General features: G+C 33.2%; 6 protein-coding genes and 1 non-coding gene across 11 annotated transcripts; 2 read left to right on the top strand and 5 right to left on the bottom strand.

The window, feature by feature from the left end:
- Positions 1-15,735: 15,735 nt before the first annotated feature.
- Positions 15,736-18,358, top strand: LOC144560013 (uncharacterized). Its single transcript, XM_078309172.1, has 3 exons — positions 15,736-15,758; positions 15,850-16,184; positions 16,988-18,358. Exons 2-3 carry the CDS (start codon positions 15,852-15,854, stop codon positions 17,948-17,950), a joined length of 1,296 nt encoding a protein of 431 aa, XP_078165298.1. The 5' UTR covers positions 15,736-15,758; positions 15,850-15,851; the 3' UTR covers positions 17,951-18,358.
- Positions 18,359-19,845: 1,487 nt separating this feature from the next.
- On the bottom strand, positions 19,846-24,005 carry LOC144559763 (transcriptional repressor ILP1-like). 3 transcript variants are annotated; one of them, XM_078308879.1, is made up of 4 exons: positions 23,827-24,005; positions 20,843-23,336; positions 20,707-20,794; positions 19,846-20,283 (listed from the first exon to the last, which is right to left on the bottom strand). In XM_078308879.1, the coding sequence occupies exon 2, from the start codon at positions 22,853-22,855 to the stop codon at positions 22,160-22,162; it is 696 nt and encodes a 231-aa protein (XP_078165005.1). In that variant the 5' UTR covers positions 22,856-23,336; positions 23,827-24,005; the 3' UTR covers positions 19,846-20,283; positions 20,707-20,794; positions 20,843-22,159. The 3 variants fall into 3 exon arrangements, with proteins under 3 accessions (XP_078165005.1, XP_078165006.1, XP_078165004.1); XM_078308880.1 differs by lacking the exon at positions 20,707-20,794; XM_078308878.1 differs by having other exon boundaries at positions 19,846-20,794.
- A 4,117-nt stretch (positions 24,006-28,122) lies between these two features.
- Positions 28,123-34,504, bottom strand: LOC144560019 (ABC transporter G family member 22-like). The gene is made up of 11 exons (XM_078309181.1): positions 34,278-34,504; positions 31,759-32,126; positions 31,602-31,672; positions 30,932-31,167; positions 30,474-30,629; positions 30,198-30,381; positions 29,784-30,092; positions 29,327-29,614; positions 28,932-29,216; positions 28,701-28,808; positions 28,123-28,575 (listed from the first exon to the last, which is right to left on the bottom strand). The coding sequence occupies exons 2-11, from the start codon at positions 32,120-32,122 to the stop codon at positions 28,354-28,356; spliced, it is 2,223 nt and encodes a 740-aa protein (XP_078165307.1). The 5' UTR covers positions 32,123-32,126; positions 34,278-34,504; the 3' UTR covers positions 28,123-28,353.
- Positions 34,505-34,812: 308 nt separating this feature from the next.
- Positions 34,813-37,312, bottom strand: LOC144560022 (myosin-binding protein 7-like). Its single transcript, XM_078309182.1, has 3 exons — positions 35,891-37,312; positions 35,144-35,190; positions 34,813-35,010 (listed from the first exon to the last, which is right to left on the bottom strand). Exons 1-3 carry the CDS (start codon positions 37,226-37,228, stop codon positions 34,902-34,904), a joined length of 1,494 nt encoding a protein of 497 aa, XP_078165308.1. The 5' UTR covers positions 37,229-37,312; the 3' UTR covers positions 34,813-34,901.
- Positions 37,313-38,493: 1,181 nt separating this feature from the next.
- Positions 38,494-38,566, bottom strand: TRNAR-CCU (transfer RNA arginine (anticodon CCU)). The gene has a single exon. It is a non-coding gene; the product is annotated as a tRNA-Arg (tRNA).
- A 7,910-nt stretch (positions 38,567-46,476) lies between these two features.
- On the top strand, positions 46,477-48,116 carry LOC144560026 (uncharacterized). The gene is made up of 4 exons (XM_078309190.1): positions 46,477-46,758; positions 46,879-46,982; positions 47,536-47,654; positions 47,811-48,116. Exons 1-4 carry the CDS (start codon positions 46,563-46,565, stop codon positions 47,899-47,901), a joined length of 510 nt encoding a protein of 169 aa, XP_078165316.1. The 5' UTR covers positions 46,477-46,562; the 3' UTR covers positions 47,902-48,116.
- A 3,493-nt stretch (positions 48,117-51,609) lies between these two features.
- LOC144560023 (uncharacterized) lies at positions 51,610-57,685 on the bottom strand. Of its 3 annotated transcripts, none has more exons than XM_078309183.1 (10): positions 57,523-57,685; positions 55,036-55,345; positions 54,747-54,951; positions 54,006-54,096; positions 53,785-53,927; positions 53,340-53,583; positions 53,103-53,207; positions 52,625-52,807; positions 52,309-52,516; positions 51,610-52,227 (listed from the first exon to the last, which is right to left on the bottom strand). In XM_078309183.1, the coding sequence occupies exons 2-10, from the start codon at positions 55,262-55,264 to the stop codon at positions 51,746-51,748; spliced, it is 1,890 nt and encodes a 629-aa protein (XP_078165309.1). In that variant the 5' UTR covers positions 55,265-55,345; positions 57,523-57,685; the 3' UTR covers positions 51,610-51,745. The 3 variants fall into 3 exon arrangements, with proteins under 3 accessions (XP_078165309.1, XP_078165310.1, XP_078165312.1); XM_078309184.1 differs by lacking the exon at positions 57,523-57,685 and adding an exon at positions 55,544-55,651; XM_078309186.1 differs by lacking the exon at positions 57,523-57,685 and adding an exon at positions 55,422-55,510.
- Positions 57,686-71,895: the final 14,210 nt, after the last annotated feature.

A 71,895-nucleotide genomic window follows, 5' to 3' on the forward strand; every position in this document is an offset into this window, starting at 1 on the left:
TTAGGGGTGTCAACCGATAAGGGTCTGATGGATGCATTTTATATCCATATCTATTATGATAATGAAGAAAAATCTTTATTTTTAACTGTTTTTTTCGAATACGGTACGGATTGAGTAAACGGATTAAAAAGTGTTATTGATATTTTAATTTGTACTTTCGATGAAATATTTTTCAAAACAAAAAAAAAGATAACAATAAATACAACTAATTTGTATTATGAAAATTTAATAAAATACAAAACTATATTGTATCATATATCATCTTCATACTAATATATATATCTATATATGTAATTTTGTTTTTAAAAATCATCTTATAAGAAAACGGGTAAGATAATGAAAAAAAAATCACTATCCTTATCCGTACCTGATAAGCTAACAAAAAAAATATTATCCTTATCCATGTTTTCGGATACTATACGAGTCGGATAAACGGATAAAAAAATGTCATTGACACCCCTAACTTTAATGGCTTTCAATTGGGTATTAAACTTTTAATTAGCTTTGCCAGGCTAGGAAATCCTATTACAATGCCAAAACACAAACAATAATCATCAATATTTACATTTATTCTAATCTAATTTTGGATTTGAATACCAATTTTAAACTTCGCATATGTGAAATTTGATGTTTTGATGGGACTGGCATAGAAGTGCAATTTCGGTCCAATGTCATCGAAAGTAAATTTAAATTCAATGAGCATCAGAACTGTCCGATGCACTTTATAATTTGTGTCCGAATCTTAAAGCGCATCGGAAGACTCCAATATTCGTCGAATACAAATTTACTTCACAACCGGTTATATATTTGATAGGGTTTATTTTAGTGGATAGAAATTTAAGGGCAGCATTAGCCTAGGACATCAGGAATTTTATTAAAATTTGAGATATTGTAAAAAAATTCCTGTCTTGGTGATGGATCTGATAAATCACACCGCAATAGAGTTCTCCAATTGGCGTAGAGAACTTTAGATGATTTAGATCTCTATCAGAGATATTTGTACATATTTACTTTTCAATAATGTGTGTAAATAACTTTTTTCTATTAATCAATGAAATGTTAGTTCTACTGACCTTCAAAAAAAAAAATTCCTGTCTTGCACTTTGTAAACATTTTGTTAAATTACATGTCTAATAAGTATTTTCCATACACATCCTCAAAAACATTGTCCGTGAACATCCAAATATTTTGAAATACATACTTGATTATTTTGCTGATACATATATAATTATCTATTTCAATTAAGACATAATTGTTGACTAAGTTTTAACCAGATAAAAATGCATTTTAACAGCTATTAATGTTTTTTTTTTTTAAAAACAAGGTCCATTTCATTCAACATGAAATTATAACTATATAACCAGCTAGATCAAAGTAGAAACTTTGGTGCTGCACCAAAAAACCATCACATAACTACCAGGAATGAATGGTTCTCTTGACCTTTCATGTTTGTTTGTAATACACACTTGTTATTACTCAATGCACACTTGAATATTGGACCAATTAATTTTTGGCTATTATCTCAATACACTTTTTCTTATTTTAATTTTTTCCAAACTTGACCAAAAATAGTCGTGGATTAATTATTTGGGAGATGATAGGTAAATGTAATATTCTTTTTATTTAATTAAAAATTAAGGTAGGCTGATTCTGTTGAGAAAAATTTACAAAATACATTTTTTTTTTTACAAAAATTGAAATAAATATCCATCTCTCTTTATTTTTCAACAAAATATCCTTATGAATCCCGTTACTTTGATTTTCACCTCCCTCTTTTTTTTCCTTCTCCATAGTTGCATATTTTTTCATATTTTTAAAATTTTGTTATAAATTTTCACAATAATATTTTTATATATTTCATATTTCATATTTAAATAAAATTTAACTTCACATTTTTAAATATTATTTTATGAATTATTATATTTATGAAAATATGTTCGTAGTGAGAGGAAAAGAAATGAAAAGGAGAGGTAAGGATAACTATTATCTTCATTGGATCCAAAAGAGCATTATGTGGATAAATTTAGAAAGAGGAGTATTTTGTAAATATTCCTCATCATTGCTTAATTTTTTTTATTTTTTTTTAAATTGATGTTTTTATACCTGAAAATTAGCTCCTCTAAAGTTTCATTTAGTCTCCATCATTACACGCAAACTCCTATTTCATGAATCTAAATCATCTATTAGAAGTTTAGAACTCTTGTTGCAAGTCATTGTTATCAATCATTGACGTATTATTTACTTTAACACCCGAAAGCATAATATAAGTTCTTTATGACATGCATGTCAATGACCATTTTGTTATTTTTTAGTATAAATTAAGTGAGGAAATGAGAGAAAGATAAGAACAAATATGTTAAATTTTAAAAGAAGAAAGTTTGTATTAATCGTTGGCACTTGGCAGTGCACATTTTTTTTGTTTACAGATGTTGTATCGTATAAATAAATTATCAAACAATAGCTTGAAAAGTTGCTAATTCTAAAATAAATTAGCTTCATGCATAATTTGTTGTTCTTATTTTTAATTTTAAATAATGAGGGCTCAAATTTCCCATTGCTTCATGTTTCAATTGTATTCCAACATCATTATCTTCGATTTTAAAGTTCAAACAAAAAAATCTGAACAGCTGAACATGATATCCACGTTAAAATATATTTAGAGATATTTTTTTGAAATTTTTTTACTATTTTTTAGGACAGGTTCAAAGTCATTGTTTTTCAGAAAATTGTGGACCATCTAAAATCAGTGATTTTGTACATATCTTAAAAAATAGTAAATAAATTGCAAAAAAATATAAAATTTGATATCTAAGTACATTTTAACGTAGATATTATGTTAAGTAATTTAGATCTCTTTTTTTTTTAACTTTGAAATCGAAGATAAATACAAGGGTACAATTAGAGCACGAAGTAATGAGGTATATTTGAGCCCTCCTCTTTTAAATTTAATAAAAATAATTTACCCCTCTTAAGATAACGCCCACTGGATAGTGCTGACTAGACTAGAAATAGAAAAGTGTAGCAAAGATAATCAATCAATAATAAAAACTAAGAAATAAAAGTCTAACAGATTAACATAATTAATTTGTCGGTAATAACCACAAATATTACAATTAATTAAGTCCCAACCACAAAAAATAAATAACCTACCGATCATTTTGAGAAAAAGACAGGTAATAATTAGGTGTGACTTCGCAATATGTGATTAGGTGTCGCTTTGCTCTCTTTAAGTCAGCAGTTAGTTTGATTTTATCATATTAAATAACAGCTTCTAATGTACCCTTGAAAACCCCCAAATATTATTGCTTCCAAGAAACACAAATGCTCCAAACAAGAAATGTATCCGAACATGTTAATTTTGATCGAACATGTTAATTTTGATGGAACATAGATCAGAAGTTTATTATTTAGCAAGAATGTTATATTTTATGTAGACGAGACTATTCATATGAAAATTTATGTTACTCAAATATATCATAAAAAGCTTCATGTACAAAATTTATAGACCAAAACTAATTGTGTAGAAATAAAAATGTATGATACATGTAATTTTTGTGTACTTATGTACACGAGAATTTATTGAGGTTAATTGAAGAAATATAATGGTAAAATATGTATGAATATTAGAGGTGGGACTCAATACTTCGGAAAATAATAAAGTCCTTGTTTTACCTTTTGTTCATATCTTCGTTTTAAAGGTCAAACAATCAATCTAACAATTCAACATGATCTCTATATTAAAATGTATTTAGAGACCAAATTTTATATTTTTTTGGAAATTGTTTAACTATTTTTTTTTTTGAAAATTACTGTTCTTTCAGAAAATTGTGGACTGTAAAAAAATATTTTTAAGAAAATTTACGAAAAGTAGTAAAAAGATTAAAAAAATGTAAAATATGATCTCTAGACGTATTTTAATGTGAGATCATGTTGGATGATTTGAGTTGACTGTTTGAACTTTAAAACTGCAAAATATGAACAAATAAATAAAACATAAGATTTACATCCCAAAAGAGAATGATAGCCCACCTCAGAATATTATGGTGAAAAAATAATGTAATACATGTAAATTATTTATTGGCTTGTGCTGTTATTTTTTAGATACGGACGCATTCATTAAAGTTATTTTTTTAGAAATAGTATCAATATTTGCATGTCATATTTATATATTTTAAGTTGTTTAATTTTATTTTTAAAGATAAAAAATTTAATAGTTAATTAGATAACACTCATAGTCGGATACACAAGAGGAACGACCGACGGAGATGCGTCGGCAATTGTATATGAACACTAGCATGGATGACATCCATAGCACGCGCATCTATTTATTTATTATTTCAAGAAATGATGGATACACTAAATCTTTTTTTACTTACAATATATAAGTTGAATTATTCATGGTATTGGAAAGATATGTTATAGATTTAGCAATTAGCATCCATATATGTTTAGTAGCATATATTATATTTTGAATGTTGAAAAAGCTCACAAAACTCGTTTTAATATATTATCAATGGAGCTGTCCAATTAATTAGTTCTTGTATATGTTTTAAATATGAGGTGATTCTAATGGTTAAAATTTAACTTACTGAGATATAACAAATTTTCACCTTTTTTTTTCCCAATAATTAAAGAGTTTTTTTTTTTATAATATAGTAATCTACTGATTGAGAGATAGGAAACAAACTCATTAAAGGTGTAGATTTGCTACCGAAATTTTTATTAATACCATTTCAAAAAAAAAAAAAAAATCAAAACACTTTTGAAATTGGAGAATTCGGAAAATACCAGGGCTTCCAATTCAATATGTGACCCCTAAAAACCTAAATATCAGTATATTATAACACATTTTTGAATTTTTTGGGGCCTCCAATTCAATTTGAGATCCTCAAGAATGAAGCCGCAGATTGAATTGACAGCCCTAATTTTTTGGAATTCTCCAAAAAAACGTGGGTTTTTTTAAAAATATGGTATAAAAATAAAAATTTCGGGATTTGCTGATACGAAATATTTCCTAGCAAATAACATTTTCTTATATAAAAGATACATGACTTCATGTTTCAGTATTTTAAAATGAATTTCATCCAAACAAAAAAAAGAATAAAACATCTCCAGAATTACAATTACGGTGGAAAATGGAGTAAATTCATTTGGAATTTTAGCGAATGTATGTTCTAAGTACAGAAGGCTAATTGAAATTTCATCATGATCATTTATAATGAATTTGGCTAATATAACATCAGTATCATTTCAGCCTATATAACATCAATGCTAAAACCTATCAAATCGACTTCGAACGACTAATTCAAACCGTTCAAACCGATTTACATTATGAGTGATGCGTTTACATACAATTTTTTTTTATATTTTCTAGTTATTTTAGTACCAAATCAAGCAGTAAAAATATTGAAAAATTAATGTATTAAAATTAACTTAAAAACTTGCACATTTGACCACTTGACTTAATACTAAATAAATTCGAAAAGTTATAAATTTTGCATGTAAACACACAACTAATGAAGTTAATCAGTTTGAACGATTTGGATTCACCGTTTAAAGTCGATTTGATAAATTTCATAGTTGGTATTATATAGATTGAAATGACACTGATGTTATATTAGCCAAACTCATTTATAATATACTTATTCCTTGTTTATGTTTTTGGGGCAACGAAAGGTAGGAAATAGCCGTTAAGAGGTGATAGAGACTTGCTACATTTTCTCATACCCTGTTTTTATTAAACTGACATGCCGCCCGATTGGAATCCGACCCTCGACCTGTCTACCATTTTCCTCTTTTGCAATTTTCTTCCTCAAATTAAACCTTGAAAAAGAAAGGAATTTTTTTTAATACAACAATTTCAAATCCGTAATTTGGAACTGAAATAGAAATCTTCCTGTATAAACCAGAAGACCTTATTATATAGCAAGCTTAAAGTTAAACTGTAACCATCAATCAACAAAACAGAACATTTTGAATGAAGCTATGGTACTAGTACTATGCATAGCGAAGATTGATATGTACTACGGATCAATCTTTTCATTTTTAAGACTCTAACAGTTGATTCAAACCGTTCAACATAATCACCGTATGAATATGTACTTATAGACTAAATTTTATATTTTTTAGAATCTTTTACTATTTCTTAAATAGGTAAAAAAAAATCATTGTTTTTGAACGGTTCAGAATTTTCATATCAAGTAATTTTTCTACCTAACTACAAAATAATAAAAATAATATAAAAATCAGTCTGTTACATATTAATACAGAGATCATGTTGAACAATTTAAATTAACCGTAAAACATTCTAAATAAAAATATGACTCCATAGCGCGAGTCAATGTACACTATACATAATGCCATTGCCTCAGTCATATATAACTTCGAAACAACATGACAAAACGGCTACAAAAATAAAATTCTTTCATTTTTTTTCAGTCACTAGGAAAAATGACATGTTATTGCTCTACACATGCCGTATTATCAGTATCTTTCGCAACATAAGCACTAACATCCTAACAGAAATTAAATGAAATATATATTGTATTGTTGTAGGCATGTCGAAATGGTGTCAAAGACAAGACTTGTGGCCTTGTCGTAATACTAAATTCTAGTGTTTTTATTTTATTTTAATGAAATCAAGTGAAATTCAAAGCTTTCTTACACAGAAATGTAGATATCATAACTAATTCAACCATCCAAATTCGTGATTTAAGATAATTTGTATGACAATTTAGCCTTTTGTACAACTACTTATAATATAAAATAAATACAAATTATACCAATGTTATTAAAAAAATCACTAATGTCATTCACAAATAGATTTTCCAAAACATCAGATATAATCCAACACATTATTTTTATATTAAACGGACCAAACTAAAAAAAATGCAATCAGAATGCAAAATAACAATAGCTATTCGGAACCGGATTACTTGCTCTACTGTGGGCAGAAAATTCTTGTCTCTAAAGTTACCGACACATGGATTCGGAGTGAATTTTGATATTTAAATATTAAATATAATTTTACCTTAAAATTCACCTCAAACCTACATCTCAGTAACTTTAGGGATATGAATTACTTGCTCACATAGGGCAAGAGATGTGATTCCTTTATTTCGCACTTTCCTTCTTGGCTTCAATTATTGCTGAGCATTTGGTGTTAATTTGCCAATGTAATTGAAAGCGATGGAGTTGGAAGTATTGGTCTCTTGGTTTTATTTGCAAATTGAAGATTAATAAATACGGCATTGCTTCATGTATCTAGAATATGTCATAACATACCCTTTTATTGGATTTCCCTCCAATTTGAAATTCGAATATGTCATAACATACCCTTTTATTGGATTTCCCTCCAATTTGAAATTCTTGCTTGTAGCGCATATTCATCCATACTTTGAATTAATATTTATGTTTATGAAATATTGCAATTTAAACAATCAGTATGAACCGTTTAATATGATCTTCATATAAATATGTACTTGCATACTTAATTTTATATTTTTTTGATTTTTTTTAAATAGATAGAAAATCACTTAATCTGAAGGTTTTAGACCATTAAAAAGGTGATTTTTAATCTATTTAAAAAATTAGTAATTAAGAAAAATATAAAATATAGTCTGAAATTACAAATTAATTTTATATAAAAAAATTAATCTACCAAATTGATTTTTTGAATTTATAAACAGAGATACTAATCCAAATTACGGCATAATATATACCATAGCCTCACTCGTTTAATATTATCGTAAATTACTGAATATATTTTCTAGGTAGTTCAGCCATAGTGTGGGGGTGTAAGAAAATTTGTTGAAATTTAATAAGAAAAAATAACAAGGGGCGTTGAAAGTACAAATTAATTAATTATGTGGGTTCCTAATATAACAATTAGAAGGTGACTTGATTAATAGGTAATCCAAAGTTGAAGACAGCTTATGAGAAGTTGTCCAGTCATTTCTTATTGCTTCTACCAACACAGAGAAAAAACATTATGTAATTATTGGTGTATGCTCAATGCACCACAACAGCATGCTTGAACTTCAAGAGGAAAAATATTACATTACAGATAAAAAAGATAAATATACTAAAAATGTAAATATACATAATCAGTGGACAATAATTAAAAAAAAAAACATGATGAAATTATTAACAATCGGATGCCAATTCAGAATAATTTTACATGTGTTAATGAAATCTACATTTATGAGTATTAATTCAGAGTATCGGAAGAAATACATTTATAATAAAAAAATAAAATCATATAAATTAGAAAAAAAAGTAAAAAGTGTTAGAAGATATAAATACCTACTATATATTATATGACCATTTTCAAAATCTTTTGAAATTGATCGTCGACTCCTTTAATTACTCTAATTAATATTCCAAAAAGATAATTGAACTTCTAAGCCAATAAAACAAGTCAAGTCATAAAAAATTTTCAATAATCATATGGCTGAAAATAATTAATTTGTGTATAATAAATATTCATTAATGCTTGTAGTAAAAATACCAATTCAATTTATACAACTAATTATTTTATGGCAAAATGCTAGCATGCTATGTATAACATAGAACCCCTGCATGCAATGGCTCGGATTTCGAGTTTTCAAAATCCTAACGGTCGATCCGAACCGTTCATCTTGTTCTCCATATTAATATGTGTTTGGAGACCAAATTTTACATTTTTTGAAATTTTTTTACTATTTCTTTAGATTTATTGAATATTGCTGTTTTTTATGGTCCAGATTTGCTGAAAACAGCGATTTTCAATAAATCTAAAGAAATAGTAAAAAAATTCCAAAAAATGTAAAATTTGGTCTCCAAACACATATTAATATGGAGAACAAGATGAACGGTTCGGATCGACCGTTAGAATTTTGAAAACTCGAAATCCAAGCTGTTGCATGGAGGGGTTCTATGCTATGCATAGCATGCTAGCATATTCCAATATATATATTTTATGTTGCATTCTACTTGATAGCATTTATTTTATTTTAAGTATTTTTTCAATATTTACAAATAGGTCCTTATGTCCATAGAAGTTGTCAAATTATTATATTAATATCATTATGACATGTTAACACGGACAATCTTTTAATTTTTTGACCTCTAACTGTGACAGGAATAATTAAAATAATTGAAATTTATAATAATCAAAGTGATACATTCGAAATTTATAAATAAAAATAATAAACACTGATACCCAAATAATTTTTTTAGGAGCTACAAATTTTTTGTTTGAGTTGTATCCATTTTAAGTACCTAATTCAGTTAGACAGTATCTAGGTAGTTTGATTGTCAAATTAGAAACCTAATTTGCTTTAAAAATTTGAATCAAAAGATAAAAATAATTATTCAGTTGAGTCTTAAGTATTAGAAATGATGAGAAGTCCTTTTCACTTTGCCAGTTTGCCTCCTTCCCTTTTGTACCTCGCATGTGCAGAGCAGTGCCCCCTTATTTCGCCCAATTCAGGCTTCAGCCCAATTTTTCTTTTCCTTGTCATTTTCTGGATTTGTTCTCACAGTGACGGAAGAGGGGGCTGTCCGATGGCCATCGGACCACTTTTGTGTTCGATGGGTTCTCTCACTGTCAGATTTATTTTAGGATTCGTGTGTACGGATTTTAAAGCAGACGCAAAATGCGGATGCGAATCCTAAAACAGATCTGACGGTGAAGAGAATCCATCAAACACAAAAGTGATCCAATGAGCGTCGGAGGCCCCCTCTCCCCACAGTCACAGGTATCTTCTCTACAGCGGTGCTGAGCACTTTGCGTTTTGGTCCTCTATTTTTTTCCCTTTCTTGCAAGTGCCTTTGTCAAACTCCCTCTACAGTTAAACTTAGAATTATGAACTGGTAAAATAAAAGTTTAATGTCAGAAAAGACAAAAATAGGCTAATCACTGTTTATTGCTGGGGTGGTTGTAATAGCCAAAAGAAAAAAGATAAGAATTTAGAATGCGTAGAACTGTACAAGTTCAAATTTTCAAATATTTTCCTTTGTTGCTCCGGTTTGTGTCAACTTTCTCAGTGTAATGATAGATCGATCGAGTTTAGTGCGTCTTTATTGGCCTTTTCTCTTTTCGGGGCAGAGGATACTGTGCCGTAAAGTTTAATCATCCAATAAAATATTTCATTAGATGATTTCAGCAATTTAGACATATATAACTAATTAAGTCCAATGGAAGACCCATTAATTGTTCTTTGTATAATTAAGCTTGTTGCAATTAATTATCTGTGGTTCTCACACTGACGAGAAGGTTAAGAGGTCAATAAATGTGTTATTGTACAATATTAATATTTAATATAAGAAATTCGATTTGAAAAACATAAGGAAACGAAAACCAATGGGTTGACCTTATAACTGGAGAGGACCAGTGGAAAACTGGTAATCCTACGGAAAAAATGTGCTCGAGAAAAGTTGGATTTCCTGTTGCGAGGATGGACCCTTCGACAATCAACGTCGTGTATATTCGAGCAGAAGCAATCAAGCAAACAGACAAATGGATAAAAATACGATGTGATGTTCCGTTACTGTCACAGCGGATCTGAATGGCATGGCCAGTCTCGCCTGCATTGTTTGCATGCAGCGTCGGTGACCGACAGTCTCATATGCCACCGGACCAACCGGCTTTAGCCGGTTAATGCTCCTTGTCTGGATCGCAGAAAACGGGTAATAAAGTATTTGGTGCGAGTCTAAACTCTAAACTCCGAAGAAAAGCGTCGGTGACTGGTTCCCTTTTCTTTTCTTTTTTCATTTAATATAATTATGTAATTTTCATTAACATTATGCTTAAACAGTTAATGACTGGATTGCTTCACCAAATGGCCAGTAAATTAATAAAAAACACTAGTTACACATGAAAGCGGCTAACCCAAACGCTTCATTTTGTTAATTTTCCTGTAATTTATAAGCTAATAAAGTAATAATCCAGCATAATATATAGTTGGGTGCATAAATTTGTTGAATACATCAAAATTTCCAACAAAATTTTGATTTAGCTAATAATATTTTTTTTAACAATGCCGAGAGCAATGCCTAGAATTAGATCTATCACTAAATTATGATTATTATTGTTATCATGATCAGATCCGCACGTCAAATATATACGTGTGGTAACATGCATGCATTTCCAATTAATAACAAAAAAATGCCCAATGTTTTGTGCATATGTAAACTTCAGCACATCAAGAGAGTTAGTACGTAGTAACGGAACACATGTTTATGTTCTGGATGAAAATAAATAAATAAATAAATAATCATAATTGATTCTAATGAGAGTAAAGATTAGAGTGTATAGATCTATCTTAATGTATAATTTGATGGTGGTTATTATAATTATCAGAGAACAACAAAGGAGGCAAGAATAATGCTCATTGCCATGTGACATGTTCCTAGGGACATTTCCACCATCTAACTCTCTCTCTCTCTCTCTCTAAACAAATCAAATGTGGTAAACGGCCCACCCTGTTACACAATAGTCAAATATAGCTAGGGTGTAAGTGTAGTGGTCACCCAATGCATCTTCACTTGCATCTTTAAAAAAAAGAAAATATCATATTATTTTATGGTAGGCCATGTATATAGGAGTCAAGATTTGTTGTACACCAATTAAAGACTGAAATTCTCGCAATAATAAATTATTTTAAAATTAATATTCTAAATTCAAAGGGAGTAGAATTGGAATTCGTTTCTTCTTCATTTAACTCAAAATAAATCTGTTAATACATAAATGAATTCGGACCGTCCGATTTGTACTGGCATGAATATTAAAAGAGCTTTGTGCATTTCATCTCGGACCGCATCCTGATTAAACACCCGAAATGCATTAACTAGAATTTTGAGTTAATGCAAGGATATAGATTCGTAGAATGTTGCTCATGTTTTTTTCTTGCAAATACAGTGATGCAATGCTGATTTTTTTTTAAAGCACAATATAAATAATATACAAATTACTAATTTAATTTTTGAGGTGCTTAAATAACAACAAAGAGGGCTAAGTTGCATTCTCTTTTTGTTGATAAATTTTAAAATAGACAATTGGCTACTTCCTTCCAAAAAGGAAAAAAAAGAGAGAGAGGATGCTGTAGAAATGACATAAACCATATATAAAGTATGAAAAACCATGCAAATAGAAATTATTAGATATATGACAAAGCATTTAATTTATCAGCAAATAGTGATGTGGGCTCATGATATAAAATTTTATCAGCAATACAAATGGTGAAGTTACTCTATGCTAACTGTTTAGAATTGTTTGCTCGTACATTTATAATTTTTTTTTGTCTCTAATTAATTGTTATAAAATGTTATTGTAGGAAAACTTTAAAATATGTTAAATGTTGAAGTGCCAATCATGTGCATCCTCATGAATAAATTACCTTCTTTTCACTAAGGTTGTCCGGTAGAAAAAAAAATAACATTGTTCGGTAGAAAAATTAGGTAATGCTCAGGGAGTTCTCAATCATTGCGCTTAGTCTTTATTCTTACTCTTCCCCTGGAAAAAGCCCCTCCAAAAATCCACTAGCGGAGCAAGCGAAAAAGTAAAAAATAAACAAAATAAGCAAAAGAACATTGCACCGTTTACCATACAAATAATTAAGCCTCAAAACGGAAGTTTATAAAGGAGCGGTGTGACATTACTGCTATGCATCTGTGGGTCCCATTTTAATTTGATCTAGAGCTAACAAGAGCATGTGAATTCTCTACAATTAACTGAATTGCATAATTTCAAAATGTTGCTTTCACTTGGGAAGTGATTCAATGATTACATTTGAGAGCAAATTATAAGATATAAGTATATAACATGTGTTTGATAAAATATAAAATGATTACATGACCACTCCATATCGAATATATAGTAGATTTTTCATATGTCATAAATGTTGTTGAAATCAAAATATATAAAAGGTTCTCAGCAATGAATTTTGTTGAAATCAATATGTTAAAAATAATATCATTATGAATATCACTATTATAATTTATGGTATGATCAATAGTATTTTTTAGCATAATGGTAATAAAAAAATAAGAATATAACCTTAAAATTAAACAATAAACACCTATGTTGTGATAAAAACAATAAACAACTATTAAGTAACATTTGGAAAAAATATAAGTAGCAAATATCCACTCTAACTTGAGATATAATATAATTACTAATTAGTAACATCAATAAGATTAGTTTCTTATTAAAAAAAAACTAATTTACAAAAATGAATGATATCATTAATGGAATTATGTTTGTGAGCAAAATTTAACCTATTAAAGGAAAAAACGACAACCGCACCTTATTTATAAAGTAAGCAAAAATAACCATCACATGTCTGTACAAGAAAAATATAAAAAGAATTATAATTTTCTAAATAAAAAAGAATTATAATTTCCTATCTCATAATATTATTAATAATATCATATTTAGTCAAATTATCATGTATGTAGCAATTCACTAGATACGTTATCTTAAAGTCGGGTTTAATAAGTGATAAAGGGATCAATTAACTCTCATTTATTTTCAAATTTTTTTTACTTATACATAATTTTCTACATATTTTAGAGTAACTACGAGTATAGTAAAATTGATCTCCATACTGAAGTACAAAATTTTTATATGATTGAAAGTCATAGTTCGAAAGTGTAACTCTTAGCCTCTACATTGTCTATTAATAAAATATCAAATGACGAGAAGATCATTGTAATACGTGATTCAACAATTTTTCATATTCTATAAGCATATCAAAAATCAAAATTTTAATTTCAACTTTTTACAATACCAAATTTACATAATTGAATGACATAATCATAACATGGTGATTTAATCGCATTGATATTTATCAAGTATTTACCCGAAATATTTAGTTTGAAGAATTAAAATCTTTAAGTCTTTTTGACCCACACACTAATGAAATTTGTCTAGATTTGCCAACTTGGCCAATTTAACTTGAATTGGATGTGTAAAAAAATTGTGACAAAATTTGAACAATAGTATTGTAGAGGAGAAATTGAGATGGAAAGGGAGACTTCAGCCTCACGACAGGAGAGAAAAGGGAGGAGGCCAGCTAGCACTGAGAGAAGAAGGTCACCTACCATAAAAACCAGAATTCATATCCTCCGAGTTACCTCAAATTTTGAGTAGATATTTCTACCGTACGATTTACATCCGCACGAATATTAATGGATGAATCCTGCCTAAATTCTGATCGGACGATTTGAAGGTAAACTCAAACCGTGCGTTAATGCAGAGAATCCGGACGTTATTTCCTTTTGCATTGGTTAAAAAGTTTTCCAATTGCTCTTACTCCTAACTCAATCTCTCTTTCTCTCTCCTTAGTGTAAGTTTGTGGCACCTCACTCCTTTCTCACGTTCTCCCCCTTTTTTTTTTCTCCTTCTCTGACACCACGCCATTTTATTTCCCATTTCAACTCTCCTATTTAACCTTCTCCTCCTTTTTATCATTCTCTCTAACGGTTTAAATCTCCTTCCCACATCATATAATAGTAATAGTTAGTGTAGAGAGAGAGAGAGAGAGCAAGAGATAGAGAGAAAGGAGGAATAGTAAAGGCCACACTCAATTGGGAATAGGAGCTTCACTTTGAAGTTTAATTGCACAAATATCACCTCGAATTGAGATTGAATTGCCTCTTTCAGAAGAGATATTTGCAAGAGTGTGTAGGATTCTCTCTAATAATACATTGATTGCAGCGATCAGAAAGGAAGTGAATTCAGAGGTATGCCCTTTTCTGATTCTTCGCCATTTTTGTTATGTTTCCTTTTTTGAGAAGTTGAATTTTGATCTTTAATTGTTTCCTTTTTGAGTCTTGCACATTTCATGTTTGATATTATTTCCCTCAGAAGCTACATGATAATGCGAATTAGCTAGTGAATTTTTTTTGTTTTTTGTTTTATCGAGCTTTGTGTTTAGAAAGTTTGAACCACTTTAAGAAAATTACTATCTGAATCAATTTGGTGCCAATTTCGGTCATAACTCTTCATTTGAATGGAACGAAAATATCTATCTTGAATGAGTGAGTTTGAATTTTACGGATTGGAGAGCGTTACTCATTTTCAAACGTTGAAATGAAATGCGATTCAGGCGGATTATTCCACAATTGAGTTTCGTATTCCCTCCAATTCGTTTCACTGGAAATTTCCATTCCGCAATTACGCCAGGATGTTAACGAATGTGTCTGCCGTTGATTTTAAAACGTAAACTCGATCCATCGGCTATTGGAGATTGGAATTTTGGCGCTCTACTGGTGTGTCGGTTAATATAGAAGAGATGGCGTCTCCAGTTTTATTAAAATGGAGGAGAGCATCAAAGGGATTAAATTTTTCAGTCCGCTCCTTCCTCTATTAAGATTCCCACGAGCACTGCATTAATCAACTCCGAAACTAACGGCGATTCAATGACGTGCACCCACCAATGGGACGGTTCCACGTGGCCAATTTGAGTTATTGACCTTTTCCTGGTAAAAGTAAACCGCGTGTGCTCCTCCCTGTCCTTCGTTTCTTAGCATAGTTATTTTGAACAAACGCCTCTAAGTTTTCATGCAAATCTGAAAAAAGCAAAAGTTATTTCAAACGCTCCTTTAAATTCATCCATCCCCTCCTCCTCTCTCTTTTTTTAACATAATAGTTTCCTACAGTCCGCAAGAGAATCCTTACAATTTCTCCGCCAAAAAGAAAGTTTGAAATATTGAAGGAAAAATTAAGGGTAATTCTCTTATTACTTAGAATTTGGAGATTACACTCATAATAGGTTCATCCAAAATGCATGCTTTGTCATCCGTTTGTTTGTTTATATCCATGGCAACTTTTTTTTTTTTTAATAATTATTTTGTTTGTGACAGGAATGGAAGACTCAGCTGGTGCAAAATGTTATGGAGACGAAATGGGAGTCGATCACTTTTTTGATCAAATTGAAGATTTGTTGGAGTTCCCAAATGATGATGAACTACTTCTCGACATGGACCATATGGTGGGCTCATCAGGCTCGGCCGATGAATGCCTTTTGCCTATTGATGTCACACCAGCGGCTTCACAGGCGGAGGCCAATTTTGAACCAATGCTCCTTTCTTTACCAGAGGATGCATTCCTGTCCGATACACAAGGAGACACATCCAACGGCACTGGTTTAATCAAGGTCGGTGATGCATTGAATGGAGAAGATGAGCATCTTGGCCCCGTAAGCGCTTCTACCATTATTTTAAAATTTTGTTAAATTGTATTTTCATTTCTCATTTAGTCCTTGGTTGTAATGTAACATGCAAATTACATGGGAACAACTTCTTCTCATATCAATTTTTTGGTGCAAAAATATAATGGGTTCCTTCTGTTTTGAATTTTATGATACCAGTGAATTTGAACTTTCCGTAGAGTGCATATGTTTCTAAGTTCTAACCAACTTGGGTCCCAAACATGGGACCTTAAAAAGGTTGGGTTGGGGCCCCACATCACCCACCTGTGAGTAATGTGTCTTTGTACTTGGGTCCCCCTCTTCTTCTTTATTTTATATATTTATTTCCAATCCACCAAGCTTCTGATGTAAGAAAACCACATATAAAAGTATAAGATTATTATGTTTAAAAAAGAAAAAAGTGAGCACCGACAGTCTGGAAGGGCTAAATTCTACGTGAATAGACATTCAATGATATCAATAAATTACTATGTTTAGAGTTCCATTGGTCCAAACTGTTAAAAGACCCAGGTGGACTTTTGAAAACAGCAGCTTTTCTAAGGCAATTGAAGTGGTGCAATTCATGAAGCATTTCACAGCCTGTTATGCATGTGGGAGTCTTAGTACAAAAAAAATCAAAACTATCATGGCAGGTTGCTTTTATAATGATAGATATTTTCCTTAAATGGTCCCATTTCAATTCTGGCAAAACTATTTATGGACCCAAATTTATCTTGGCTATTCCCTGCCAGTACTCCCTTATCAACCGAAAAAGCTTTTACTGATCTGTAATTTTTGACAAATATTGACAGTGTGATGAACTCGACATGACGCAACTAGAGTGGCTATCCAACTTCTTCGACGAGGCCCCTTCTGCCTCCTCCTTCCCAGTCGATAACCCCATATCCACCATCATCACTGCCAAGACTCCCAATACTATTACCCCAGAACCCAAAAAGGTCGAATGCACAATTACTATACCAACCCCGACTTTAGCTTTATCAGCCCCGAATGATATTACAAAGGAGGATCCAAGCCTCTTATTCTGTACATCAAGTCCAGTATCTGTACTTGAGCAGACCAGCTATAGTGGTGGTAGCTCAGCCTCGTCATCAGTTTCATCATCCTCATCTTTTTCATCGAGCAACAGCTTTTCACGGGCATCGTTGTCTCCGCGCTCAGTGACCCCTCCCGAGCCGAATTTTGCGATACCAGCGCGTCCTCGCAGCAAGCGCAGCCGCCCGGCCAATTTCTCTCCACGCAACCATGTGATTGTTCCTTTCCTGCCCCCTTCATCTGAGACCCAATCCATCATCGAGAGCATGTCTGAGTCCGAATCGGTACCTGTTTCAGTTCCAATAAAGGTGTCATTGCCAATGCCAGTGCTCCCACCAGTGCAAGTGCCAGCACTAGTTATGCCTCCGGCAAAGAAGAAAAAGAAGGCTGCTAAGAGGGTGTCTTATGGGGACAATGAGGAGGCAGATTGGGGTGAGTTCCGGCCACAGGCTACAGCTGTCAGGAGATGCATGCATTGCCAGATTGAGAAGACGCCTCAATGGAGAGCAGGACCAATGGGCCCCAAGACGCTTTGCAACGCCTGTGGGGTCCGGTATAAATCAGGCCGGCTGTTTCCCGAGTACCGTCCGGCCGCTAGCCCAACGTTTGTCCCAGCTATTCACTCAAATTCACACAAAAAGGTGGTCGAGATGCGGCTTAAAGCAACCGAGGGTGCTGGTACCGACTTACTTAAATTGATTCGCGTAAAGAAGGAGTGACATAGCTTGTGTTTGTTCGTGATCGGTTGGTCGTCTTTAGTGAGCATGTTAAATTGGTTAGTATATTTAGTTTGGTTGATGTAGTGTGTAGTCCTGTAGTGTTATTTGTTATTATAAGGGTTTTCCATTCATTATTCTTTATTATTTGAACTGTATCCCCCATTTTTTGTGTATAGAAATTGGTGAGGGATGGAGGGTGAAATAGAGAGAAATTGTAGTTGAGAAAGGGAGAAAGAGATAGAGAGAGGTGAACTAAAGGTAGTTAGGGGCAGAATGAGAGGATAATTTTAAGTGATTGTAGAAAAAAAGGGGGTCTTTCATGAAAATGAGGAATTGAAGTAATGTAGGTTTACTATTGAGCTTATTGTACTAGTGTGTTCTTTTTGCAGTTGATTTAATATTAGGAAAGTGTGAACTAGCAGTGTTATGAACATGTTCTTTTCTTGGATTTTTCTGCGTTCTTAAAGAATTTAATTGCTTGTATGTATAGGGTTGTTGAACATAGAATGGTACTGCAGTGGGGCTATAACTGTAGAGCATAATTTCTCGAGTAAAAATGGAGCCCAACTTTACGAGCACCACTTTTCTTCTATAACCTGGAGCTAATTTTATTTGAGTATGATATACAATATTCAATTTTAAGAAATAATGGATTCTAAAAGAAAATATTAAGTGAGATATATAATTTTTGCAAACATCTTTTCTTCAAAAAAATAAATTGTTTTCTTCAAAATTAGTTTTGCAATCTTCTTTGCTCTCATCTTAATGTTTCAAATCACCAAGGCATTGCTGAATTGTTGAAGGGGCTAATTATCAAAATAATTGACCAAATTATTGAAAAAAATGCCTTGTCATATGCATTGGGGATCAACATCTTTAAAATTTCCTGATAATAAGTGAGCTTGTTTGCAAATTTTGCTAAAGCCGGGTCCCCTTAATTAGGTTGGAAGATTTTATCTGCAGCTAAAAGCATGCATCTTGAATAAACTAATGGCAGGGATTTGCATCTGAGGCCAGAGAGACAGATCTGTTTGTTAATTTGGAGCATGTGACTCACTTAAAACTCAACCGTTTTTAAGTTTAAAATATAATAAAGATGTTTGGTAATACTCGTTCTATCACATGGGAGTAGACCCACTCCATGTTGTACAAATTCAACTCTCATGATAGTAATAAATTATTGTAATTTGTAGGGACCTGGGTAGTTAGTTGTCGTTTTAAAGATTTTTGCAATCAGCCCCTACCAAAAGCTCATAAATCATAATATACCATGTACCCCTGAAATGATAATGTCTCATATGCGCTACAAAGCTGGAGATTTATGTGCCTTCTCCTCATCCTTTTTTATTTTGGAAAGTTGAGATTGAATTATTTGTTATATTTTACAAAAGTAAAAAATGCATTGCATTTGAAGTTTTCCAGGTACACTGATGGCCTTTTCTTTGTTTGAAGTTACTGATCTCATACTCCAACAACCATATACTTTACTTTGCCAAATTCACAAGTAAATGACATACAAATGTAAACCAAACATGCTGTGAAAGCGCCAGTAGAAAGGTTGGTTAGCTTACATATAATAATGGAAAGGGTAGTTAACTTTTTTAAGATTAATCAAGTATTTTTTTTTTATTTCTCTTAGAATCCAAATACTACAATACGTTGGAGATAATTTGTACATTTAAAATATCTTCCGATGAACTCTTAAACAGATTTGCAGCATTGATTTTTTTTTTTTAATGGTCATGGTTGGTTGCTGGTTCAACATCCACTTTGGTTCCTTTCATGTTACTCATTTATGCTCACTTCTGTCTCATGATTGAAGGACATGATTAGGGTATACACAAACTTTGACACTGAAAATAAAAACAACCAAAGCTGCAATAAGTAAGCAAAATAAAAATCACCAACCTTTTTGTATCCTTCAATTTGATATAAGCATTCACAAATTGTGCCTAAACAAGTAATATTTTCTGGTATTAATTTTAACTAACACCCAAAGGGTAAAATCCAAGAAAATTTAGAAAAAACTAAACTAAAAATGCAATAGCAGCTAGATCATCTTGAAATTTCTCATATCTCAGGGGCCAGAGAGAAAATCAACCCGTGTAAAATGTGTTGATAAAAAACTTTTGTCCACCTCTACGCATTGGCTTGGTAGGCAATTTGCATATGCAAGCGACTGGAAACCATACACTAACAGCCGAAATTACATTTGCCCAAACTCATCAAGAAATAGTTGGCAGTGGCTTGTCACAAGTGCTGTAAACCAACTATTAGGCACAATTGACTAGAAATTCAAACACCCTTTCATTACTTACAAGGATTGAGAGATACTGCAATGAAAAACATGGCCAAGATAAGATAGCTTAATCACGCAGCAAGTAAAACGGTACCCCAACATTCCACTGATATTCAAATGCCTCCTAGTACACAGAAAAGACCATAGCATGCCACTGTTATTATGCATCATAGAAATCCATGCATCCTCTTAATACTAAAAGTCGTCCTAATATTCGAAGAAGAAACATATATAGCTAGTTGCTAACCAGATAGAATTTCCTCTCAAACTAGAAAAATGTAATAATCAAAAACAAAAACAAAAGCCACAAGTTACTGATGTCATAAAACTGATATTCAACTTTTGGCATCCCTACAGTGGAGCCATCTTCCAGTAAGCACACCTCCTCAAGTACTCTTTTCGGGAGAAAAAAGTTGCAGCAGAGCAACCCCAAATTGTTAATGAAATTCACTTGAACCTCTGTCAGAGAGCATTTGAAGAATTTTATCCTTTAATTCTCCCTGATGCTACTTTCTTCATGGTACTTCCCTTAGATGATGTGATTTCTGTTTCAGCAAGTAATCAGATACTGAAAAGATGACTTAGAGAGAGACCTTTATCTCATGAAGACTTGAAAGACATTCACTCTGTTACTTTTATCCAGTTAAGTTCATTTAATAATGGGTCAGGGCGAGCAGTGAGCTCTTGGATTCGAGTTGAGTTGTTCAGCGTTCAGGCTGTTTTGAGTCATGGGCAGATCAGTTTTGGGTTGTCTCTGGTCTCAGGTCATCCAGGGTGGGTATTTAGGGTTTGGGCTGTCAAATTAGTTTTAGGTCACTTGAGTTTTGTGACATGCAGCTTCCGTACAAGGCTAGTAAATATAAGTGCAAATTATGCAGAGAAGTATGGTACTGCAAATCCACAACTCCATAACAGCACAGGGTTTTGTTTGAACCCATTGATCAAATGCAAGCCAGCATCAAAAGCAGAAGTAAGATAATAACAAATACAAAATCAGTGACCAGAAAATAGCAAGTCGAAATGTCACCAATTTTTTTTAGGTAATAGTAGAAATAATAACAAATAACTGTTACTTTTCAAGTAATCTAACTAACAAAAAACTATCTAGAGTGCCTCTCTGAGTTGAAATATCTTGAGGATAGCCCTAGCCCTGTCATAATCATTTAATGCAAACATCATCTTTTTTTTATCTCCGTGCCAACCCATGTACCTCATTCTCATCCACCCCCGATTTATACCGCTTTTCCAATTTTACCCCCAACTCCCTGACAAGTTCCACTAAAGGTCCAATTTTCTCAGTACAATCTCCTCTTAAACCGGCACCTGATACAAATCCGGATAACGAAGCCATCACCCTCTCTAACCTTAGAACCGCATAATGCACATCCAACTCAGAAGACTTGATTTGGGGCATGACCTTAATAACTCCACAATTGCAAGCTTCTCCAAAGCAGGTCCTGCTAGAATATCTTTCCACAAACAAGTGTTTCTAAGCAAGCGGACAGACATGCCAAAACGGTATGCAGAGAACTCGCCAGCACCTGGTACGGCCTTTATGACATTTGGGCCTCATAGTGGCACATCTAAGGTTTTGACTGCCTCAGTCAAACGGGCATTTACCACTGCAAGCAGCTCATGCAGAGCCTTCGTGGAGGGAGAAAGGTAGCTTATGAGCATCTTTGCTGAGGAAACAGCATTTTGGGTTTGTTTGGTGCTTATAACATCCCAGCAATGGGCAATTTCATGCTGAAATAGAGGAAATGCAACCTTCTCAACCAAGTGCAGTGCCAGATTCATATCCAAATCCTCCTCTGAGCCATCAACTTTTAATTCAAGAAGAACATAGTCAAACAATTCCTTGTGCCACTCCATGCCAACAAAATCAGTGAAATGGTAAAGCGGATCCCACTTCATGAGCTCCGATCTAACAGAAGGTGCAAAGACTGTACACTGTCTGACACATAAGCATTGCGGTATACTGATGGGTATCGCTGTTTCCAACCTTCAAACCTCTCCTTGACATTCTTCAGATTGGCATACTCATTTGACTCATCACTAAATATCTTGTCAGCTGTTTGTTTATGCTCATCACAACTCAACATATAGGCAGCACTCTCACTGTCACTCTCATCTGTGCTCAGCTCTCCTTCTATGATACTATTGTTCCAATTAAATTTCATGTGTTTACATTCTTGCCGAGCCATTCTTCTCTCTCTACTCTCCACTCTCAGCTGCAAAGTCACTCTCTTTTGCTGGTTCACGACTCGTCCAAACTCATTCAACTCCACAGGTAAATTTCTAGAAGCTTCCATAGCTGCGGATGCCGCAGCCTGAGCAGTAGAGATAGCTTCCGCCAACTGACTGGAGCTGCTCGAGCTTCTAGAATCATCTAAATCTCTCATGGCAGCTTTTGTTGCTGGTTCAAGAGCTGATGACCCGCTGGCCATGTCAGCAGCACGCATTTCAGAGATGCTTCGGGCACGGTCTTCGTGCAATTTCTGCATTTCATCCTCTAACACTTCTAGAGAAGTGCTTTCTACCCAAAAAATCAGCCAAGAGAGATATGCAGTCTCGCAGCTGCTGGAAATAGAGGTATTTCTCATCATCTGCTTCTAATGACTTTTCCAAATTGGAGATCTCCATTAGCCTGAGAGATGGACATATCAACCTGAACCAGAGGATCTAGGGTTGATTTGTGTGATTTCTTGAGCTTGTTCATCATGCCATGCAAAGCCTGTACACCTTGGCCGGTTGTGACAATGACATAGCCTCTGCACCTTGACTCACAAAAATTGAGGTTTGTTGAGGCTAAACCTATGATACAAATACACTTGATGGGACACTGTTTGGGGTTAGCCCACCTGCTGCAGGTGCAGCTGAGTCATCTAACCTACGACCCAAACCCTTTCTGAATTGCTCTTCCTCCCACCTTCTGTCCTCTTCATTCAGCTCTAAGTCTTCAAATTTTGCATTATTCATGGACATGGTTTAGGGCTTGGGTTGACAACGTCTGTGTTTGAGTCTGCATCTTCAGATCGGCGCCTAAATTCTTGGATCTTGCACCGCTACTCATCACCAACTTTTATTCTGTGTGAAAGAATAGGTAGAAATGAGAAGAAATTGGGGTAAATTTGTAGAGGGTGATACCACCAAGCAGTAGCAGAACTAACGGTATGAATTGACCTTACTCATGAAAGCGTATAAATTGGTTTGGAACCCAGGTCTAAAAAAAACTAACTCAAATTAATTGATAGCTCCAAATGCTACCACTAATTAACCAAACAAAAATTCTTTTCAAGTCCAAGCAGCATTAACAAACTGATTCCAAACTACAATTACATAGGATAACAGAACTAAATAGTTAAATTTCTAAAGACTAGTAATCATCCTACTCCAAAGCCGGAGAGCAAAACTTCTCCTCAGTTAATCTGACGTTAAAAACTGCAACAATAAAATAGAAGGATGCTCTTTTATACATAATAGCTAGCAAAGTGCCTTAAAAGTTAAAAGTGATAAAACAAAAGAGAAAACTGTAATTAATAGAAGAAATCAGAAGAGAGAAAGAAGAAAGCTTTACTTGACATTGGTACTTGGAAAACATATAACGAATTTGCGCGAGGAAGACGGGAGCACAGAGAGAAGCAATGAGCCACTGGGCCGGGGATCGGAACAGACTGATGTCAGCGATAATCGAGACGAGGAGGACAACAGGAAAGGGTTTGGCTCCTCCCTTTCGGCTTTCGCCCTTCAATTTTTCCTTTCTCCAGATTCCAGAACATACGAAGGATTTATTTTGCAGTGAGTAAAACACCGGTTTCCTCGCGAATTCAAAGTCCCACAATACAACGGAGAAATATTGAGAGCTCTTTAATTGCAGCTGAGAAGAGATTGAGTCACCGAACCCAGAAAGTTGTGAATGGGCTTTAGGGCTCTGGAAAGTCCCCGGGCTTCTTAATCGCAGAGATGCGGCCGCGGGAACGCGGTATCTTCTGACAATTGGCCCGCCTGCTTCGGTGGGGGGGCAGAGACGGTGTTGGAGCCCAATGGGCCAAGTGTCAGAGATTTATAGCCGTTGATTTCACAGTCATTCACTGACCCCCTTATATATATGGGTCCAACAGAACGGGGCTTACTCTTCTGTGTTCATTCATTTTTTTGTGCCATAATTTTAGAGAAACAAAGTTGTGAATGGGCTTTAGGCTCTGGAAAGTCCCTGGGCTTCTTAATCGCAGAGATGCGGCCGCGAAAACGCGGTATCTTCTGACAACTGGCCCGCCTGCTTCAGTGGGGGGCAGAGACAGTGTTGAAGCCCAATAGGCCAAGTGTCAGGATCTATAGCCGTTGATTTCACAGTCATTCACTCGACCCCCTTATATATATGGGTCCAACAGAACGGGGCTTACTCTTCTGTGTTCATTCGTTTTTTTGTGCCATAATTTTAGAGAGACAATGTAAGTCCAATTAGCCAGGGCATGTTATGATGTGGCTGGTGTAAATATTTTTTGGATGTACAAAGTAAAAAAAGATCTACCTTAGGAATGAAAACGGATGGTCCGACTGAATTTTCCCTTCATGCGCATTATTAGAGTATGCTCCAAAAGATGAGAGAAAAGGAGTGATAAAAAGATGAAATTTTATATTGAATATTATTTTTTTAATTAAATAGTTTTTTTTTTATGTTTTTATATGTGTAGAAGTCTAAATTTATTTACACACGTACATATTTGCTACATGCAAATTGTATCGTATTTCTGATTGGTCATCATTTATTTCTATTTCTTAAAAGTTATTTAAAGAATTTTTAGATTGATTGATAATTGATTGGCCATTTCTTTTTTTTTCTTTTTTTAATATCATTTAAAGAATGTAATTTGTAATAAAATATGTCATTTTGTATGAGATTTTTGTATGTCAAAAAGATAAAAAAAATATGTATGTTGTTAATTAATGAAATATGTCATTTAAGAAATGTTATATATGTGTAGATGACATTTAATATGTTATTTATTATTTAGTTAATTTTTTTTTTATGAAAATATGTCATTTTGTATGAGATTTTTTTTTAGTTTTTTAGTTCCCATAGTAATACACTGGCACAATACTAGTTTAAATTTATTTTTCTAATTCTATTAGTAAATAAAATCGGAAAATGAGTTTAGGGAATAACAAAAGGAAAGGTTTATTATAACACTAAATTTGCACCTTAATTTGACTGAAAAATTGAATATTACATGAAATAAAGGAAAATTGAACTCAAGCTGGAAAAATTAAGCATACAAAAAATATATATTAATTTGACTCGTGCTCTATTCTTGGACATATTTCATATTTTTGTAACATTTTTAACTACTTTTAAATATTTAATGAGTATTTAAACAGAAACTTTTTTAAAAAAAAATTAAACATGGCAAACACTATTTTGACACGGCTATACAGGTTTCAGTCCTCAATTTCTTTTTTATCTTTATTTTCACTGAAAATAAACAAAAATACAAAGCATCTTCAAAGACTACTAAACTGTGCTGATTACTGATTTGCCTTGTACAACACAATATTCATTTTGAACTTCTAACTGAGGCAGTCGAAAGGGAATTGCCGGGTTCGGAGGAAAAATCACGCTTGTGAAGTCAGTTCTTAGTACTTTACATTTACATTTACATTTCATGTGAGCTTTTTAAGGAGTTTTCTAAAAGGTGGATAAAGATTGTCACTGGAATCATTTTCTAGTAAACTAGTAAAATATATGCCCTCTTGAGAAAAATGCCGGACTAGGTATACTGTATATAATTGGTGGTACAAAACAATTTTTGTTTCTTAAATGGTTGCAAATTCTACTCATCAAATCGGATTTCATTTGGAAAGTACAATTCAACTTTGTAATGACACATCGGAAGTTCTTCTCCTTGATATTTTGAAGCTCATGATGTTTATAAACATTTTTCTTTCAAATGAATGATATGTTTTTAATAAAAATGGTCGGCATTTTTTTTTTTTTTTTTTTATCATGATGGATATTTTAAAGGTGCTTAGTACATTTGCCAAAATCACTCGGTGGACAATAAAATCTCTTTTGTTAGATTATGTTGTTCAACCGTTTACTCAAAGAGAAAATCTTTTAACAAGAAAATCAATTTCCTTTCAAAATGCACATTGTGTGCTTTGTAAACCTTGCATTTGAAAGCACATACCATTTATTTAGGAGTTCCATATTTACGAACTTCTTGAATTCCTGTTTGGACCGCTGGGTGCTGAGCAATATACAAGGAAAGAAATCCACATTTTTCTTTTTCTTTTTAAATAAGGAGAGCCTTGTCGGGAGCAGCTTGGGTCTGATGGCCATCAGACCAAATTGAGTTTGATGACCCGAATTTTTTATTAATAGAAAATAAATAAATAAAATATCGAAAAAGATGATGGCTTTTGAGTTTTATCGATATATAGGTAGATTGAGATGAATTTTTCCGTCCAACGGACGGGACCAATTATCCCGTCCGGCTTTCTTTAATTTACCCGACCAGATCAGATTAGTTGCTAATTATCCAGTAGTGTAGCATTTAAAAAAAAAAATTCATTATCTAAAATGAAACCAGAAGCAAAAAAAAAAAAAGCTACAGTAACAGACGGGATAATCTATCCCGTTCAAAATTTTTTTATTTTTTTTCTGCTAAGCAAAATTAGTGGAGCACTAATTTAGACGGGATCATTTATTCCGTCCAAAACACTGTAGCTGAACAGAATAAACCATCCCGATCTACTTATATATCGATAACCAAAAGCCATCCCGTTCTTCGATATTTCATTTATTTATTTTTTATTAATAAAAAATTCGGTCCGATGACCAGCACTGTCGTCCGATCTCAATTTTGAGTCTTTTCACTTGATTAACGGATCCTTTCTCATATCCGCTCATAAACCCACAATTATGTCTCTCCGTCTCCTCCGTTTTTTCTTTTCTCCCAGTCCACAGAACTAAAGAAGGTGGAAGCCTCGAAGCCTTGAAGGCATCCATACCACTCCGCCGCCCTCCTTGAACCCACCGGCCACGCTCTCTGATTGAAGCCTCCGATTACATTGCATCGTGGCTCTGTTGGTTTTCTTAAAGCCAGTAACAAACTTGAAACGTGAAGCTCCTCATCGATCGTGGCTACATCGTGCGCGCCTCCGTTCGCGACCCTGTGAGTAACCCCAATTCCGTCTCCCTCTCTCAGTTGACAGTTCAGTTTCAGTCCAAGAAAAATGTTTTGTCTTTTACCATTGTCAATTTATAAAATTTCCTAATTTGTTGCTATCTAGTGCTATTGAATATTTTCTGGTTTAAATTGCAACTTCTTTGATTTACTGGCATACATGAAAAGTCTTAACCTTGACGAGGAGTGCAAAATTGATTGCTCTCTTTATGATAGATCTATTTATAAAGTCGTTAAATAGAAGTTCTATATAAATTCTACTACTACATCATCAAATTAGAAATTGGAAGTGTGGTTATGAATTTGAGCTTAATTGAAGACCGTCAGAATTTGAGAAAAATTCAAGCTTAGTTTGAGAAAAATACAAGTGTGCTAATGAATGAGTAAGCCGTTAGAATTTGACTGATGTTGATTCATCTAATTTTACTGATGTAGATGATAGAGAGATGAGATGGTGAATTTGGAAGATAGTGATAAAGAAGAATTATAAGAAGAATTATAAGAAGATTTGGCACTAGAAGAACTCATAGGCTAACAAAGGGACAAGCAACACAACTGAAATCTTTGGTATAGTTTTTGTACAAAATTGGTTGCATTACATTTCTTGGCTCTTTGAAATTCGAAATTTAGATCATAATTCTTCATGAATTATACAGATTTTTGCTTAAATATGAAATAGATCTTCATTAATGGAAATAATTATATATTTCTTGTAGCGAGAATATAATCAAAGTTTCCTGAACTCAAAAATGGAAACACAATTACACAAGTATATGATCTGCTCAGTCGTCAGAGAAATTAGTTAACTAAAATACACAGAAATGTATGCAATAGCCTGAAGTTTGGCAGAAAATTAAAAATTTGCAAACTAGAACAAGGCTTAGCCTAAAACATGTTACAATTTTGTTGAATCCCAATCAAGAGGCTGATCGAAGATTCGTTCGTCTCAAGGAGATGTATGCTAATAGCCGGTACCCAAAAACCATTATAATTAAAGCAACGACTTCTCTAAGACCCTTGTCCATATGAGTAACATTTAGGTACGGCGGCACTTCATCATACTGCACTTTCAATAGGAGCCTGTAGGTATGATAGTTGAATGATAGATACCGAAGCCATGATATGAATGAAGGAACCCTCTGCACATCACAAAATTCATGAGGTAAAAACATAATTTGTAAAATGGATTTTGCACATTAATTTGTTATCTTCCTTAAAATTTGAGAATGCTATCTCTTAAAAAGTTTGAAGGTATAATGCTTACCGTTACAAAAAATCCTCCGGCTAACATAAAGGTCATCACTGTGACAGAAGCAAGAGTAGTTGCCTTTTTTATATCCAAGAGGGAGGCACCAATTGCTAAACCGAGACCCTATATATAATTTCATAAATTTCAATAACGATCAGACTTCTTATGTATGTAGTTTTTTTTTCTCCAAATTAAACATTATCTATTCTTTAAATTAATTATTGTAATTTTATATTGTGCATGTACCTGAGCTGCGACAATGCATAGGAAAACAATAAGCATAGTAAGGAAAAAGGCAGTTGCAGTCTGTCTCAGGCCAGCCATGAAGTAAACGATAAGCAAAAAGATTATAGGTAGCAAAAGATCAAGCGGCATATCGCTAGTGGTTCTGGCCATGAAGTAAGCACTGAGCTTGTACATATCAACAGCTCTTTCCTTGTTAAGCATTGCTCTCTCTTGTGGAAATGTAAATATAGCAGTAAACACTGGAAAGAATCCCCAAAATACTGCTATGAAAAATAGCAACCCCGCCTACATTTATACAATTGAAACTTGTACATCAATCAATTTATCAAAGAATCAATCAATAAAATGAATTAAATCTATATTTCCAACACAAATTATCTTATAAGGATACATACCTGGTCTTGAAGAGCTTTGGGAGTGGCGGTGTTAGAATGCCACCAGAGAAGGCCAAGGATAAGTGCGGTGGCAACAACTTGTGTAATCCTCATCCAGCTCAAGTAGTCATGCCGTCTTTCTTTTATCCCTCTAAAGAATAAAATGATGTACTGCTGGCTCCAAGATGCTCCCCATTCTCTCTTCATCTTCTTTTGAGGTTGTGCCGGCACACACTCCTTGAAATCCTCAGAAACCAGTGTTTTCTTCTCTTTGCTCTCCATTTTGTTCTCATATGCTCCAACTAAGTACTGCATCGGTGCATTGATAATTAGTCATTTATTGAAACTTACAACCATATCAATATTGTATTGAAATTTGGCTTAGTTTCAGACTTTCAGTTCTGTATATAATAAGTTAGCTTTAGTTCTTTCTATCAATCTTGCACATATATCGAAATAAAAATTATCAATTAATTACCTCATGAACATCATTTGCAGATGGTTTGTTAGGTTTGGCATGGGTTGCTATATCTTTAGTTTGCACTTCATCATGCAACTCGGAAGGTATTGATATATCGGTAAGGTTGCCATTAGCAAGGTCTAGCAAGAACTCTGCTGGGTTCATTGCAATCAGAGGGGAGCAACCAATGGATTCAAAATAAGGCATAGCTTCTGATGCCTTTCCGAAATAAAGTAGGCTGCCTTTGCCCAGAAGGATCAGTTTATCGAATTTGTGAAACAACCTGCTTGACGGTTGATGGATTGTTGTCACCACTGTCTTTCCAGCCTTCTCTCAAAATTTAAATATTGTGTTAGTTATTTAATTAATTTCTAGATTAAATTGCATACATGTACTTTATCTATACTCTGATTGTATTCTCTAATAATTTACCTCAGCTATGTTATGTAAAACTTGAACAATACGTAGAGCAGTAGTTGAATCTAGTCCAGATGTAGGCTCATCAAGAAATAACAATGAGGGGTTGATGATGATCTCACAACCAATGCAAACCCTTTTTCTCTCACCTCCCGAAACACCACGTACAAATGATCCTCCAATCATTGTGTTCTGACACCTGACAACCACAACATTGATCAATTAGTTGGCATTAAATTCTCTATATTAAGACATTCACTTGAATTTGTAGAATGAAGAGAACATGTGTACCTTTCAAGACCCAGCTCATAAATGACATCCATTGCCCTGTCCTCTTTTTGTTGCTTTGTCATTGTTTTTGGTAATAGGAGGAGTGCCGCATAAGTTAATGTCTCTTTCACTGTAAGATGCGCAAATAGCACATCATCTTGTGTCACAAATCCTATCCTGTATCATGGACCACATTGCTTAATTCCCATACTTTAGTCTATATATGCAAAATATGCTAATTAATTAAATCATTAATTTACTGTTATAATTAATTAAGAAGTATTTGAATCATAGAGTAGATTAAATTTCAATTTGGGTATAACCAAGCTATTTACACAGAACTTTTTGCATTATTTTTTTATTTTGGATTTATTTCTTGTTAACAACACAAAGCAGCAACAGGTCCTGCACTTTGAACTAAAATAAGTTAGTAGATGATTTGGAATAGAAGTCAATCTATGTACGTATATGCTACTTACCTGCGCTTTAATGATTTGCTGTATGTCTCATCATTGTAGGTGACTAAACCTTCAACTGCATTATCGCTTATTCTTCCACCGAGTAAGCTCAGAAGACTTGTTTTCCCACAGCCAGATGGTCCCATCAAAGCTACGACTTCTCCGGGGCTAGCAGAACCAGATATGCCATGGAGTATGTATTTCTCATTCGTAGTAGTGACACCTTTGATAAAGACCTTATACTTGACATCAGTGAACTGCAAGGTCAATACTACAATTAATGTGTCTTCTTTTTTATTTCCATTGGGTCCCTTGTGACAGTTACTGCAGACCAATGGGTCTATGATGCAAAATCTGGTACGAGAAAGCGGAAATATTTCTAATTTCTTTTGGTGTTGATTTAGTAGCATATACTGGTGTAAACTGGTATATGTTGATTAATAACAATGTCAGTAATAGGAAGGTTGAAGATACCGGATGTGTCAGTTAATGTAACAAAAAATGCCTTTTTTCAAAAAATTAAAATAAATAACACTGTTCCACTGAGATTGTGATATCTCCATTGGCTCTCCTAAAGCAGAGCCGTTTTGTTATAAAGATTTTTAATTTTTTTTCTCTATTTTTCAGCTCTTGATTATCTTATGATGTCCTTGGTGCTCTGTCCTTTTTAAGAAATAATGAGAAAAGGTACCTTTAAGGAAATCGGTAAGGTAGGCTCAACTATAAAGTTTTTTCTTTTGATGTTCGACTCGAGATCTCCAGCTACATTAAAAGCATACATATACCCCTTATTAGATAATAAACAGAAGTGCTAAGTAAAAAAAAAAATTACTAGACATCTTAATTACCAGGAGAGATATCATCATCACTGAGACTGGAATTTAGATCTGCGACACCTTGAGGTGGTGGAGTAAAACCAGTGAATGAGAAGGAGAAACCCAAGCTGGCACTTGATGCTCTGCTCAGTGCCGCGTTGCTCACTTCCTCTAAATCCACCTTGTTGAGCTGCGTGCTCCTCGACTTTCTTATGTGGTAGCTGCCCCTCCTAGCTGGCGAGCTACCCACCACCTTCGACTTGCGGGCCCCACCATTAAGCTCTGTGCTAAATTCTGTCTCTGTTGATGCCGTGCGGCTTAATGACTTCAACACCTCCAATTGATCTGATCTCGTTCTGTCTATTACTGATGATCGTGTTGCTGGATCTGAATCCATTTTCCTGCGTGTTTTGAATTGTTGATGACTATGTTAAAGTAAATTTAGCATATATTTAGTTGAACATGTATTTGATATCTTAAAAATATTATTCAAACTAATTAAATAAAGTTGTAGACGTGTTCTTCTCCACAAAATTCATGGTTTGTAATAAAAAGTCGTTAAAAAATCAACCTTTTTTTTTTTTTTATTGTTTGATAAAAAAACTAAATTTTTTAACTTGTTAAAAACACGTCTACAAATTTAATTTTTATGTTTGACTTATATTTTTGAAGATATCAAATGAACAATAAAAGTAAACTAAATATAAATTAGAACTATCCGTGTTTTTTTATTGCTCTTTACTTACTTTATACTGGTCTTTGTAATGATAGGTGACATTAGCAATCGAAAGCAATGTTGGTGGATTCACTCACTTTGGCAATCAACAACGTAAAGTCATTTTCTTACTTAAATTAAGTGGCTGACTTTTATTTCGTTATTGATCGATCATGATAACTAGCTGTCGGGGTATCAATGAGACAATGACACCCTTTTACCCGTTTTCCCGTAGTGTATTCGATAAGATGGGTACATGTAAGATTTTCTTTTTGTAAACTTATCGGGTACAGATACGGATACGTATACGGATAAATATATATTTTTTATTATCTAAACGATTAAGTACGGATAATGACTATTTTGTACCCGTTGGCCGATTGAGTAATTATAAAAGTAAATAGTATATTTATAAATATATTAATGAACAATGAATATTTATTCTCGAACTATTTTTGGTCTTTTCAAAAATTATATTTTATTAAAATTTCTGACTTAGACAAGTAACTAAAGCTAAAGTTAGGAAAGAATTGAATTTTACTTGTTCGTGACATGATATGATGATAGTCTCTGCTACAACTTATTCGAATATTTATTGATTTAATTTGTTTAAGATGCAAGTGCTATCAAATAATTTGTTTTGTATTCATTACTTTAGTGAGTTGAATATATATGTGCAAAATTAATGTGTTTTAATGTATTATTTAATAAATAATAAAATAATTATTATATTAATATTATTTTTTATTTATTCATTATTGTTTCGTTATTTAATAATCATAACGGATAAGGGTAAGGTACATATAAAATGAATGGACAAAAGTATGATATATAAATAAGAACAATTTGTAATAAGTACGGGTATGAAAATACTTCTATTGTCCAATTCTTATCGTACTCGTTGACACCCTTAACTAGCTATATATATACTTAAAAAAATATTAATTAGGACTTATTTTTGCAAACACTGAAGTAACGGAATAGTGTGCTTACTGTGCTATTCCGGTTGAAAACATGCATGTGCCAAACAAATTTTGGCAACCACTGTCAAGCTTTTAAAGATAAAAAGTAAAAAAATAACATGTGTCAAACGTAGATCTTTTTTTTTTTTTTTTTTAAGCTCTTGAGAATGGAGCAAATGAATGAAATAGTATATTAGTGGTGTGAGATATAGTCATTGTTATTATTTTATATTATTTGTTTATCGTTGTTATTATTATTATTACTAGTATATTTAATTATATTAGTCTACTACTATTCTTATTACTATTATTATTGAAAAAAATATATAGGTGAAAGAAGGACATGTAGTGCCAAAAGAAAAGAAAAAGCGCTTTATCTAGCATTTCAGGCTCGTCTAATAATCAGGAAAAACAAAACAGAAAATTAAAAAGGGCATGGGATACAGTTATCTAATAATCTAGCATTTCGGCCGTCAGGCGGGAACGAGAACGGATTCAATTTGAATGATCGAAACACTGTTCTCGAGTAAAAAAAAAAAAATTCACTCATAGTGAATTTTCTTTTTTCCCACGGGAATAGTGAATGGCTGAACAGGGCCTAAGGTGTTCTTTCGGATTGCCAATTATGTGTGTTTAGAAAAGTTAAGTTTCTATACATATTTAAATATATGAAAATCATGCAACATAATCTGTAATATACATTTAGCACATACAATTGCAAATAAGGAGTTGAGATATCAATAGACAAATAAGAAAGATAAATAGCAGAAGCAATGATCAGAAATCAAAATATATAGCCAGCATGAATTAACAAAGCCTTAATTAACTCATTGCTAAAATAAGATGAAGGAGAACGCAAGATTAAAATGGAGTACCTTCAATTTTTACTCAGACCTTGGAAAAGCTCTCTTTTTCTCTCTCTGATCTCTCTCTCAAACGAGAAACACTGAGAAACTAAAATTGGGAAAGAAACAGAGAAAGGAATGGGAGGCTAAATGAATGCCACCAGTGCATATATATGTACCTAGCCTTTTATCTTCTTTCTTCTGGCCTTTTCGCAATAATTAATAAGCAAGCCATTACAATCACAAGCCAATCAAACAGCCACCAACGTCGTATGCTCCAGGGAACATATTACTTATTTTTACCAAAACGCCCCTTGTTTTGTTTTTATTATCATAAACCTCCAAATTTTATTGATTGTGTTTGCCGTGCAAGTCTCTTTCCTCCCTTTTATGTGGGCTGCGTTGTTCTTAGCTTAGTTCGCTTGAATAGTATTGTACATGTTTTCCACCGTATGCTTTAAGGCAAATTTAAGGTGAAAACGATATGTTTACAATATTAGAAAATGAAATAAAACACCAATTCTAACTACTTGATAGAACAAAAGGTACAAATGAAACTGCATGCATTAGCCCCATAAGGAAACGACAAATTAACACAATATATGGTTAAGTTTCAATATGACATCAGTTAGGTTAATTTTGAGCTGACTCGATCTAACATGACGACCGTTGCTTTGTTAATAATCTACGTTGTCTGACTCGAGGTGACTTGTCTAGCAACAGCAATAAACCGGCATTGCTACTTGATAGCCCAATTGGATACCTGTCATGCATTAACATTTCAATTTAATTATTAAAATTGTTAAAATCACGCAATTAATGTTCTGTGTATTTCTTAGGATGATTATTAAACACACTGAAAGAGAAAATCAGGAACATATGACCCATTCACTTACTTGATCCGAGATGCTTTCCTTCTCCAGAATAAAACTGATGTGATCCACTGAAATAAACCAAACAAACAGTCAAGAGAAATGTATTATGGGTGGAGCCAAAATTTTAAAATATAGAGGTCAATTATATAAAATTTTCGTACTGCGAATGAAAATTAATTTTACTCTAAATTATATATAAATACAAAAAAAAAATAGAGTTCAATTGAGCCCTGTACCCTCTTATTCAATCCGTCCCTAAAGTCATATATGTACAAGACAAAAGACTTTAAAAAAAAAAAAAAGGAAATCAGGGTCTTAATAGTAATGTCTAATGGGCTCATTTAGACTTTATAAATGAAAACAGGCTTTCAGTCAGAAGGCCCAATGCTAATATAAACTATGTCTTCGTTTAATGTTTGGTTTTACTGATCGGCCTTTTATCGTCTGGATAAATGCAATGTGTGACAGGTAAAGTTGTGTTATGTTCAGTAGTTTTCTATATAACTAATTCAAAACTTGTTAAAGATACTAGCTAGAGAGCATTAAAATTTACTTGAGCAGTTCTGCAGTAATTTTTTCTGTGATTTCTTGCTTGCAATTGTGTTGTTAGTTTATTATCATAGGATTGTACAGCTTCCTATAACAATAACAACAGTTTCTAATACCAAAAACACCTTATGAATGACAATATCTGGCTAGAAAATTGTGACTTTGAGGCAAAATAACAAAATTTGAACAAAATAATGTGCTGCTCAAAATGAGTTTTACCTTCACGACTGACATGACGGAGAAAGATCTTGCTTTTGGAAGAGGGGGGTTGCGCTTGACGATCTTTTTCTCGGGCACCACATTGTCTCTGCAAATCTGCTGTGCAATCTCTCTCAGCAGCACCATCTGAGCTTTGTCGGTGCCCATGTTGATGAGGGATTGCCTCATCGACTCTCTGTCAGCCTCCAATGCATGCAACCTCGTCTGCAGCTTCCGTATCTCTTCCTGTTCCATTCCCCATCCTTGGCCAGCAGTTCCTAGGCCTAGCCCTATTCCCACTTCAGGCTTTGTCTTTGTTGGTGTCGGACCAACTCCTAGTTCTCTCGGTGTGCTTGCATATGAATCATCACCCCCGCAAACTCTGACCGTGTAAATTCTATCGCTAGTTTCACCATCTCCATCGAATGTGTTTGACGGTCGATCAACCGCCACAGGAAACTCGTCCCCCCGGTTCACAAAGGATGTAGATCCCGAACCGAAGCTATTGAAAGAAGAAGAGAACCTGCGTCTCGGGCGTTGTTGATATCTAGGCGACAATAAGGATTGCCTTACCACCACCCCTTTCTCCATGACATTGCTTGGCAACTTCTCGAGCTGGCAGATGCGTTGCTCTATCTTCTGTAAGTGCTCCTTTGGTGTCTCTACCTCACCTTCCTCGGTCTCCCCGAACGGGTACTTGTCAGCTTCAATCTGCTCATCATCTGCACAAGGTGGCACCGTAATCTTGCATCTGAGGGGAGGATAATCGAAACGTGCGGGAGGAGTCATTGGTGGGGGAGTATCAAATTGGTCGTGTGGTGTGTTGGGCTCTGAGGCATTTGCATCGAGGTCGAGAATACCATAGCTAAGGAGCCGGTGCTTGTAAGCCTGTACCTCACAAGAGAGGGATTGCAATGCCTGGTCCTTTTTGTACAACAGCTCCTCTAGTTCACTGATTTCTTGCTGGTCATGCGTCATTTTCTCCTCTGAGAAGCGCTTAAACTGGGTTGCCTCAATCTGCACATCAGCCTTCTCTCTCTGTAGCCGGAGGATCATGGCTAGTGTCTCAGTTGTGGCTGTAGCCGATGAATTGCGCTCAGCCTCCAGCTCAGTGCACAAATCCAAGATGGTTTGTTGGTGTCGTGCCAATGCCTCCCTCAGTGCTGCGGCCTCATTTTCAAGCTCTATCCGTGCAATGCCCTCAGATATCGATGTCATCTCTGAATGATTGCGCTTCAAGGGGCGAGGGCTTCCATCTATGTGCATAAATACCTGGCTTGGGCCGCAACAAAGGCATGAGCAGCACGTGCAGGAACAAGTGCACGTCCTAGAGGGTTGCTCCTCCACATTGGGATCCATCCGATTCTAAACCGCGCGCCTTACCAACCTCCAATTCTTGCTTCTTTTAATTTCTATATGCTTATCGCAATGTCATATGCCAGAGATTGATGAAGTTTTGATCAAGGACGTCATAAACTGAGATTCACTACAATTGATCTTTGTTGAAAACAAACAAGGGTCAAAGCATAAAATTAAAGATACATAAATTCATGAAATTAATTGAATCCAGATAATGTTGCAAGATGAAGGCAAGGGAGCGGCATAAAATTGATGGAAGGGAGATGACCAAGTGGAGGTGCTCGGGGTGCGATCGGGATGGTAGAGGTATTGTTGTTATTGCTGAGTAGGAATGGCGAGGGCTACACGGCTGGCCCCAACGCGACAATTCTTTCAAACACTTAATTTAGGCTGCTCTGGCTGAATTGTTTTCAGGGTGTATTTTTATCTAATTTTGGTAAAAATAGTAATGAACAGAGGTCCATTTACCGTGCAAAAGGAGAGAGAGAATAGCAAATAGTTTATAGGAAAAGAAGATAAATACACAGTTAGCCAAACAAACAAAAAATAGACAGTTTTCTGCTGACTGCGGAACCATCTTTTGAATTCGAATGATTCAGTTGCAAACTTAATTAGATAAAAATAGATATCCCATAATATCCGGTACGTATTGGATCAAATGCCCGAATATCCATGCGATATGGTGCAATATTAATTAATGACTAATTATAATGGTGGATAATATAATTTTTTTGTAATTTTTTTTATAATATATAAATTACATAGTATATATTTACTATTTGAATATCCATGCGATATGGTACGATATAGATATTTAGATAGTAGATATATACTACGTAGTTTATATATTATAAAAGAACTTTTTCTGTTTCTTTCCCGTTTCCTACGAGGCAAAAAGAAAATTTCACAAACGAAAAAAAAATATTATTATGAAATGTCCGTCTCACTGTTTCTAGCATAAATGGTAAATAATTCAATATCCTAATAATATATTTTTTGCTTACGAGGCAAAAAGACAATTTCACAAACGGAAAAAAAAAAAAATCTTCCCTGTTTCTTATTCAATATCTATTTTTAATTTTCGAATTTATATCCTCCATCTTAATAAATTCGTAGCCATATTCAAAAAATAATACTGATATAATTTAGCTCCTAGGAGGCAAAAATAATACTAATTAATATATATATATTTTTTTTGTTTCTTATTTTTTGTCTTCTAGGTGGCAAAAATAAAATTTCGCAAACCGGCAAAAAGTTATAACTATCGCGCCAGGTAGGGGTCGAACCTACGACCTTCTGCTTAGGAAACAGACGCTCTATCCACTGAGCTACAGGCGCTTTATTGGTAATCTCCGAACCAAAATCTTTTTGTTCTATTCTCAAATAATTAAAAATTGATATGTTGTTGTATCACGAACCTAGCCAGAATTTGCTTATACGTGATGCGAGTAATAATCCTTCTCGGCTCTTTATTCTTGAACATGTGTCAACATGTTTGAACATGAATGTCCTGAAGTATCTTTCAATTTTTCCCGGATTTTACAATTATCACCACATGTAACTTTGACAAGATTTGTTGTGGCTTTCTACATGAAACAACATGTAACAAGCTTGTTTTGATGTTCTTACAACTTACGAGTTACGAGCATAGTGACAATATACGCATTAATTTGCGTATTAAACATTTTTTTTTCACATTTTCGAACCGAACTCCGAATAAAACGTAAAAAAATGTATAATACGTTATATTCTCAAATAAAACGCGAGTCACAAATTATTAGCTAGAAAAATACAACAACAACAAAAAAAAAATTGGGGTTTTTTTTTGCTTCTTTATTGTATCAAATTGTTCCTGAATTATATCTGAATCAAGAATTTTTTACTCCAATCAAATCTGAACTATTCGTTTATTACTATGTTTACGAGTTCTTACAAATTGCATATATTTTATCAATTGATGTTGCGACATTAAGTAGTTTAGTGGGGTCAAAAAAATTATCTCGTCAAAGTTTTGTATCCTCGTCCGTGCTGCAAATATTTTGCTGAAATAGTTTATTTCAAAATGAGGTAATTTAATTCTAAATTTTTCATTTTGTTGTTACGAGTAGAAAATTCCAATATCAAAATATTTTTCGTGATTATTTTGAATGTTGTATATATATTTTTTTAATGACCCTAAGAAAATTTCGAATTTTATTTGTCGTTTTGTGTGTACATAAAAATGATGTAGCTGTTTTTTTAAATGTTCGTCTCACTGTTTCTAGCATAACTAATTCAATATTGAATATATTTCGTGATTATGTAATGTTGTATATATATTTTTTATCTTGACAATTGCCATTCTCGTACGATCCTTTCGTAACGTATTGTGCGATGACCCATATTGTATGGTCAAGATTTATTTGAAGATTGTGTTGGCTTCATTTAGTTGATAATATGTGTTAGTTTATTTTTTATATATAGTATTTTTATTATAAAAAAAACATTATGTACATGTTTTTGACAAGAAACAAAAACAACAATTAATGTACACTTATATATTTGTGAATGTATTATTAATAAATTATATAAAGATAGAACAACATATGGAAAATAATTACAAAAAATTACTTCTTGGCATGCAGCCACTGCCAAGCCATTATAAATAAAAAATGTATAAAAAAATTAACTAAAAGTACTTTAAAGTATCTATGATAAAGACAAATCATAATAACTAAGAAAATTTTATTCAGAGATAATTTTATTTCATACTAAAAAAAAATATTAATAGCAAGAACAATAGAAAAAACTAGCATTAAAACAGCAGGATGCCGAATTTTAAATTCAGATGGTTTAAATATAACATTGATACACAAAATTTTACAGAAGGTACACATTTGAGAATATTTTCTTAATATCAACAGTTTCAAATAATATGGTAGAGTGTAAAATTAAAATGATTTGATAATGCAAACGAAACAGAAGAACTTTCTAGTAAAATTTCTTAATAAAATTTAATTAGTACATTAAACAATTTAATGAGCACACTTTGAAACGAGTCATATATAGTTGTTAGCCGTTCTCTGTGTTTGATGATGAAACGAGTCACTCCAATTCACTGTAGAGACTCATAGTGACAAACAAATAGTTCGGGTTCCGTTCGGCGGGATCAAAAATTTATGATTCGGGTATAATTTGGATATAATTCGAAAATAGTTTGGTACAATAAAGAAGTCAAAAAAGAAAACCCAAATTTTTTTAAAAAAAAATCTCATTTTTTTCACATTTTCTCACGAATAATTCGTGATTCGCGTTTTATTCGCGAATAAAACATATTATATATATATATATACTAGTATCGTACCTGTGCGTTGCGACGGGGACATATTATAAAATTGAATAAAATATGAAAAGATTTTCTTATTGATATTCATATAGAATTAAGAAAAAAAAATAAGGCAAATAATAAATAACAGTAAAACAAACAATGAAACAACAATAAATGAAAAAAAATGGTCAAATATAACATGAAAAACTTCTTAAAGCATCATTGTCATTGATCCTCTTTGATGTAGTCCAACATTTCTGAAAATGAACAAATAAAATATGAAAAATAGATTATAATTGTTCAAATTGAATAACTATGTTTTTTGCTGCTAGAAATGTAATTGTTTAAATCTTAGAAATGTCAAATTGTTCAAATATAATTGTTTAAATCTTAGAAATGTTAAATTAATATGGTTCATATCTTATTCCTCGCTCAAGACCTGATAAACTATATTTTTTGCTGCTTGATAGGTATAATTATGTATGGTTAGCCTACAAAATAGTATCTTAATCCTAATTATTGAAAGCATACAAAAGACTTCGATTTTAAAATGCCACAGTAAAAGCATGATTCAAAAGATTTACTGCACCAATGTAGTGCGGTGCCTGTTGGTACTGAGAGTTTGATCTTGCTGCTGATCATGTGGTGCATTATACCTGTATGCAGGCCTGCCATGAACTGGATTCGGGTTCCATACCCAAACTGGTTATAACCACCACTGAATCCATAATCAGCACCTGGAAACCCGTTAACTTGAAAACTCAACATAGGAAACAACCCGAATGTCCCAAACCCAAAACTGTAACCCCCTCCCCAATTCACATTGTGGAACGGATTTAGGTTCGGGTTCTGGTTCGGTTCAAGTTGTGCTACAGTTGGCAGTCTCTGACCAGTTGACCTATGTGGGATCTCGACTCCAGGTATGGGTTTCGACCATGGATCAGTAGGGTTCTTACCACGCCCATATAGAGGAACAAGCTTTTCTTCTTCCACCAAAGCCTTGCAAACTGGGCATTCAGGCTATCGGGTATGGACCTGTAACCACTTGATTTATTAGAAAGACTAATCTCAAAATTTATCAGTTCTCTAATCTCAAAATTTGAAGAAGAATTATCCTTTCTATCCCACCTATATTACCTACCTTGATTTGCCAAACTATGCACAGTTTGAAGAGTGACATCTAATCTTGGACAAGTCTGAGTTGAACTGAATACCAATTTGAATGCAATTTGCATGAGCTCAAAGGTTTGCAGAGACAAAGAAACCTTGGCTTTATCAACTACAATTTCACAATTAGGACATAGATAATCTAGGATAATCTGATGTAACTCAATAAAAATCTAACCATCAATTGATACTAACATTTTCTGACCCAAGATACATATCCAACTGGATTGACTTGAACTTCAAAAGACTTAAAACAACCTAAAAACACACAGACACACAAGAGCACACCAAGAGAGAAGGACCTGAGCAGCAACCTCTTCATAGCCGGTGGTCCCGTTGATCTGGCCAGAGAAGAACAAGCCCTCAATTTTCTTGGTCATGAGAGATCTGGAGGACTGGTATGCTGGTAAATAATCATATTCCACGGCATATGCCAGTCGCAGCATCCACCAGAAATAATGCAGGGTGATTGTAATCATCTGAAATTTAATAAATCAACATAATTACTAAATTGATCGGAATACACCCAGCAGGCCAAGTGCCCGGTACTACAATAGCAGTTGCAATTTCATTTTAAATTAATTTTAATTAGTAATTATGTTGATTTATTTTAATTTTATTTTAAAAGAAAGGGTAAAATTGCCATGTTGTGCATGATCCGCTTGTGAAACTTGGTTTCTGCTTGCCTGAAGAACTAAGGATATTTCGAGGTCAAATGCAATATATTGGAAAATGGATGCATAATCACACAACCAAGTATTCATTTAGGCAAAATTGGGTTAATTGAAACCTACATGCATTTGCATCAGTGGGATTAATTGCAAAAGGACAATGTTTTAGCAGCAAAATTACACCAAAAAACTACTCTATTAACTCCAAATATCTCCCTTAGGTACAACTTTTTTATAGTTTCTTTAAATATGGTCATTAGCAGTCCTTGTAGCAAACTAAATCATGTGGAACTCTACCACACTAATGAAAAACCAGCGGCGATTGTACTCCCATGGCAGTACAACTGAAATCCCCCGACATATATGGCCCCGGTAAAAGGTGAGAATAGTAAAGAGAGAGATAGAGAGAGAGGGTACCTTCTTTGCGGCTTCAATCACAGCATCCTTATTCATCAAGCGCTGAGCCTTCAAACCAGTGTCATACCGAGACGACTACGGGCAGTATGAACAATCTTCGCTACATCCACCTGTTTTTATCGAAAGAAGTGTACATTGTTGTACTTCCCTGAAATTCTGAGCAGCCTGTGCACTTGTGCCTGAGACAACACATTTATACAGATCTCAAACTTGACATTGAAATTAAGGCTAATCATTTTGGTCCCTGAACTTGACAATTATAGCATTTTTCATCCTAAATTTAACAAATTATTATTCCATCCTTGTGTCAACTTTTCTTAAGAAAGAGCTTGTAAAACTGGTGCATTAGCTTTGTGTAATCCACTGCTTGGAGCACAGACGCTTCAACACAAGTGACTTCCTTTTTTCTAATTATAGATCAAATTGAAGAGACTTTCCTAGTAAATTACTCCAGAAAATGGATATTTATTACACAAATGCAACTAAATTACTTCAAGGTACAGTGAATAAAGATAAAGTAGCTCGATACTTCAAGGATCAGTGGTGAACTACATCAGTCGATCATCACTGAAGAGAGTAAAAGGAGAGATTTTTCAAAAAAAAAAAATGCAAATTGATAGCTAGTAAATATGCCCCGTGGAAAAGGAGATCTAAAACAGGGGAGTCGTAGATGGCCTTGATCTCATCTTTGCTCCAATCGTTCCTCGGCCCCTTATTGATCGTCCGCTCCTTCTCCACGGCTGCGGCAGAGGTCGAGAACGCCGAAACCGCTGCTCCAGCGCCAGCGGACGGCGACCGTAGCCGAGAGCGGAGCGACCTTACGAGAATCATTTTCTTCTCTGTTGCGAGACGAAAGCTAGGGTTGGGAGAGAGAGATATAGTTGGGCGGCGCGGGTCTGAGGCGATGAGGGCTTTTTTCTTTTCTTTGAGAAGAAGGGATCGGGGAGGAAGACGAGCAACAAAAATAATTCGCTGGGAGAAGCGCCTCCAGCGAAATTTTTTTTGCATCTTAGATTCAATTTGCACGATTTTTGATTCAGATCCAACGGTGCATAACAAAAATATTTGTGACAAGATGTGTGTCTGTACATGTAGCGGGTCCAATTTGAACTAAATTTGGACTTCTACGCAGAGAAAGGGTGTATTTAATCAAAAAAAAGGCAGATTATTTGTTTAGATGGCTCAGATTCAATCCAAATTTAAATCAATAAATCCCAACCACACAACTTTCTGTCATTCAATTCAATTTAAGGTGGATAATATAGAGGAGAGATATATATATATATAGAGTTAGGCGGGGTGCTATGGATAGCATAGTGGCCTCTATGTTACGGCTCAATATTCGAGTTTTCAAAATCCAAACGGTCGATCCGAACCGTTCATCTTATTCTCCATATTAATATCTGCTTGGAGACCAAATTTTATAATTTTCTGAATTTTTTTACTATTTATTAAACCACTTTGAAAATCGCTAATCCAACGGTTTTACTGTTTTGTGCAGCCACCGTTGGATCAACAATTTTGTAAAATACTTAATAAATAGTAAAAAAATTCAGAAAAATGTAAAATTTGGTCTCCAAGCAGATATTAATATGGAGAATAAGATGAACGGTTCGGATCGACCGTTTGGATTTTGAAAACTCGAATATTGAGCCGTAGCATAGAGGCCACTATGCTATCCATAGCACCCCAGCCTAACTCTATATATATATATATATATATATATATATATATATATATAGGCTGTGGCTAATTTGCTGCCGGCAGCATTTCTGTAACAAATCATTAGACTAAATAAGTCTTTAGATATAAATTAGTTTTATTTTATCTATATTTCTCTAACAAAGTATAGTAAACCCACATATGTACTTTCGCATACAAATTTGCATATGTAGCCGCATATGCGGTATGCAGTAGCCTTCTGCATGCATGAAAAAAACTGTATTTTAAAACATGAGGGTTCAAATGCCTCCATTTTTTATGCCTCCATCATGCGTCCATTTTTTAAAATTTAAATAACTCAAAGTTTAAATCTTAAAATTCAAAATAAAACCGTTGGATATGAATTATATCATTTTATCTATGCACGTGCAAAATATTATGGTATTTTAATTTTGTTTTGGTTGTCATCTTGAGCTTGTAAAAATGTATACTAATGTGGATAATTTCTAGACGTTGATTTTTTAACTTATTGATTCACATAAAAGCAAAGTAAAAATGTGATAATTTTTATGGACATATAGAGAAAATAACATAGATCACATCTAACGGTTTTATTTTGACATTTAAGTTTTAAACTTTGAGTTATTTAAGTTTAAAAAAATAAAGGTATAATAGAGATATAAAAAATAAAATAATTTGAACTCTCCTCTTAAAACATTGGATAGAGTGTAGTCAATAGTTGTTACCCTAAACCCCGATTTTTTTTTTTAAATAGAATTACTCAAAATTATTTCGTTGAAACAAGCCTCCTCTGGTCTGATATTCGAAAACTAGCCTCCACCGATCCCTAGGATCGGTGGAGAAAAAAAAACACAATCTACACCGGTCCTAGGGACCGGTGGAGCAATTTTTTTATCCATTTTCGCACGCAGTATAGCAGTGCCACAGAAAATCTGAATTTTGTCTACACCGATCCGTAGGATCGGTGGAGGGTTCTTTAAAAAAAAAACTCGACGGGTCCTGGGTCTTGCCTCGTTTCCTATTTACCTTGTTTAATATTCTTTCCATCAAAGCTAAATCCTTCCACAATAATCCATGGCCTTGAAACACTTTGAATGAATTTACAGAAGTAGAGTCGGTGAAACTTGAATCAATATGCTGGTGAAAGCTCTAAATGGAGCACAGCTAACCAATACTCGGTAGTGGGTTCCAAGAATGCAAATAAAAGCTCTCTCAGTCAAATCTGAATAGGGACCGGAGTGAAGAAAAATACTGGATGCTCCAAGAGCAGCACATATGGCACCTACTCAATATGATGAATTCATTCAAATTAAAACGAGGCTGTGAGCCAAGTGTTGACAAAAACTTAATCCCACAGATGCTACGCTGCAAAGGCAAAGACTACAGCTGTAGGCTCAGCTTTTGTCTACACCGATCCTAGGGACCGGTGTAGGTTATTTGTGTGGTCTTTGGTGAAATATGATGTGTAGATGCAAAACAAGCTCCACCGGTTCCTAGGACCGGTGTAGAATGAATTTTTTTTACTCCACTGATTCTAGGGATCGGTGGAGGCTAGTTTTCAAAAATCAGACCAATCAAGGCTTGTTTCAACGAAATAATTTTGAGTAATTCTATTTAAAAAAAAAAATCCTAAACCCCTTTGGTAGCAGAGTTTTCGGATACAAGCATAATTTCGTCATTTTATGCGCCATTAGGCACTAGCACATAGAAACAGAAATAAATAATACCGGTGGCGGGTGAAGATTGAAAACGTTGCTTACGGATTTCCCTCTAAAAGGAAAAGAGTGAAGACGTACTGGAAGCAAAAAAAAGGAACAAAAATTGGAGGTTTTCAAAACACCTGAGGTAACTCAAATTTTGAGGTTGAATCTGGACCGTTAAATATGCTTACAATTCTTATTGGACGGTCCAGACCTAAAATCAAAATTTGAATTACTTAAGGGATCCAAATCCAAAAGGTAGATAAGGGTTATCGTAAGCGGCAGGAATCCTGTCTGTTATGATTGCTGATGCAACAACGCACCTCCGCACTTGTATTTAAATTCAGCACTCAGTCTCAGTAGTGTGGTAACAAACAGAAAGAAATAAGATGGAAACGATCAATAAAAAGGTAGTCGTGGTGGCTGTTGACGAGGGCCAAGAGAGCCTCTATGCCTTGTCTTGGGCTATAGACCATCTCTTTCCGGTGCCGACGACATCTCATGAGGTGGCGGCTGGCAGCACCTCATTGAAAGTTCTGCATGTGCAACCACCCGTGCACAATTATATACATTCTGTCGGTCCAGGTTCAAATTTCTTCATTCATTTCCATTAGTTTGATTGTTTATTTGGATTAATTCCTTGTTGATTCTCCAGGTGTTGATTCAATTAATTTGATGTTTGAAATTGATGAAAATTAATTGTAGCTGTTTGTGTTACACCCTCTCTGGTGGAGTCTGTGAAGCAAGCTCAGGAAGAGAGCTCTAGGGATGTTCTCAATAAGGCACTTCATATCTGTAATGAGAAGGGGGTAATTAATATTGCAACTTGATCTTCATTTAAATATATTATTTTAAAACTATTATCAGCAAGCTCACTGTTATAGTTATGGCAAGTAATTCAATTTCAGCCCATGATCTCTGAACATTGGGAAAATAAGTGGACTACTGAAACGGCCCTAAATAATTCCTGCAAATCCCATATTAATTTTCCTATTTTAAATTTTTTTTTTATACTGTGCAATTTGTGTCCAGTTAATGAGGTAAGAAAAAAAAAACTTTTTTGACTAAAAAATTGAGAATGATTTTACACCCATAATTGGCTGTGAATTGGTCCTTTTAAACTCTTTCTTTGAATTGTGCTATGTCATTTGAGTAAATTAGAAATTTTCATTCAGTTGTTATGTCTTGTAGTTAATTACAGCCAAATTGACGGAAAATTTATTTTCCAAAGCAAAAAAGTTGAGAGCAAAAAATATATTATTTATCATGATTTAGTGTTTACTTCGATTAATTTTTTGGTAACAAAGTTTCATTCTATAGGTTTATGCACCTTATGCAATTGTTAGCTTGTTGTGAATTTAGGTGAGGGCAGGAACAATAATTGTGCAAGGAGATGCAAAGGAGATGATATGTCAAACTGCTGAGCAGATAAATGCCGATGTCCTTGTCGTCGGGGGTCGTCATCTTGGAGCACTCAAAAGGTAACTCTCAAATTTATATCTGTTGACAAATTTGTCATTATAATACCATCAATTATAACGATATGTACTTTGTCAAATGAGGAATTAATTTCAATGTGCATATTAGCTTGTGATGATCTAATTTTTTGTTGAACAATCTTTTAAATTAAACAACAGGGCATTATTGGGCAGCGTAAGTGATTACTGCGCGCATCATGCTAGATGTCCCGTCCTGATTGTGAAACCTCGCAAGCCAAGCACCAGTTAATAAGTGTTATAGAGTATACTGCTTATGCATTGAGTTTGCGATTTTACCTCATGCTGCTGGGTTTTTTTTTTTTTTTTTTCTCTTTTACTTCTCGATCGTTTTCTTTTTCTAGTGTTCTAGATGATGATTCGATACCGTTGTGCTAAATTAATGTAATATGTGGATCATAGTAATTAATAATAATTAAGATGGTTTTGTGAATAATCCACCTTGTCTATCTATTATTTGCAAAGGTTGCCATTTCAGATTTCAGCCACCGGATTGTTAGACCTTGTTGAATTGTAAAAGAATGATTTAAACGCAAAGAAAGTACCAATGTACTCTTGGAATATATGTATTTTTTTTTTTTTTACTTCCGTGCTATCTTGTATCCTAGTCAAACTGAGAATACTTAAATCTTGCCCATAAAATTCCTGTTTATCCTCATTTCTTGTTGAAGAAAGAAAGACTTTCAGAATAACGTCTTGGAAATTAAGCATGTGGAAGTATCGAATCAGTAAAAATAAAAAAAGGAAATCCCAATTTGTTATAAAATAAAGATAAAAACAATAAATAAGATAGATAGAACACATAAAAGATAGCAATCTTTTTATTCATATATTTCTCAATATGTGTACAATACAATATTACAAAACTTCTATTTATAGGCTACAAATTGTAACTGAAAAACTATCTAAATAAATAGAGAAATGAATTCCAATAGTAGTGGCCATCAATTTCAATAGTAGTGCATGAAGTAGTGGGGAAATAAATTAAGGATTAATATTGAGAATTACAACATGAATGACATCCACACATTTATAATATATTTATAACACTCCCCCTTGGATGTCCATCACATAAGAATATACATCATTAAAATCTTATTAGGAAAAACCCTATGAGATAAAAACTCAGTGAAAGAAAAAGAGTACAATATTATTTTAATACGCAACTACAACCTTACCAGAAAAATCCTGTGGGAAAAAACCATGGTTAAGAAAAATATAGTACATATTAACTCTCCCTCATGACAACATCAATTAAGATCTGACGAACTTTAATATTACGAACTAGCTTTTCGACTTGCTTCGTGTATTGCTAAAGTTTCCATATGTAGCGAAATATTTGTTTAATTCCATGCCAATATCTTCGCATGAAAGAAGAACTTGTTAATAAATTTACAGCAAATGATATATCATGTATTGTATATCCAGCAAGATACATAAATGCTCATATTGCACTATGATATGGTACTTCATGACCAAATAATTCTTTATTATTTTCTCAAGGTCTAAAAGGATATTTATTAACATATAATGATCTTACAACCATCAGAGTGCTTAATGGATATGATTTATCCATATAAAATCATTTCAGCACTCTTACAATATAATTTTTTTGATACATAAAAATGTCATTTTTCAAATGTTCAATTTACAATCTAAGAAAAAATTCTTATTCTCCCAAAATATTTCATCTCAAATTCTTTCTTTAGACAATTTACTGCTTTTGGAAACTTTTCAAGAGTTCTAATAATATTTAGATCGCAAACATAAACTGCAATTATAACAAACTCATTTTTTGGTCATTTCGTAAAAATACATGGACAAATTGTATCATAAATATTCACTAAGATGGTTACACCACAAGCGTCCATATTGCTTTAATCCATATAAAAATTTATTCAATTTAATTGAATAATGTTCTCGAGAACCTAAATTACATATAAATAGGCTGTAACAACTTCCATTAGGGGCAAATCAACTTCTTCATGAACTGCCAGACTAATTATGTACCGAAAAGTTGTTGCATCCACTACAGATGAGTATGTTTGATCATAATAATTCTAGATCTTTGTGAAAAATCTTAGGCAACAAGCCGTACTTTATATCTTACAATTTCACCTTTCTCATTTCTTTTTCGCATAAATACTCATTTATATCATACCGGTTCTACACATTCAGGTATTGGGACTACAGGTCCAAAATTTTTTCGTTTTTCAAAGGAGTTTAACTCTGCCACAATTGCACCTTTCCATTTTGGCTAATTATTTATTTGTCGACAAAATAAAATATAATTTAGTGCTATATTATATAAAAAAAAACTATCATTGATATCAATTGAAAAAACTATCAGCTGATATCATTTTGACAAAATAATTATATCATGACTATCAGCTGGAAAACTATCAGCTAGAAGCCAAATAAATATATTTATTTTTCCAGCTGATATCAATTATTTATTGGTCAATTATCAAAATAAAATAATGATGATTCATACTAATATATTTTTTTCCAGCTAATAGAGATTCAAATTCAATATAAATTCTTAACTTTATTTGATATCCCATTTTAGTGCGTTGTGGTGGAGCAATTAGAACATATACCGCACATTCAAAAATTATTATATGAAAAATATTAGGTATGTAGCCAAAACCAATTATAAAGGGAAGCTTTATAATAGTTAGTTGGCATGATGCGAATTAGTTTTGTTGCATGTAAAATATCATATCTTTTTTTTATATACGAACATCTACAAGATGTTCAACATTAATTTTGACATTGTCTAGATGTATTAGAAGTATTTTTTTATTTAAATGGAATTGAAATAAAATATATCAAAGTTACCTCGAATCTTCAACTAGTAGAGCTCTCGTGCTGATAACGTATTATAAAATAAAGATAAAAATAATAAACAAGATAGAAATAACACATAAAAGATAACAATTTCTCTATTCATATATTTCTCATATGTGTACAATACAATATTACAAAGCCTCTATTTATAGGCTACAAATTGTAAATGAAAAACCATTTAAATAAATGGAGAAATGAATTCCAATAGTAGTGGCCATCAATTCCAATCAAGGTTCTAAATAGCGATTATAGCGGCATAGTGGGGAGACAAAAAAAAAAAAAAAAAGCTATTGCGAATAGCATAGCTATAGCAGAAACTATCATATATAGCGTTTTTTTCTTTTCAAATTTTATATTCTATATTTCTACTAATTATCAACATAATCAATATTGGAGAATTGAGGTAACAACTAAATGACAACTAATCTAACTCTATACTTTTTATCAAATACGCAAATAAGAAGGAAAAAAATAATCTAAAGTATAATATTATTTAATAGTTCATACTTCATAGTTTTACATATTATAATAAACAAATAGCAATTAATTTTATAAGGTAAATGAAGTTAGTATACATATTTAAACATTTTATATATTATAATAATAATAATCAAAATAAACTTTTCATTAAAATGAACGATAATAATTTTACAAATGAATACTATACGAAGAGCAATCAAAAGGAAGAATTAATGTTTGAATATTTCTCGATATAGAATGAGAGAATAAATCACAAATAAAAACAGAAATTCATAGTTTAGTTTAGCATACTTATCGTAAAAGACCATATAGCATTAGAAATAAGAATAGAAGTACAGAAGCCCATATAAATTGTTAAAAAAAAAAACCCATGTAGCAATAGTGCGTCGCACATAGCGGTAATAGCGGTCGTAGCTGAGTTAGCGCACTTTTATCTCATAACTTAGTGTTTATGGTCCGAAAAAGTTATATCGCCGCTATAACTAGCTATTTAGAACACTAATTCTAATAATAGTGCATAGAGTAGTGAAAAAATAAATTGAGAATTTATATTGAGAGTTACAACATAAATGACATTCACACATTTATAATATATTCATAACACAATTGATTTATTCATGGCTGATACAATGATGCTTGGTGAAGTCCAATTCACTCAATAACCTACTTGCCTCACATGGCGAACATGGAGCTACAATAAATTATTAACTCTCTAAATTCAGAAAAAAAAAAAATGTTCTCTAGATTTAATAGGATGGTTGCGTCTCAAGTCCAAAGCCAAAGGGGAAGAGAGGGTCATAGTGCGGGTCGCCAAGATTCATGGGCACCTGATGGATAGACTTGAACCATGTCCTTGAAAGCTTGCCGGTGAACGAATAATCCCCAAAGAGCACATCGGCCACTCCCTTTCCTTCTGTGCCAGGTAGCCATGCAGCAACGAATGCATCAATTTTGTTGATGTATGGTTCAATAACAAGGGGACGACCAGAGATGAGCACCACAATGCACTTTACTTTGCTGCAAACCGTCTCAATCACGCTAGGACCGGGAGCAGGAATGGTGAGGTTGAGATTGTCACCTTGCGTCTCAGCATATGGTGGTTCTCCAACCACCACAATGGCATAAGAGAAACCTCCTTTCTGGACAAAGTCAGAACTCGGCTCCTCTGAGTAAACCACCTGTGCACTTCCATCTACTGTAGATTTTATTCCCTCGAGTATGGTCGTTCCTGTAAATAATTGCAAATGTTTGATAAAGTACTCAAAGAGATGTGACTGATTGTGTAAAAGAATGTGCTTGTGAAAATTACCAACAGTTACGTTGTCGTTCCCTCCTTGCCCTTGCCATGTGATAGTCCAGCCACCGCACTGGTAACCCAAATTGTCAGCATGGCTTCCAGCAACCAGGATCTTGCCGCATTTTTTAGGGAGCGGCAATACTGGTTTCTCTTTGTATTTACCATTCTTTAGCAGCACAAGTGATTTTCTTACAGCCTCCCTAGCTAAATCACGATGCTCCTATCCAAAATTTCCAATTTATTTGGTTAATTGTCATCCAAATGTATCATACTAGACTAGAAATTATTTTATGAATTGATAACGTAAAAAGTGTATGGTAAGAGAGACCTGCTTGCCAAGCTCGCCAGCTAAGCTAGGATCTGGAAAGGGGTTCTCAAAGAGGCCCATCGTGAATTTGACCCGAAGTATTCTGCTCACAGCATCGTCAATTCGGCTCATTGGAATGGTATTATCATGGACCAGGCTAGTCAAATTTCCAATGAGGTCCGTGTAGTTGTACGGAATCATTATCTATAGTATGCAGAGATAAACTATCAGAAGAATATATAATAAGATGATTGTCTATTTCCTATTCTTGTGTGAATGTGTTGATATACAGATGTTGTAAAAAAATTGAACGGTAGTGACATGTCTATTTCCGCTTTCATTTTTCTGTTTTTACCGTTTAAGACCCCAAACTAAGAAAATTTCAGTAAAAGTGCATGTGGATTCATCCCCTACCTTTTTCCAGAAAAGGATCTGATATAAATAGAAAAGGTAAACAAACTGAAGAACTACCATTGGTATATGACTCTTAGATACTAACCATGTCAATGCCAGCAAGCACTCCTAGCTTTACAGACAAGTGGTAATTTGAACCCGGAGGGCTGGTGATTCTGTCGAGCCCTTGCCAATCTGATATGACAAAACCCTGTTACAGAAGCATTCAGGTAAATTAAAAGAAACACTAAAATAGAAAATTTTATACAAATTAATGATTTGTATGGACAGTAAGCTGATTGATCAATTAACTGATTAATATACTTAGAGGTAAGGAAGAAACCTTGAACTTCAGCTTGTTTTTGAGGTAATCAGTAACTAAGAAATGATTGGCATGCATTTTGACACCATTCCAGCTTGAATAAGAGATCATGACAGTTGATACACTCTCGATGATGGCATTATAGTATGGAGGCATGTGGATCCTGAGCAGTCCGCGGAAATCTATGATTGTGTTGTTCTCGTTAATGCCCATGTATGTACCACCATCTCCCACATAGTGCTTTGCACATGCTGCTACATTTCTCCTGTTTATTTATTAAGTAATGGATTGATTTATATTATGTACAGCTATCTAATATATGTTATGTACCCATACGTAGCAACAAAAAAATGCAATTAAAAGTTTACTTCTTTCAAATTATAATGTATGTACTTGCAATGAAATTTCATATAAAAGAAAATGAAAGCTGTTGGGTTAATTGAAGTATGAGTAACTCGGTACATACGTTCCCACAACGAAGGGTTTTCCTTTAGAACTAGGTGGGGCCTCGCCTTGAAATCCAGGGATAATTTTTGTCATCATTTGGACCACCTTTGGATCTTCACTGAAGCTCTCGTAGCACCTTCCCCATCTAGGATCTCTACACACCTAATTAAACATCAAGGCCCACAATTATTTAAAGCGCTTATGCTTTAAGCTAAAGTGCAACAAAAACAACATTCATACCGCAATACATGGAGCAAAGATGTAGGGAATGCCTGTAGCTCTAACTTCAAGGGCAACTGCAGCACCAATTTTCCTAGCTAGTTCTGGGTCCCTGCATATATGCATGTCTTCAGTTATATAATTAAGTTGAATGTGCTAATCAGTAATTCTGTCTTTTCTTTTCTTTCGCATAGTTTCCAATTAATCGGTTAGCAAGCCTTAACAGGTTTCGCCTTTATACAATGTGAAGTCCCGTATTGACAGCACTTAGACTCAAATTTATTGTTCACACCTAACTGAGGAACTGCCCAAAATACCCTATTTTAATGGGTGATGGACCATTTCTGATTTAATTATATATCAGATCTGATATCAGAAAGCTGATTTGTTTTCATTCTTAATTGTTGGATTTTATTTGCTTATTGGGTATCCATTAAGTATGTAAAGTAGGAGAGGATGCAATCGGTGGTGTTTCTATTTTACTGATATTATTTTTCTTTAATTGTTTTAAAATAAATATTCTCTTAGATTGGTCCCACTTTGGTTGTTGAAACATCACACAAAATTGTCATATAGATGACTTGCCACGTTTTAAATGGAGACTACAGTGCTTCTGGATAAGCCATACATTTATTTTTAATCCACCATAATGAATAAGAAATAAGCAACATTACATTCACCTCAAAACTAATAATTTCTCGCAACTTTTAATTTTGAAAAGCAAAAAAATATCAGCAAAAAATAAAAAAATACTGAATCTACCTTGTGGCACCGAGGCCGATGTTGTGTGGGAAGATAGTGGCTTTATAGACATTGTTATGGCCATGGACAGCATCAATGCCATAAATCATTGGAATTCCAAGACGGGTCGCGAGCGCCGCCTTTTGCATTTCTGTCACCATGCTCACCCATTGCTGCACAGTTGCCTTAGGTGCCGGTACGCTCCCTCCCCCACTCAGCACACTCCCTAAATCACATATTAACAACTAATTGATCATAAATCCAGACACATTGTCAATAAAATCAACTAATTTGGTGAACAAGTTCATACCTATGAAGTAATTTGTAATGACATCAGGAGTAGCAACAGATCTTTCAATTTGGGACATCTGTCCTATCTTTTCGGCAAGGGTCATACGGCTTAGTAGATCTTTTATTCGAACATTTAGAGGTTGTTTTGGGTCTTTGTACTTGGGATATCCACTGCCTTGTACTCCCACTGAGCTCAGCATTAAGCAGCAGTACACCAGGAAATGAACACATCTCCAAATGTGACTCATTGCAACTAATTAACTTGGTTCTCCTTTTTCAATGAAAATAACTTGATTTTCTTCAGAAGGGCTAAATGCTCATGTCTTATCCTGGGAAGAAAAGAGATTAATATTGTAAGCCATTCTTCAAATTTGAGAAGAAAAGAATCTTTTATTTTTCTATTACCAAAGATTAGTGAAGTATAACTACTATGCAATATTTTCCACAGTAATAGCAAGGGGAAGATTCATTTAAGAAAAAGCACGAAACAAAAAAAAAGGCTTGAAATCAAATCGACAATGACTCACAGCAAGAATGACTAGATTTACCAGTGAAGAATTCTAGCTAATGAAGGGATTCCTGTGGCACAAAAAAAGAAGGATTTAGAGGGGAAGCAGTGGAGCACTATTGGAAAATGAAGAGAACATGTACGATCTTTCTTCACTATCCAGTGCTAGTAGCTAGTACCTGTACCGGTGGGGACCACAGCACAGAGCAGTAGCACGCTCGTTTCACTGATTGGAACAATACACATCTTTTTCGGGGTTTTTTCGATTGGGACTTGGGACTAGTTTTTCATAAGACCCAAAGAAAGCCGACATTTTTATTTATATCCAATATTTAATATATTTTATCACAAATAATTAACTTTTTTTAAAAAAAAATTAAATACCCAAACCGCAGAAATTCCTGCGGTTTGGGATTTAATTTTTTTTTTGAAATTTTTATTCCAAACCACAAGAAATTCTTGCGATTTCGGATTATTTTTTTTTTGCACTATAGAAGCTCCGTTGCACTATATGTCTATATCTCTTTGAATTTAAAAAAAAAAATAATAATTATCGTGTAAATGACATAACAATCATAGATAATTTTAATAATCTTTGAATAATAAATGAAACCATAATCCATTAAAAAAATAAGCAAATGCACACAATAAATAGTAAATGCATTTTAAATTATATAGTAAATGCATTTTAAATTAATTATATGGGTAATTCTTGAATAATCTCTTAGGTTTTTGAAAAAACTAATACCAATCGTTGTATGTCTACCGTTGATAGAAAACTTAAACTGGATTTTTGAGGCACTAAACGATGTTTTTTTTGAAATTTTGATTTTGTCGACGCCCGAGGAAACTTTCCAAGGTAAAATTCGGATCCATCTTGTCCCCTCCTTTCTGAATTGGGGTCATACGCGCAAATTTAACTTTCCTAACCAAAGTTATGGATGTTTAAAGTTAAAAAAAAAATGATGCTTCTGTGCAAAAACACCTATAACACACTGATGTTTTATGCTCAGCTTAACGACAGCAGAAGTGCATCGATGACGCACCTATGCTCTCTAAATGACCATAACTTTATAATTGCCAAAACATCGATGACGCACCCATACAGTTTGGTCATAACCGGTATTAGTTTTTTCTGAAAGCTTAAGAGATTATTCAAGAATTACCCATATAATTATTTTAAAATGCATTTACTATTTATTGTGTATGTTTGCTTATTTTTTAATGAATTACTGTTTTAATTTATTATTCAAAGATCCTTAAAATTATCTATGATTGTTTAATATATGTCTTTTACACGATAATCATTTTTTTTAAATTCAAAGAGATATAATGCAACGGAGTTTTTATAGTGCCACCAAAAAAAATCTCAAACTGCAGGAATTTCTTGCTGTTTCAAATAAAAATTAAAAAAATAAAGTCCCAAACCGCAGAAATTTCTTGCGGCTTGGGTATTTAAAAAAAGAGCTTGAAAAATTAATTATTTATGATAAAATATATTAAATAATAGATATAAATAAAAGTGTCGGCAAAGAAAGAAACAAATAAAAGTATAAAAGAAACAATGATATAAAGGAAACACACAAAAAGAGAAAAAAAAACATAATTAATCATTATTGGCAGTTCGAAAAGTAAAGCCGGATTAATCTAGAGAAAAGACAAAGTTAATGGTTTTTAGAAAAGATATTAAAATACTTGTTGTAATAAATTAAAAACAATTAATATTCAATTAAAGAATGTGGTCCTCGTTGCTACGCCCCATGGAGAAAAAACATGGGTCCAATTTCAAGACAAAACGGACCAACATTCCATAATTTCATTTAGTTTATTTAATTATCTCTAAACAAAACGGACCAACATTGGTCCGTAGGCTTCCGATAATTTCATTTAATATGAATTTTGAAAGAGTTGGGAAACGCACCGAAAGATACTACATTGGTAGGAAACTATGAATTGTGCAGTATGAAGGAGAAGCAGAGTTACAAATATATTTCTTACCTAAAATGGAGTAGAAGGCACTAGTATTAGTATGAAAGGGGAGCCAATAATTAAAGAGGTAGGAAGATGAGTAGCGTGGAGTGTTTTAGATTTATAAATTATAATATAAGAGAAAGATGAAACAATGCAACGGCCAACGGGATTAAGGGCGCACCACCTCTCTTTCTTAGTCAGCATTTTGACGGATTATTAGACTGGTTGTTGTTTTTTTTTTTGAGGAAATATTAGACTGGTTGTTGTGGGCTGTGGGCACGACAAACAGCCATGCACTCTTTCTTTCGGGATTGGGTATCTCCGGTGCTACGGATCAATCATAGCTGTTCAATTTTCATCAAGATTAGCGTACATAACTTCAAATTCAGCAGATCAAAAGTGCACGAATATTGATGCGTATTGAACGGCTCGTACAAATATCTAACCGAATTTGATCTACATGTCCGTTGGACCGCCTCTCACGTCTTTCTATTATATTATAAAATATTATCCTATTGTTACTTTTCTTGTTCTCTTTTGCCACTATTGAGATCGGATTGGCTGGAAACGGATTGGTTCTCATCCGGAAGCATTTATTGCTTTTGATTTTCTTTTTTACACGTTTTGGAACAAGCGGGTTTTTTTTTATTTTGTAATTGTTTTATAATTTTTATTTTCTTTTTGAGAAAGTGACCGCTCAGCAGACTCAACTGTCGCCTGTCGGGGCTAAAATATCCCACAAAATGTGAAAGTTAAAAACTTTATGCGCTCCCATGTAGAGGTAAATTTAAGAAAGAAAGAAAAAGCTCCAGCTTTTTAAGTTCTTTAAAATGTGGAATGCGTTACATGTGAGGGATCGAATACAACTGGCATCGAATAATATCTCGGTCTGTTTGATATTCAATCAACGAGTTTGTTTGTGCTGAGACCAAGAATGACTGATGGTTCAGGACATCTTTATGTACTGAATTAGCAGCTCAATATCATTATGTATCAGTTTTTTCTTACTCGTGTAAGGTCTAGTTATAGTATTTTATATTTATGTACTGATATAGCTAGACAGGTTGATATATTGGTACGGGCTGATAGGACGTATTGGTCTGCACTGATACGCAATTTGAGCACGTATTAGTTTCTCTGTTTTTTGTTGATACATGATGCTTCTAGTACAACAGTTTGTTTGTAATATAAATTATGCCCCCCCCCCCCCCCCCCCCCCCCCCCCAAAAAAAAAATGGCATACAATTGTGATGTAAAACTTGTTTATCTTATTATCGATATTTAAATTAACAAATATAAATCATTGTATATATTGTAAACCAATTCAATTATATGTGCATATTAGTAGTTAAAATTTGATATATTGATTTTATTAGTTCTTGATGTATATGAGAACAGAATTAAAATGATGTATTTTATTTGTATGCTAGCGCGATATATACAAAATATTTAATCAGTTAGTTTTGTTGTATAATAGTTTTAAAAGAATAGTTATTTAAAATTAAATTTTTATTGATAATTATATGGGATCAATGATCATGGACATTATATTTCAAAATATGTTTTAAAAAAAAATCTAAACTTTGCATTAAAAGAATAGTTATTTAAAATTAAATTTTTATTGATAATTATATGGGACCCATGATCATGGCCAGAACGAAGGCTCCCCAACTCAGAGAGGTGGAGGAATGATGCCCGCCCTCGTCCGGGAGGCCTTTTAAATTCCTCATTATCATTATATTTCAAAATTAGTGATGTGTTTCTAAAAGAAGAATCTAAACTTTGCAGTTTGCACTCATAAATAGTAATCACCAAGAAAAAAAAATTGAGATAGAAAGATGGAGGTCAGACCTACTAACTTCTATTTAATTATCTATAAAAAATCACTATTCAAATTTCAAACCGACAACCTCTGCAGAAAGTATTGTCATTTACTGCTATAGAAAAATTTAAAAATTTAAGTGTGCATGCAATGTGCAGTGCTCCCTCAAATATACCTTTTTAAAAGTTAGCTACTAGGAGTGTCGATCGAAGTTTTCATCTGTACTATCCCACATCCTATGAGATAATTACTAGATAAAAAATTATACATGTTAATTTTTATTCATCTATTTTATAATATATTATTATGACAAGGCTGATTTTAAAAAAATGTTTATATATATTTTATTTAATTAATAATTTCTGATGATGTTGATTTGTACATGTGTTCAAATATTTAATATGTTTATTTGTTTACTATATTTAGGGATGAAATTATATAAATCATTTATTTATTCAGTAATTATTTGTATTTGTTTGTTACTCATTAACATTTGAACAAGGCTAATACTTATTTTATTTTTTATATTCATCACCTATTTATATTTTTACGTCCATTTTTGTAAATTTGACAAAAAAAAACTGCATTTGTAAATTAGATAATTATCTGCTGCGAAGGTTTTCAAAATTTTGTTTCTTTTTTTTTGACAATTCTAAAGTTTGAATTGCGACATGTGAGAAAAGAAGAAAAACTTTTAGTCTAAGCTTTTACTTCTGAAACTTTTGACATTGATGTCACAATTTATTTTCTGGATAAAATGGAAGAAAAGTCACTTTGAATATTTGTATTAGATAACAATGAAAAATCTAACTAGAATAGACCGGAGCAAAATACTAACAAAATAGGGAGATATTATTATTTTTTATATCTGAGTTTTATACATAGAATGACTTTTTACTTACGATAGTGGAATTCAAATTCGCGACTCATTAATTACGATAGTGGAATTCAAATTCGTTGTTTTTTCCAAAAAAAAAAACACCTTTCTTCATTATCTCTTTATCTCTTTCCTTCTCTCTTCTCTGCTCTCTTTCTATCTCATTCTCTCAATTTACACTTTCTCTCTCTAAAAGCAGAGTGTTGTTTTTCTTTAAAAAAAACAGCAAATTTGAATCCACAATGGTGAAGTCGTAAATTATGCACGAATAAATAGGGATGATGTTAACTCTTGAATTCTAACTAAATCCAAAGTTTGGACAAATTGCATGCGTTGAAATTTTATCTATCCAATTATTCTTAGTGTTAGCTCCACTGTTAGTTGCCTTATATTTTAACCAGGATGAGTATTTTAATTTTTTTGTAATTGATTCAAAATTGAAATTAAATTTTATTGAGACGATTTATTAAATAGTTTCTAAAGTTTTCAATAATTCATTCAATTTATTATTATATCAATATCAAAAAATCATTCAATTGAAATGTTTTACTAATATCACTAATCAAGTGTTGCAATTTTTCCTAAAAAAAAAAATACAAGCAAAATACATAAAAAAAAAATTTGAGAAAAGAAGAACACGAATCTAAGTTTGTTGGAGCAGAAAGGACTTGGCTACGGTGCTATGGGTAGCTAAGAGGCCTCCCGTGCTACAGCTCAATATTCGACTTTTCAAAATTCTAACGGTCGATCCGAACCGTTCATCTTGTTCTCCATATTAATATGTGCTTGGAGACCAAATTTTACATTTTTTGGAAATTTTTTACTATTTTTTTAGATTTATTGAAAATCGCTGTTTTTCAGACAAATCTGGACCATAAAAAACAGTGATATTCAATAAATCTAAAAAAATAGTAAAAAATTTCCAAAAAATGTAAAATTTGGTCTCCAAACACATATTAATATGGAGAACAAGATGAACGGTTCGGATCGACCGTTAGGATTTTGAAAAGTCGAATATTGAGCCGTAGCATGGGAGGCCTCTTAGCTACCCATAGCATATTAGCCAAATCCGAGCAGAAATAATTTTTTGTATCACCTTAACGGTTATTGCCGACAGATGTGTCTCTTTAAATCACACCGATTAAACTCATTTCATTTTTTTTTTCCTTTTCTTTTTGTTAGGCTCAGTGACGGATTCATGATTTTTGTGAGGAAGGCAAAAGAAAAAATAGTGAATCAGATTTAAATAGCTAATTAGATTTAAACTCATTAGCTAATTAGATCTTAGATAAAAAATTATTTTAATTTATAATTTTCACTGCTCTAATTTCTAATCCTAATCATCAATAAGAATTCAAAAAAATTATTATAATTTTAACCATAAATTTAACTCTAACTACAAATCAGAATTTCATAAGAGACATAAAATTTTAGAGAAAAACAAAGTTAGTTCAGATCTATAAATCTTTGTAAAAGTTCAAAATACAGAAGAGACAGTTACCCCGTAGTCCATACTGAGTCCGCCCTGCATAAGTTAGAAGTCATTTCTCACCTCTTCTGATTCTAGACACAAGTTGGCGACAAATTAATTTTTTAGATTATGTGTTTAATTTTCTTGTTTAAAAAGGATGTACGGTTCTAACCACAAAAAAAAGGGAGAGGGGGGCGTCCGACGCCCATCGGACCATTTTGTGTTCGATGGGTTCTTTTCACCGTCGGATCTGTTTTAAGATTCGCACCCGTAATTTCGTGTCTGCTTTAAAATTCGTACACACGAATTCTAAAGCAGATCTGACGGTGAGAGAACCCATCGAACACAAAAGTGGTCCGATGGGCGTCGGACGCCCTCCTCTCCCCAAAAAAAAGGATGTGCAGTCGTGCAAAGTTTATTTTCTTGAAAATGTGGCTTACATGGGGGAGTTCGGATCTCCTTAAGTAAGTCAATTTTTTAGTTTAGATCCGGACCGTCAGTTTAAAAGAACTTGTGCGTTTTATCTTGAATCGGATTGGTCTTAATTCAAATTAAACAGTCCTAATTTAAACTAAAAAGTTGAATTACTTTAGGGATCCGAACAACTAAGCCAGCAAAAGGTAGCTGTTCTTTACAACGGTAATATAAGGGAATTTAAATGTGCTTTTAGATTGTCTATGGGATAGGAATAGAAGTTCTTCTAATTCGCATTTCAGAATAGATGATCAATTGTAATTGAGGAAAAAAATTGTGCTTTTAGTATTCCAATCCGACTTGTTTATATCATATAGGACAAATTTTTTTTTTTTTTTTTTGGGAAAAACCGGGCAGATGCTGCCAGCGAATGTATTAGCATATAGGACAATCTCAACCACCAAATGTCCAAATCAAATATACATGGAAACAACTAGTTAATTGAATAGATACCCTTTTGGGGATTGGATTTTGTCCAAAGGGCTTTGGACAAAGCCTCATCCAAAGTCAAATTTAAACGTTTAATTTGCATTGAGATTCGTGCAAACATATTTTAGTCTAAATGGATGTATTAATTTTGATACAGATCGGACGGTTTAGATCCAGCTTTGAATGAAACTTTGTCCAAAATCTTTTGGACAAAAACTCCACCCTAGATTTTTAGCATTACCGACACTTAAAATCATTGTGAATCACTTGAATAATCATTACTCAACTGTGTTTCAATAGAAGATCTTTATTCTTGGCGTGGCTGCCATAATTAGAGAGATTCGCTCTTTTCGCCTAGGAAGAAAAAGAAAAAGAAAAATAAATCTTAACTGTCGACGCTTCTTTTTTCTTCATTCACTTCTCTTCATTTCATTCTTCTTACTTCTTTTATTAGTTTTTTTCTTCGGTATAGCGATATTTTTTCGTCTTTCTTGTCTCTATCTCCTCAGGCGAAGAAGATAATGAGAGAGAGAGAGAGAGGAGAGAGAGCACATTTGAGAGTGTGGTATTGTTGAAACTCGAAGTGTAGAGTTTTTATCTCCATCTTGATCGGAGCGCGGCAGTGAGCAATCCGGTTGTCGGAACGTGACGGCTATCGGACAAAAGTGAATCCAGTTGTAAATAGAGATGGAGAAAAAGATAATAAAATGTTTTTAGAGTAGATAAGTATAATTAGTTGGTTAAAGTAGTTTAAAAAAAATGTGTTTCAATGTATTATTTTAAAAATATATTATATTGACAAATATATTTGATAATCACATTAACTGGCAAAATGAATCTTTAAATGAAAATGTTTAAATTTAAGATACATACATTTAGATAAATAAAGTGTTGTAAGAAAACGGTTAAAATCGGTTGTTTAGTCGGTGGCCGTGATTAAATCATCACGAACAGAAGGTGCAGAAGATTATTTGAGAATAAAAATGTCAAATCAGAGATAGCAACTTGCCACCTCACCCTAAAAAAAAGAAAATATCAAATCGGTTAATTTGTCCTATTAAGCGTCATATTTGTTTTCTAAAGTTAATTGTTAATTAAATCTAATAATTATTAAATAAAGTAGTTCGGATGTAAGTTAATCTGGTTTCTATTAATGAAACGGATTTTATAGTCTTTTATCAAAATAAAGTAAAAAATCAAAATAGTAATAAATAAATAAAATAGTTCAGTATCGTACCTCACATATACAATCAGAATTTAAAAACTTTATATAATTTGATGTATTAAGAATTATTAAATTTGATTGCTGAAAAAACTCAAATTGTTTGATGAACTGTAATGCAATCGATATATAAGTTTTTAAAAGAAGAAAATTTGCTCGCCTAACGAACAGCTTGCGCCTTGCGCCACTCGGATCTGCACCGGATCGAGTCATCGAGATATGCAAACTAAATGCCAGTCCTTGCTAATTTGATATATAAGTTTTTAAAAGAAGAAAATTTGCTCGCCTAACGAACAGCTTGCGCCACTCGGATCTGCACCGGATCGAGTCATCGAGATACGCAAACTAAATGCCAGTCCTTGCTAATTTAATATTAATTCTTCAATTATTTATGTGCCGGCTCTTAATCATACTCACCCCCACCGATTGCGTATCCTCTAAGATATCCCAATTTTTTTGTGTGACCGACATGTATTCAGAAATAGCGCAGGGCCAAGTTTTATTTGCGCTTTGATTTTTTTTTTTTTTTTAAATTATTGAAATTGCTTGGGAGTGACCACAGTAACAATATACTCGATATATTTACGAATAATTTGCATTTTGTTCTTTTTTTGACATTTCTAAACTGAACTCCGAATAGAACGCGAATCACAAATTATTCGCAAGAAAAACGCAATTGTTTTTTAATTCTTTTTTGAGGTTGTTTTTGAGGTTTTTTTATTTGCTTTGTTGTTGTACCAAATCATGTTCGAATTAAACTCTAATCACGAATTTTTGACCTCCGCCAAACTGAACCCGAATTATTCGTTTATCACTATAGCAGTGACTACTTTTGAGTTTTGTGTAGAACATATTTGAACGGTTGAGATTTCACAAAAAAAAAAACTCAAGTTTGATTATATTTTATGATTGTGATTGGATTTCATTTCTAGCCTACTCCAATTTATTTGAGACTTAAGACTTAATTGTTGTTGTTGTTCTAAAGTTTAATCATATCAATGAAGAAAAAAATAATTGAAAAAAGTAATATATACAAAAGGTTTGCAAGTTTGAACTCAATCAATTTTCTACCTCTATATGAATCATATCAATGACCCCACTAATAAAGATATCTATGACTAGTAGACCTCCATCATTTAGAAAAAGAAAAAAGTAATATATATAAAAGGTTTGCAAGTTTGAAATCAATCAATTTTCTATCTCTATATGAATCATATCAATGACCCCACTAATATAGATATCTATGACTAGACCAGTAGACCTCTATCATTTAGAAAAAGAAAAAAAATAATAAAAACTCAAAGTTTGAACTCAATCAATACTTGCACTAAATACGAATCGCCCCTCCCTTCAATATATATGGTATAAACTAGAGGATTAACAATACCCTTAACGGGTATACCCTACCCTACCCGCCCGTGCCCGCCGCCCGGGGTACCCGTACCCGAGCCCGGGTATGGGTCGGGTACGCGGGTACGCGGGTAAGGGCAAAAACCGGACCGGACTCACATTTTTGGACCCATACCCGACCTTACCCTACCCGACTAAACCCGTACCCGACTATACCCGTACCCGAGTACCCGTATCCGTATACCCGAGTACCCGTACCCGTATACCCGACCACTGTTCATTGCCCCTTCAAAATTCAAATTTGTGTTTCCCCCCCCCCCGGTGCCATCCAGACCCGACCCACCCGGACAGGACCGGACCGGACCTAGACCCGCTAGGCGAACCCAATTGCTGAGGCGGACCCGCTAGGAGGACCTTCAGCGCTAAAACAAATTTGCTTGAGCTGGGATTCGAACCCCTGTCCTCTAGGATCAAGGCTTAGCATCAAACCACTACACCACTTTAACTTTTGTTACCATTCTTTTATTTTATATATATAATATATATCAATATATCATCTCTTATCTCTTCACTACATCACTTTAACTTTTGTTTCCATTCTTTTATTTTATATATATAATATATCAACATATCATCTCTTATCTCTTCAATATTATAATTAATATTTTTATCTTAGAAGTTAATATATCTTAATTATCCGACCATTATTCGTTTTATATCCGTATTTGAATCCGTATCCGTGGACTATCCGTATCCGTGGACTATCCGTTCCGTTTATTAGATATTTAGATTTGTTAGATTTATTGAAAATGTTAGATTTATTTAGTTTATGTTAGATTTGTTAGATGTAAAGTAATTAAATTTGTTTTGATGCTAGATTTTATTTTTGAAAATGTTAGATTTTTTTTTGAAAATGTTAGATTTATTTTGAATAGGTTAGATTTAATTTCTGTTTTTTAATTTCTGTTTTTTTGTTTCTGTTTTTTAATTTCTGTTTTTTAATTTCTGTTTTTTTGTTTCTGTTTTTTTATTTCTGTTTTTTAGATTTATTTTTGTAAATGTTAGATTTATTTTGAATAGGTTAGATTTATTTTTGAAAATGTTAGATTTATTTTGAATAGGTTAGATTTAATTTTTGTTTTTTAGATTTATTTTGAATAGGTTATATTTATTTTCTGTTTTTTAATTTCTGTTTTTTAATTTCTGTTTTTTTGTTTCTGTTTTTTAATTTCTGTTATTTTATTTCTGTTTTTTATTTCTGTTTTTTAATTTCTGTTTTGTAGATTTATTTTTGTAAATGTTAGATTTATTTTGAATAGGTTAGATTTATTTTTGAAAATGTTAGATTTATTTTGAATATGTTAGATTTATTTTTGTAAAGAGAACAGAGCGTTTTAAGCTTTATGCAATTTACTACTCATATGGAAGCTCTTGTAATTAAATAGGATGAGCGCTGCTTGCAGTTAAAACCACTCTGTAAATAAAATTCAGCTCAATTATAACTCTGTGGGGTGGGGCCGTGGGGGATGAGAGGGAATTGAAATTAATTTTCTTAATGCATACAAAATTACTTTATTATTGTTTAATTTAGATATTTAGAAATGAAAATTCTGCCGTAGTTACTATTCATAAGTGATTAAATTTTAGTTTTTTATTTGTTTAGTTTGAACTTCTACATGTGATAGGTATTTTATTCTTGCAATTCATATTTAAATGGGATTGAAATTATATATAGTATATAGTTTAGAAAATTAATTTAGACAAAAAATTGCAAATGAAATTTGCACGAAAATTAATGGAAAAAACATGTTTATGAATTGCTAAATAGTTTGAACCAAAAAATTATACAACATAACATTCTTGTTGCATCAAGAACTCATATCTATCATTGTTGAACATAGCACGTGAACTCTTGCCGCATGAGTTAATGAAGACCTACAAGTATACGTCATCTAATGATTGATCGGAACCGTTAAAATCGAAGAGTATCACATTAATATCATTACAGTGAAATTTGTTGAAATTTGATGTTCATCTACCTATCCATCAAGCTTACGGAATATACACACATCATAGGGTCACAAACAGATCGCGTTGGATCAAAACCTCGACACAAAGAAAGTTTATTTTTTTTTTTGCTAATACAGTTCAATATTTTCCCATGATCATTTAAAAAGTAATTTGGAAGTAATTCACTGCAGATCGATCGTCGATCGCTCATATAAAAATGAACGGTTTGTAATTGTTGACTCAATTTTAAGAAGAAAATAAAGATGAAATTATATAAAATTGATAATTACAAGTATTATTTGATCACATGGTACGTAAAAAAGTAGAAAATATTTTTTTCGAAATTTATTCGTATTATTTACTATACAAAATTCACCAATTTCATCATTTTTTGATATAAGTCGTCCGATGGGTGATTAAGAGTCAGGATTATCAATGGATGTGTCCATTACAGAGGCTACTAGCAGGAGGTCCATTTCACTGAGGTGATATAAAATTTATGTTTAGATCTGCACTAGATGCAATCATCTGACTCCTTTAATAATCGTGCTATCCCTGATCATTTGCCCCGATCTAAACATAAATATCATGTTACCTCAGGGGATATGAATTCATGGATAGGTGTATTGTAAATGAGATACAGAAAAAAAAAAAAAAAAACCCAACAAAAAAACCAGCTAAAAAAAAACAGCAACAAAAAAACCAAAAAAACAGCAACAAAAAAAAAAAAAAAAAAAATACCCGTACCCGCCCTACCCGTACCCGTACCCGCCTTACCCGTCAAGGGTACACGGGTAAGGGTATAGGACGGGTAGGGTATGGGTTTTGAAAATTATACCCGCCATACCCGTACCCGAATACCCTTGTACCCGAGTATACCCGTACCCGAGACGTACCCGTACCCGAGACGGGTATACCCGGGGTACCCGTACCCGCCCGAGTTGCAAACCACTAGTATAAACTACTACTGTATGAATCATATCAATGACCTCACTAATATAGATATCCATGACTGATCAGTAGACCTCCATTTAGAAAAAAAAAAATCTACGCTATCTTTACGAAGATGGCATGACTAAGTTTCTAACCAGTGTTGTAAAAAACGTCAATTTAGACTGATTAGTTGTTGGCGGTAATCAAATTATTACGGATTTTTTTGATTAATCGACCGATTAGTTTCAATTATGACCGATTATTCTCAATTATTTCTGATTAATCACTTGGTAGTACCATGTCTGTCCGGTAACCTTATACCGTTATTTACAACACTGATTCTAACGGCAAACGGTTTTGATAGTTGTAAAATTATTGATAATTTTTTCTATTACATATCTACGTAAAATATGTAAAATTAGAGTTTTTTTAAGTTCATCAAATTTTAGTGAGTGTAACTTCAAAATATACCGAGTTAGTTTCAAACAATAAATCCAAACCGTTAAAACTGATGTATTTCACAAGTGATGTTTTAACATGCAAAATTCATAAATTTGCAAAATAATTACATATATAAAGTCAAGTCGTAAAAAAAAGGTTTGCAAGTTTATTTTAATAGATTTATTTTTCATTATTTTTCTATCGCTTCACTTTATACTAAACTGATTCAAAAATCTATAAATTTACATATAAAAGCATCATCAATGAAGTATATTAGTTTCAATAATTTTAATTTATCATTTAAAGTTAATTCGATAGATTTTGAAGTTAAGTTCATAAACTAAACCTTATAAGCTTAAGCGCATCCTAGTTCTACTCATAATACTAATAACAACAATGATAACAACAAATAACAATAACAACATATTTTAGATTTTATGAAAATATCCAAGTAGAACTAAAGTGTTATTAAGTTTATCAATTTATTTTTAGATGCATTTGAATAGACAGAGAATAGAGAATAGAGAATAGAGCTATTTTCAGAATAGCTTTACTATTTTAAGAGCAGAGCCATCCAAACACGAAATTGAAATTAAAAATAATTACTTAGTAGCTTCTACTGAGATTTTCAAAAAAGAAAAGAAAAAGAATTTAAAAATAATGCAGGAACAGAGCTAATCCGCTATTCCATATAAATATTGGGCTACCGAGAACCGAACTCTCTGAGTTAACGATATTAATAAAAAATTCGGATTGTTCAATATTTTATTCTCTCTCCCAAGCAAAAACAGTTTTCTCTCAGCAACGACAGAATAGCGAAGGAACAAACTCGTCGCCACCTCTTTACAGATCTCTGCCTTTTGTGAGTGGAGATTGTCGGAATCAATTGCAAGACTATCTTCTCGGTGTAACAAGGAGTAGATAGAGATCCGTTTTGCTGATTTTGTTAAGGTGGTCGAGGGCAAAGGGGGAAAGGGTTACGAAGGTGCTGAGAGGAGAGAGAGGGATATGGCGGAAGAAGAGGTGGAGAGGCGGAGAAACTTTTAGAACGCAGAGGAAGGAGTTGAAAGTTAAAATTGTGGAGGTTGCGAAGAGAGGCTGATAGAAATTGTTAGGACGCAGAGGAAGGAGTTGAAAGCCAAAATTGTGGAGCTCGCGAAACTGGAGTCAGAAAGGAAGAGAGCACTTGATGGGAGGTCCAGTGCAAGGTATGCTACAGTGAGTTCTCTTTGTTGATTTTAATGTAGACAGTAATATAAATGCATTGGAAGGTTGGTAGAATAAAATACAAGAGTACAACACTGATAAAAAAAGTAAGAACATAATACATTGCCAGCTAGAACTTAATATTTGCAATTTGAAAAAATATTCAGCACGTATGCTCGCAGAGGGACATTAATGTCATAATATGTATGTTTCTCCCTCAAGACTGTACCATGAACCCAGCAATACAAAGAAAATCTAGCTGATTGAATAAATCTGTTTCGTACCGGTAAGTTTTTATTAATTTGTTGTTTTCTCCCCTTTTAGATATTGCTAGGGTTTTCTGATTTTATAACAAAATAAAGTTGTTTTCTAGTTTTTAAATTGTGCGATTTTAATTTGATTCTCAACAGCTATTTTGCTTGATTCCTGTAAATTTGCTACTTATCCTTTTTAATTTGATTCTCAGCAGCCACTGTTCGGTACCAGTACCTTTCCCATTTGTTCAGTACCAGTACCTTTCTCATATGTGCATGTCAATTTAATCTACCTTAATCTTCGTGTTTTTTAATTTTTATAAATAGGCACTCAGAAACATATAGCAAACATAAAAGCATAAGCACCAATATATAGTTAGTTTAAATTCTGATATTACAGAACCGAAGCAAAGCAGCTCAAGCTATCCCAAAGTTCTCTTCTACGGAAAAAAAAAAAAAAAAAAAAATCGAAACAGTAGATGTTTTGCGACACTGTTACCGGTACCAGCCTGGCCATATTTGATGAAATTCCAGTAGCACCTAAGATTGCTCTTCGTCTATCGGTACATGAAATTCCTTTGTTCTCCATTATTTGATGAAAATTTTCTATATTTTGTAATTAAAATCATAAGTTGCCTTGTGAGCTTGTAGTTTCTTTTAGTTTATTTATTATTATTTTTTTCTTTCTTTTTTCCCTTATTTTTGTCAAGGTTTCTTGGATTATGTTTATTTCTTTGAGGTTTCCTGGGTTGGCACTACACTGAGACATGGCATACACCATTAAATTCACCTAAACTGGCACATATTGTTGGTGCTGTTATCGATTCAGTTGGGTATATGGGGTTTTCCATCATATTTTTCTTAGTCTGAAATGCTTTGCCATGCCAGGAATATCTGATTCATTGCTACTGTGTTGGTTATTACTTGTAGTGTACTCTTTTATTTTTTGAACCAATTATGCTAATTAAATGATATGAATTTAGAGATTGTCAATTTATGCTACTGTAATTTATACTACTGTAAAATATTAATGTACGTACATCTAGAAATGTGACAAATTTATGTATTTGTGATTTGTGTAGTTTATTTTGAAATTTGTTATTAAATAGTAAAAAAATTATTAATGAGTATGGCTAATATAACATCAGTGTCATTTCAGTCTATATAACATCAACTCCAAAACCTACCAAATCGAGTTCAAATAGTGAATCCAAACCGTTCAAACCGATCTACTTCATTAGTTGTGCGTTTACATGTAAAGTTTATAAGTTTTTGAGTTTATTTGGTATCAAATCAAGCGGTCAAATGTATGAGTTTTTAAGTTAATTTTAATACATTCATTTTTCAATTTTTTTTGCCACTTGATTTGATACTAAAATAACTCAAAAATATAAAAAGTTTGCATGTAAACGCATCACTAATAAAGTAAATTAGTTTGAACGGTTTGGATTTACCATTTGAACTCGATTTGATAGGTTTTGGAGTTGGTGTTATATAGACTGAAATGACACTGATGTTATATTAGCCATACTCTTTTATAATATGTTAAAAGCAATTGAAGTATTATTGAAAAATGAGGAGGGATTCGATTACACCCTTTTTTGGTGACATCGGATTACACCCTATATTTATAAAGTCCAAACAGTCGATCCAAACTGTTCAACTTGTTGGATATGTTAAAATGTGCTTGCAGATCAAATTTTACATTTTTTCTGAATTTTTTTACTATTTATTAAGATGGGTACAAAAATTCAACGGTCTGAATATAGCGATTTTGTTAAATACTTAATAAATAGTAAACAAATTTCAAAAAAATGTAAAATTTGATCTGCAAGCACATTTTAACATATCCAACAAGTTGAACGGTTTGGATCGACTGTTTGGACTTTGTAAAGCATTCATCTCGGTTTG

Source organism: Carex rostrata, chromosome 9 (genome assembly GCF_964058835.1).
Source record: "Carex rostrata chromosome 9, lpCarRost1.2, whole genome shotgun sequence".
Lineage (NCBI taxonomy): Eukaryota > Viridiplantae > Streptophyta > Magnoliopsida > Poales > Cyperaceae > Carex > Carex rostrata.

Coding starts and splice junctions, on each gene's coding strand:
- LOC144560013 (XM_078309172.1), top strand. CDS start 15,852: ATGGAAGACTCAGCTGGTGCAAAATGTTATGGAGACGAAATGGGAGTC. Junction 16,185..16,987: donor AAGATGAGCATCTTGGCCCC/GTAAGCGCTTCT, acceptor AAATATTGACAG/TGTGATGAACTCGACATGAC.
- LOC144559763 (XM_078308880.1), bottom strand. CDS start 22,855: ATGATGAGAAATACCTCTATTTCCAGCAGCTGCGAGACTGCATATCTC.
- LOC144560019 (XM_078309181.1), bottom strand. CDS start 32,122: ATGGATTCAGATCCAGCAACACGATCATCAGTAATAGACAGAACGAGA. Junction 31,673..31,758: donor TGATGATGATATCTCTCCTG/GTAATTAAGATG, acceptor CTTTTAATGTAG/CTGGAGATCTCGAGTCGAAC. Junction 30,630..30,931: donor AGCAAATCATTAAAGCGCAG/GTAAGTAGCATA, acceptor TCCATGATACAG/GATAGGATTTGTGACACAAG.
- LOC144560022 (XM_078309182.1), bottom strand. CDS start 37,228: ATGGATCCCAATGTGGAGGAGCAACCCTCTAGGACGTGCACTTGTTCC. Junction 35,191..35,890: donor CCGTCATGTCAGTCGTGAAG/GTAAAACTCATT, acceptor GGTTTATTTCAG/TGGATCACATCAGTTTTATT. Junction 35,011..35,143: donor AGGAAAGCATCTCGGATCAA/GTAAGTGAATGG, acceptor AATGCATGACAG/GTATCCAATTGGGCTATCAA.
- LOC144560026 (XM_078309190.1), top strand. CDS start 46,563: ATGGAAACGATCAATAAAAAGGTAGTCGTGGTGGCTGTTGACGAGGGC. Junction 46,983..47,535: donor ATATCTGTAATGAGAAGGGG/GTAATTAATATT, acceptor TTGTGAATTTAG/GTGAGGGCAGGAACAATAAT. Junction 47,655..47,810: donor CATCTTGGAGCACTCAAAAG/GTAACTCTCAAA, acceptor ATTAAACAACAG/GGCATTATTGGGCAGCGTAA.
- LOC144560023 (XM_078309183.1), bottom strand. CDS start 55,264: ATGAGTCACATTTGGAGATGTGTTCATTTCCTGGTGTACTGCTGCTTA. Junction 52,517..52,624: donor CTGGCGAGCTTGGCAAGCAG/GTCTCTCTTACC, acceptor AATTTTGGATAG/GAGCATCGTGATTTAGCTAG. Junction 52,228..52,308: donor GAACGACAACGTAACTGTTG/GTAATTTTCACA, acceptor AATTATTTACAG/GAACGACCATACTCGAGGGA.